The sequence below is a fragment of the Arachis hypogaea genome, chromosome 15 (genome assembly GCF_003086295.3).
Source record: "Arachis hypogaea cultivar Tifrunner chromosome 15, arahy.Tifrunner.gnm2.J5K5, whole genome shotgun sequence".
In the NCBI taxonomy this organism is placed as follows: domain Eukaryota; kingdom Viridiplantae; phylum Streptophyta; class Magnoliopsida; order Fabales; family Fabaceae; genus Arachis; species Arachis hypogaea.
The window spans coordinates 78441630-78513718 of NC_092050.1; the positions used below are offsets into that span (position 1 = coordinate 78441630).

A 72089-nucleotide genomic window follows, 5' to 3' on the forward strand; every position below is an offset into this window, starting at 1 on the left:
CTTTAGCTCCAGAAAATTCACTTTGAGTGCAGGGAGGTCAGAATCCAACAGCATCAGCAGTCCTTTTTCAACCTCTGAATCTGATTTCTGCTCAAGTCCCTCAATTTCAGCCAGAAAATACCTGAAATCACAGAAAAACACGCAAACTCATAGTAAAGTCCAGAAATATGAATTTAACATAAAAACTAATGAAAACATCCCTAAAAGTAACTAGATCCTACTAAAAACATACTAAAAACAATGTCAAAAAGCGTATAAATTATCCGCTCATCAGCATGCATATGATTGAGGCCATTGTTTGTCTAGCTCACTTATCCCAAATAAGCCTACCCTTTAAATTACCTTTGTTAGCCACTTTGGGCCGTTTTAATCCCACTTGTTCTACATTTTATCACATTACTAGCCTTAAGCAGCAAAACAATTAAATATCCTAATTGAATCTTTGGTTAGCTTAAGATAGAAATTGTGTGTTAATTGAGTATGGAAAGATTGTGGGAACAAAGGTTAATAAAGGAATGTGTCATGATAAGATAATGGGACTTTGGATACCTGCTCATGTGAAACTATAAAAGAAAATTGAAAATCTATGTGCATTGATAAGTTATGTTTATTTTTATGTTAAAAAAAATTTAAAAAAAAATTAAAAAAAAAGAAGAGAAAGATTTTTTTTTAGTAAATAATGGGACAAAATTACCCCAATGATAAGTTCAAATTCAACAATCAATGCACATGTGATAAAATTAAAATAAAGGTTGATACATTAGTGTGGAATGCGAAAAGGAAATTCTAGGTAGCTAGGTATGAAATTTGAGGCTATATAGAAAATACATATATGATTAGGTGAAAGCTTGGGTTAATTAAAGATGCAATTTATAAGCTCACTTAGCCATATATACCTTTACCCTTACCTTAGCCCCATTACAACCTTGAAAAGACCTCATGATGTTTGCATTGGTACATTAAATGTTGTTGAATTATTAGGTGAAGAACAAAAATTAGAAAGCATGATTAGAGAAGGATAGAGTGATTACCCTATACACTAGAGAGATTAGAGTGCACACACATCATCAGTGAGGGTTCAATACTTGATTCTATGTTCCCTGCTTTCACGAGCTGTCTCCTTACAAATTTACTTACTTTTACTGTATGATTTGAACTAGTGGAATCTGCTCCATGTTTGGTCTTAGAGAACTTATTTATTTTTAATCAGATAGACAAAATCATATAGTTGCATTCATGTATATAGGTTGCATTGCATTGCATGAGTCTTACATGCCCCTATTCATTCATATTTATCTCCTTCAACTAAGCATGAGGACATGCTAATGTTTAAGTGTGGGGAGGTTGATAAACCATTATTTTATTATTTATATTGTGTTTAATTGAGTGGTTTTATCAAGTCTTTCACCCACTTATTCATATGATTTGCATGTATTCACAATTCCTTCCTAAAATTGTTCTATGATTAAAAACTTGCTTCCTAAAGATCTTTTAATTGAATATTTTTATTCTCTTTTATACCATTCGATGTCGTGATCTGTGTGTTAAGTGTTTCAGGCTTCATAGGGCAGGAATGGCTTAGAGAATGGAGAGGAAGCTTGCAAAGATGGAAGGAACACAATAAATTGAGGAGATGACCAGCGAGAAGTGACACGGGCGCATGGCTCATGCGACCGCGCGAAATGGAGGAAATTGCAGTGACGCGCTCGCGTTCCTGACGCAAACGCGTGGATTGGAAACTACACGAGTGACGCAAATGCATGGACGACGCGCACGCGTGGCACGGAAAACGCTGAGTGACGCGAACACATGAACGACATAGTCGCGTGACGTACGCGATCTGCAGAATTTACAGAAGTCGCTGGCGTGAATTCTGGGCCGCGTTCTAACCTAGTTTTCGGCCCCGAAATGCATATTAGAGCCAGAGAACATGCAGAGACAACACAACTCTCATTCCAGATAATTTTTAGTTTTTAGTTGGGAGATCTAGAGAGAGAATTCTACCTCTTTCTCTAGGTTTTTTCTTTATACTCATAATTTAGGATTTAAAGATTTTGGCTTTGGTGATTGAGAAGAGTCTACCTCCGGAATTGGTCATTCTAGTTTGTTTACCAACTTTTTACTTATTCTTTCATATGCTTAATTTGTCCAGAGTACAATTGGATTATTTTTAGAGTTATTTAATACAAAGACTATTTTTATTTATTTTTATTAATCTTTTTTATTATTGTTTATCATGTCTCTTTTTATTTCCCCTCTTTATTTTGTGAAGTCTACATTTATGATAATGGAGTAGTTCATCAACTTGATTGGGAGTTGATTAAAAGGAGAACCTTGAGTTGGAATACTCAAGAGTTCAATTGTAATTGGTTCGTTTTTGGTTGGCTTGTTAGTCACTAACTCTAATCCTTCCCAAGGGAGAGGATTAGGACTTGTGAATAGAAGTTGACTTTTAACTTGACTTTCCTTCATTCGTTGAGGGTTAACTAAGTAGAAATAACTACTAATTATTAATTGATCTTGAGAAAATTCCAACAAGGATAGAACTTCCGATTAATCTTCTCCCGGTCAAGCTTTTTATTTAAATTACATAAATTCTCTGATTTAATTTCCTGTTTATCAAACTCAAAACCATTTTGGAAAACCTCTGATTAATAAAATAGCACATATTTCCGCAACTCGTTGGGAGACGACCTGGGACTTATACTCCCAGTATTCTAATTCTAATTTTGTGACAACTCTTTTATAAATTGACAAGTGGATTTTTGCTGGTTAAGAGCTGTACTTGCAACACCATTTTTCTTAATAATTCTTAATCTGCCAATTTTTGTCACGTCAATTTTTGGCGCCGTTGCCGGGGAGTTGCAATAGAGTGCTAAGTTATTGAAGTCCAAGCAAAGGGGGAGCAATTAGTTAGTCAACATGAGCCTTTAGTTAGTTTTCTAGAGAGAGAAGCTCCCTCTTCTCTCTAGAATTAGGTTAGGATTAGGTTAAAATGTCATAGATCTATGTTTAATTCCTTGCTTTCATCTTGTTCTTTCATAATTTCTCATGTCTATGTCTTGATCTCTTCAGTTGTAATGTTAATTTATCATTTTGTCTTCTTTTGTGATGATGAACTCATGTTAAATTTGGTTTACAATTAATGAAATTTGATGTTGATGTTTCTTTCATGTTGATCTTGCTTGCTATTGCTAAGTCCTTGCTTATGATAGTCATGGCTCTCCTTAATTTTGGAATTTTATGATGTTTAGTTTTATTGCACATTAGGTGTTTGACATAATGCTTCCTATAGCTTTTGAGTAGTTCTCTTGACCCTTGGCCTAGGCTAAGGGGATTGAGTGATCTTGAGTCCTTGGGCCTTGTTGAATTGGTAAATTTAGAACCCCTGGGGATCAATTTGATAACCATTGGCTCAAGCCTACTACTAAGTTAATTAGTAGCTAGGTTGGGACTTATGGATTGATGTTGATCAAGCCATTTGACGTACTCAAAGCCTAGGAGTAGACATTACGTGCCTAAAGCTTTAGTGAGTAGACCTAATGAGCTCGGTTCCGCATGATTATCAATATTTGAATTGTTGAAAAGGATAGTGACCTCAACTACCTAAGTCTTAGCCAATAGTCCCTTATCTTGCTTCTTTAATTGCTTAATTGATTTACTTTTCTTGCCATTTATTTTATTGCCCCTTTTATCAACCAACCCCCTTTTACCCCTTGCATTCTCATAACTAATAATTGACCACTTCATTGTTATCCTCGTGAGACGACCCGGAGTTTAAATACTTCGGTTAATTTTTATTGGGGTTTGTACATGTGACAACTCAAATTTTTGATGTGGGAATTGTTTGTTGGTTTGGAGCTATGCTTACAACGAAGTAATTCTTTCTATAAGAAGAAAATCTAGACCATCGAGCAAAGGTCATCTATCAAAATGGCACCGTTGTCGGGGATATCAATGGTGCTATTTTATTGGCTATTGTATATATTGTGAATAGTTTGATTTGTGGTTTGTTTGTTGGCTTTTGCTAGTTGTAGGACTTTGTTTTTTTTGTTTCTTATTAGTTTTATTTTTGTTTTCTCTTATCACCATGAATTCTCATCATTTTGGCTATGAGTATGTTTCAAACTATGTTGTAAGAAATGGAAGCTTCAATGAGGATGTGCATCAAGGATTTAGAAATCAAAGATGGGAGGAACCCCAAGCTCAAGGATAACCTTCTTGGCAATAACCCCCTCCGAACTCTTATGGGTATAATCCCGATCCTAATGCATACCAATCCAATGTGTGTGATGACCCATATTGTGATTGTCAACCACAACCACCACATGCATATGAACTCCCTCCGCAACATAATTTTGAACCACCTTACTCACAAGCCTACTACCACCATTTACCCCCATATGACCCCAACTCATACCCACCATACCGACCACCATATGAACTACATCTAGAACCACCACCTTTCCAATACCAATACACCCAAGAACCACAAAGTCCACACACACCATTGCAAGAATTTCACCAATATGAACAACCTTCTAATTACAATAACCTTCCCTCAAACAATGAACCCTCTCTTTCACCACTGCCTCCCGATGAAGCCCCCATATTGGAATTGAGAGATCTTGAATCTCATATCTTAAGGCGACAAGAGAAGGATGAAAAGAAGTTTGCTGAGTTAAGATTAAAAATGGCTATCATGGTAGAAGCCATTAATAACATGGTCTCATCCCGCCTACGCCTATGCGATCAAGTCACTCCCATTGTTGAATGTGGAGAAGCAACCAAAGAGCTTAGTAAGGGAGTGAACTTGAAGCTCCATGGTAAAGAGGAGGAGGTAGAAATTAATGAACAAAAGGAAGTAGTGGTTGGATGTTTAGGATATGTTGAGCACGTAAAGGAACCTCAAGTTGACGAGCCATCTTCCACGAAGTTTGGAAGAGATGTTAAAAAGGAGAGTGATGTTGAGGAAGTGGATGGAGAGTCGAAGAAAATTGATCAAGAAGTGGATTCCATCATTAGTGATTTTTCGTCCACATTGATCAATCCCCTTGATGATCCTGTTGAGCCTTCTTCCAGTGAATTAGAAAGCAATGTTGAGGATGACATGCAACCTCCAAGGCATATTGTGAATGAAGAATTGGAAGAAGTGTTCCAAGCAACAATCCCTCCTATTTACGATGATTCAGAATCAACATATGATCCTTTTGAGCTTGATGAGTTCTTCCCCACTATGATTGGAATTGATGACGAGGTAGACTTCACTAAACCTCCTATCTATGATGAGAGTGATGGGGAAGAGATAGAAGAAATTGGTGAAGAAGAGTGTGAACTTGAAGAAGCTTGGCAAGAGGTAAACCTCGAAGAACCTTGCCAAGTGGTGGAAGCCTTTGGAAGAGGGTGGACAGGAGTAGAGCGTGCTTTATCAAGATCCTTGGGAACTCTTCCATCTAGGTTGTCATCCAATCTTTCATTTGAGTGGGTAAAACATCTAACTCTTAGCTTTATTATCCCACTTGAGTATGGTTTGCTTGAGACGGATGGCCAACTTAGGGCACTTTGTGGAATTAAGAGAAAAAGGAGGATGTTTAGTGGTTGGTGATAAACCACTATTTTATGGTTTATATTGTGTTTAATTGTGTGGTTTTATCATGATCTTTACCCACTTATTCATTAAATAAGCATGCATTTATAATTCCTTCCTAAAGTTATTGCATGACTGAAAACCTGCTTCCTAGAGACTTTTAATTATATATTTTATTTCTCCTTTATTCCATTCGATGCCGTGATCTGTGTGTTAAGTGTTTCAGGCTTTATAGGGCATGAATGAGTTGGAGATTGGAGAGGAAGCTTGCAAAAATGGAAGGAACACAAGAAATTGAGGAGATGACCATCGAGAAGTGACGCGGCCGCATGGATGACGCGACTGCGCGGCATGGAATAGCACGAGTGACGCGGCCGCATGGACGATGCGACCGCGTGGAAAAGCAGAAAGCCGAATGACGCGGCCGCATGGATGACGCGACCGCGTGACATGCGCGATCTGCATAATCTGCAAAATCGCTGGGGGTGATTTCGGGCCTTATTTTGAGCCAGTTTTCGGCCCAGAAAAGCAGACTAGAGCCAGAGAACATGCAGAAACCAACAACAACATTCATTCCGCATAGTTTTAGTTTTTAGATCTAGTTTTTTCTCTCCTCTAGGTTTTCTCTCTACACATTTATAGTTTTTAGGATTTGTTATGTTCATTGTTTTGCATTAGGATATTGAGAAGAGTTATTGCCTCATCAAGACTTCGACATTCTAGTTCGTTCTCTTTACTTGTTTCTTACTCTTCCATGTTCCTTAATTTACTTAATTTTACTATCGGATTATTTTAGCATTTATTAATACAAGAATTACTTTTATTTTTAATTAATCTTTTGATCATTATTTATCATGTCTTTCTTTAATTCCCTTTCTTATGTTATGAATTCTTCATTTACAATGAGCGAGTAGTTCCCTAACTTGATGGGGAGATGATTGAAAGAAACCCTTGAGTTGGGATGCTCAAGAGAAAGATTGTAATTGGGTTTATTGTTGGATTGCTCTCTAGTCACTAACACCAATCCTCCCAAGAGCGGATTGGAACTTGTGGATAGAACAGCATTCCAACTTGTTTGACTTTCCCTTACTTAGTAAGGGACAACTAAACAGAATAACCCCCAATTATCAATTAATCTTGAGAGTACTGCAACAAGAATAGGGCTTCCAGCTAATCAACTCCCAGTCAAGGCTTTTATTTAACTTTATATAAATTCTCTAATTTAATTTTCTGCCATTCAACTCAAACCTTTTTGAAAATAACTGATTAATAAAATAGCACACTTTTCTGCAACTCGTTCGGAGACGACCTGGGATTCATACTCCCAGTATTTTGATTTTAATTTCTGTGACACCCTTCTAAATTGATAAGCGAATTTCTGGTTGGTTGAGAACTATACTTGCAACGCATATTTTATAATCATTCTTAACTCGCCAATTTCCGCTCGCATCAATTTTTGGCACCGTTGACGGGGAGTTGCAATAGAGTGCTAAAGTTATTAATTAGAATTTATTTATTTGCATTTTATTTTATTTTGCTACTATGAGCTGCTTGTTTCTTTCGTTAGATGACACGTTCGCTTCCTGATCCAAGCTTCCTTGTATTCGATCCTGAGATTGAAAGAACTATTTCACGAATAAGGCAAGCTCGGCGTCGGTTAGTCCTCTCTGAGGGCGGATCTGAAACGTCATTTGAGAAAGAAACCAGCCCCCGTTCTACTGATTTGGTTGTTTCACGCGCAGGTAACATGGTAGCAGCCAGGAGAGTTACTATCCAGGAGGCTGGAGCCCCTGATTTTACAATGCAACCATTTCAAGCGCATCAGCCAGCGGTAGCTACAGATTTTGAAATAAAGACTGCATTGCTCAATTTGATGCCCAAGTTTCATGGCTTACCTGCTCAAGAGCCTATCAAGCACCTGAGAGATTTTCAGGCAGCCTGTTCTACTGTCAAGCGTGAGGGTGCAGATGAAACTTCAATTTTGCTGAAAGCTTTCCCGTTTTCTCTTGAGCGAAAGGCGAGAGTGGTACTACACTCAACCAGCAGTAATTGTATCCAACTGGGATACACTGAGAAGAGAATTCTTGGAAAAGTTCTTTCCAGCTAAAGTTACTGATAAACTGAGGAAAGATATTTCCATGATTGTTCAGGATGAATCCGAGACGCTTTATGAATATTGGGAGCGCTTCAATAATCTTTTGGAAGCTTGCCCCCACCATATGATTGACAAGATAGTGTTACTCGGTTATGTCACACAAGGAATGAGGCCCCAAGATAAGACCACATTGGAAAGTGCTAGCAATGGGTCTATGAAAAAGTACAAGACCACTGATGAGGCATGGCAATTGATCAGCGACTTAGCTGAATCTACTAGGAATCACAGGCAGAAACAAGGCCGTGCAAAAGCCGTGGCAGAAGTATCCTCTAGTAGAGAGACTGCCGCTTTAACTCAGAGTATCTGTGAAATGACCAACTTGCTGAAGCAAATGCAATTGAATCAACAACAAGTTCAGCAAGCTCAACCTTCTCCAGCACAGCAAAACCAACAGTTAGTCCCACAGAGAGTTTGCAGAATCTGTGCTAATTACTGTCATTATATTGATGAATGTCCACAGCTCCAGCAGGAAGACAACACCGTGGCAGCCACACATAATTTCTATGACCTCCCCAACCAAGGGTACAATCAAGGTGGCAACTACAGCCATGGATGGCAAGACAATTCTAACCAGAATTGAAGGGACAGCAACAACAGAGGAGGCAGAGATAATCAGGAAAATCAGAGGTGGAATAACAACAACAACAGGCAGCAGAATCAGAATCAGCCTTACAGAGCACCTCACTTAAGGCAATCCCAAGGACCACAGAATACCCAACAGCAGACCTCTCAAGTTACCTATTGGTGTGCGAAATCGTGATCATTCCTTCCTTGGTAACGGCGCTAAAAACTCAATACGCACGTTCATGTTTTTAATTCTGTTTCACAACTTCGTACAACTAACCAGCAAGTGCACTGGATCGTCCAAGTAATAAACTTTACGTGAGTAAGGGTCGATCCCACGGAGATTGTCGGCTTGAAGCAAGCTATGGTCACCTTGTAAATCTCAGTCAGGCGGATTCAAATGTATTAAGAGATTATAGTGTACTAAAAGATAATTAAAATAGGATAGAGATACTTATGTAATTCATTGGTGAGAATTTCAGAGAAGAGTATAGAGATGCTTTCATTCCTCTGAACCTCTGCTTTCTTGCTATCTTCATCCAATCAGTCCTACTCCTTTCCATGGCAAGCTGTATGATAGGCATCACCGTTGTCAATGGCCAGAAAATACCTGAAATCACAGAAAAACACACAAACTTGTAGTAAAGTCCAGAAATATGAATTTAGCATAAAAACTAATAAAAACATCCCTAAAAGTAACTAGATCCTACTAAAAATATACTAAAAATAATGCCAAAAAGCGTATAAATTATCCGCTCATCACAACACCAAACTTAAATTGTTGCTTGTCCCCAAGCAACTGAAAATCAAATAGGATAAAAAGAAGAGAATATACTATAAATTCCAAACTATCAATGAAACTTAGCTCCAATCAGATGAGCGGGACTTGTAGCTTTTTGCCTCTTGAATAGTTTTGGCATCTCACTTTATCCATTGAAGTTCAGAATGATTGGCATCTATAGGAACTTAGAGTTCAGATAGTGTTATTGATTCTCCTAGTTCAGTATATTGATTCTTGAACACATCTACTTTATGAGTCTTGGCTGTGGCCCTATGAACTTTGTTTTCCAGTATTACCACCGGATACATAAATGCCACAGACACATAACTGGGTGAAACTTTTCAGATTGTGACTCAGCTTTGCTAAAGTCCCCAATTAGAGGTGTCCAGGGTTCTTAAGCACACTCTGTTTTTGCTTTGGACCTTGACTTTAACCGCTCAGTCTCAAGTTTTCACTTGACACCTTCACGCCACAATCACATGGTTAGGGACAGCTTGGTTTAGCCGCTTAGGCCAGGATTTTATTCCTTTAGGCCCTCCTATCCACTGATGCTCAAAGCCTTGGATCCTTTTTATTACCCTTGCCTTTTGGTTTTAAGAGATTTTGGCTTTTTGCTCTTGCTTTTTGGTTTTAAGAGCTTTTGGCTTTTTCTGCTTGCTTTTTCTTTTTCTTTTCTTTTTTTTTTCGCCATTTTTCTTTTCTTTTTTTTTTTCTGCAAGCTTTTGTATTCACTGCTTTTTCTTGCTTCAAGAATCATTTTTATGATTTTTCAGATTATCAAATAACATGTCTCCTTTTTCCTTATTCTTCAAGAGCCAACATATTTAACATTCATAAACATCAACTTCAAAAGACATATGCACTGTTCAAGCATTCATTCAGAAAACAAAAAGTATTGTCACCACATCAAAATAATTAAACTAGTTTCAAGGATGAATTTGAAACCATGTACTTCTTGTTTTTTTGTAATTAAAACATTTTTCATTCAAGAGAGGTGATGGATTCATATTCACTACTTTAAGGCATAGACACTTAAACACTAATGATCATGTAATGAAGACATAAACATAAAGCATAGTAAATGAAAAACAGAAAAATAAATAGACAAGGAGATTAAGGAATGAGTCCACCTTAGTGAGGGTGGCGTCTTCCTCTTCTTGAAGAACCAATGGTGCTTTTGAGCTCCTCTATGTCTCTTCCTTGTCTTTGTTGCTCCTCCCTCATTGCTCTTTGATCTTCTCTAATTTCATGGAGGATGATGGAGTGCTCTTGATGTTCCACCCTTAGTTGTCCCATGTTGGAACTTAATTCTCCTAGGGAAGTATTGATTTGTTCCCAATAATTCTGTGGAGGAAGGTGCATCCCCTGAGGCATCTCAGGGATTTCATGATGAGGGAATTCCTCATGCTCTTGTTGAGGTCCATGAGTGTGCTCTCTTGATGTGCAGCCAAATGCTCTATTACTGAGCTGTGGACCCTTGAGATGAATCTCTCCATCTCCTATGACTCAGAGGTGGAAGCCATTACCTTCCCTTTCCTCTTTCTTGAGGTTTCTCTGGCCTTAGGTGCCATTAATGGTTATGAAAAAAAAAGCTATGCTTTTACCACACCAAACTTAAAATATTTGCTTGTCCCCGAGCAAAAGAAGAGAAGAGAGAGGAGAAGAAGAAAATAGATGAGATGGAGAGGTGTGAGTGGTTCGGCCAAGGGGGGTTGTAGGTGGTTATGATGTGTGAAAAGGAAGGAGTGATGGTTTGAATTTGAGTGGGTGGGTGTAGGTGGGTGTATGATGGTTTTGGAGGGGAATTGGAGGTGATTGGTGAAGGGTTCTTGGGAAAGGGTGATATAGGATTATGAGGAGGGCAGGTGAGTGGAGGTATGTGGGGATCCTGTAGGGTCCACAGATCCTGAGGTGTCAAGGATTTACATCCCTGCACCAATTAGGCGTGTAAAACGCCCTATATATGCAATCTTGGCATTTAACGCCAGACTGTAGCATGTTTTTGGCGTTAAACGCCACTTCCATGCTTGTTTTGGGCGTTCAACGCCAGTCTATAGCATGTTTCTGGTGTTGAATGCCAGTATGGTGCATGTTTCTGGCGTTAAACGCCAGTCTGATGCTTGTTTCTGGCATTTAATGCCAGCTTTCCTCTGGGTGCAATCCTGGCGTTTAAACGCCAGACTGCTGCTTGTTTCTGGCGTTTAATGCCAGTTTCATGCTTTGTTCTGGCGTTAAACGCCAGCCAGATGCTCCTTACTGGCGTTTAAGCACCAGTAAGCCCTTCCTCTAGGGTGTGCTATTTTCAATGCTGTTTTTCATTCTGTTTTCGATTTTTCAGTAGTTTTTGTGACTCCACATGATCATCATCCTAATAAAACATGAAATAACAAAGAGAAAATAAAATAAAAATGATTAAATAACATTGGGTTGCCTCCTAACAAGCGCTTCTTTAATGTCAATAGCTTGACAGTGAGCTCTCATGGAGCCTCACAGATAATCAGAGCAAGGTTGGGACCTCCCAACACCAAACTTAGAGTTTGAATGTGGGGGTTCAACACCAAACTTAGAGTTTGGTTGTAGCCTCCCAACACCAAACTTAGAGTTTGACTGTGGGGGCCTTGGTTGACTCTACAGTGAGAGAAGCTTTTCATGCTTCCTCTTCATGGTTACAGAAGGAGATCTTTGAGTTTTAAACACAAGGTAGTCCTCATTCAGTTGAAGGACCAACTCTCCTCTGTCCACATCAATCACAGCTCTTGCTGTGGCTAGGAAGGGTGATAAACCACTATTTCATGGTTTATCTTGTGCTCAATTGAGTGGTTTTCATCTACTCTTTACCCACTTATTTATACTATTTGCATGGTTTTACATTTGCCTTCCTAATTATGTGCTTTGATTGAAAACATGCTTCTTTGATCTTATATTTGATTATTATTAATCCTCTCTTATTACCATTAGATGCCTTGATATGTGTGTTAAGTGTTTTCAGATATTATAAGGTAGGAATGGCTTGGAGGATGGGAAGAAAGCATGCAAAAGTGGAAGGAATGCAAGAAGTTGGAGAAATTGCTAAGCTGTCCAGTCTGACCTCTCTGCACTCAAACAGCTATAACTTTAGCTACAGAGGTCAAAACGACGCGGTTCCAGTTGCGTTGGAAAGCTAACGTCCGAGGCTTTGATTTGATATATAATATGCTATTGTTCCCCTGACACTAGGCGACGCGACCGCGTGATCCATGCGGCCGCGTCGCAGTGACGAAAAACCAGCGTGGCAAAACTCGAAACCAGTGAATTCTGGACTGTTTTTGACCCAGTTTGCGGCCCAGAAAACACAGATTAGAGGCTATAAAGTGGGGGACTACATCCATTCATAAGGAGGCTTTCACATTCACAATTTTAGGAGTAGATGTAGTTTTTAGAGAGAGAGGTTCTCTCCTCTCTCTTAGGATTAGGATTTAGGACTTCTCTTAGTTTTAGGAGTGACTCTCAATCCAGGTTCAATGTTCTTTTATTTATTTTTCCATGCATGTCTATTGGTGCGCAGAAATTGTGATTACACTTTGATTATGTAAAATTCATCGCTCTTTCTTTCCCTGGTAATGGCGCCAAAAACATGATGCCAATACCATGGTTCACAACTTCGCACAACTAACCAGCAAGTGCACTGGGTCGTCCAAGTAATACCTTACGTGAGTAAGGGTCGAATCCCACGGAGATTGTTGGTATGAAGCAAGCTATGGTCACCTTGTAAATCTCAGTCAGGCAGATATAAAATAGTAATGGGGTTTTCGAAATCAATTAATGAAAGAGGGATAGAGATACTTATGTAGATCCTTGGTGAGAATTTAAGATAAGCGAATGGAGATGCTTTTGTTCCTCTGAACCTCTGCTTTCCTGCTATCTTCATCCAATCAGTCTTACTCTTTTCCATGGCTGGCTTTATGCAAGGGCATCACCGTTGTCAGTGGCTACATCCCCTCCTCTCAGTGAAAAATATGCTCACATGCTCTGTCACGGCACGGCTAATCATCTGTCAGTTCTCGATCATGCTGGAATAGGATTCACCCTCCTTTTGCGTCTGTCACTAACGCCCAGCACTCGCGAGTTTGAAGCTCGTCACAGTCATTCAATCATTGAATCCTACTCGGAATACCACAGACAAGGTTTAGACTTTCCGGATTCTCTTGAATGCCGCCATCATTCTAGCTTACGCCACGAAGATTCTGATTAAGAGATCTAAGAGATAAGCATTCAGTCTAATGTAGAACGGAAGTGGTTGTCAGGCACGCGTTCATAGGGAATGATGATGATTGTCACGTTCATCACATTCAGGTTGAAGTGCGAATGATTATCTTAGAAGCAAAATAAGATGAATTGAATGGAAAACAGTAGTACTTTGCATTAATCTTTGAGGAACAGCAGAGCTCCACACCTTAATCTATGGAGTGTAGAAACTCTACCATTGAAAATACATAAGTGAAAGGTCTAGGCATGGCTGAGATGGCCAGCCCCTCTGATCTAAGAACCAGGCGTCCCAAGATGTCTAATACAATAGTAAAAGGTCCTATTTATAATAAACTAGTCACTAGGGTTTACAGAAATAAGTAATTGATGCATAAATCCACTTCCGGGGCCCACTTGGTGTGTACTTGGGCTGAGCTTTAACTTTCCACGTGCAGAGTCCATTTGTGGAGTTGAACGCCAGGTTTGGATCCATTTCTGGCGTTCAACTCTGGTTTTTGATCCATTTCTGGCGCTGAACTCCAGAATTGGGCAGAGAGCTGGCGTTGAACACCAGTTTGCGTCATCTAAACTTGGGCAAAGTATGGACTATTATATATTGCTGGAAAGCCCTGGATGTCTACTTTCCAACACAATTGGAAGCGCGCCATTTTAAGTTCTGTAGCTCCAGAAAATCCACTTTGAGTGCAGGAAGGTCAGAATCCAACAGCATCAGCAGTCCTTCTTCAACCTCTGAATCTGATTTTTGCTCAGGTCCCTCAATTTCAGCCAGAAAATACCTGAAATCATAGAAAATCACACAATCATAGTAAAGTCCAGAAATGTGAATTTAACATAAAATCTATTAAAAATATCCCTAAAAGTAACTAGATTCTACTAAAAACATACTAAAAATAATGCCAAAAAGCGTATAAATTATCCGCTCATCACAACACCAAACTTAAATTGTTGCTTGTCCCCAAGCAACTGAAAATCAAAATAGGATAAAAAGAATAGAATATACTATAAATTCCAAACTATCAATGAAACATAGCTCCAATCAGATGAGCGGGACTTGTAGCTTTTTGCCTCTTGAATAGTTTTGGCATCTCGCTTTATCCATTGAAGTTCAGAATGATTGGCATCTATAGGAACTCAGAGTTCAGATAGTGTTATTGATTCTCCTAGTTCAGTATGATGATTCTTGAACACAACTATTTTATGAGTCTTGGCCGTGGCCCTAAGCACTTTGTTTTCCAGTATTACCACCGGATACATAAATGCCACAGACACATAATTGGGTGAACCTTTTCAGAATGTGACTCAGCTTTGCTAAAGTCCCCAATTAGAGGTGTCCAGGGTTCTTAAGCACACTCTTTTTTTGCTTTGGACCTTGACTTTAACCGCTCAGTCTCAAGTTTTCACTTGACACCTACACGCCACAAGCACATGGTTAGGGACAGCTTGGTTTAGCCGCTTAGACCAGGATTTTATTCCTTTAGGCCCTCCTATCCACTGATGCTCAAAGCCTTGGGATCCTTGCCCTTGCCTTTTGGTTTTAAGGGTTATTGGCTTTTTGCTCTTGCCTCATGGTTTTAAGAGCTTTTGGCTTTTTCTGCTTGCTTTTTTTTTTTTTGCCTAATTTTTTCTTTTTTTTTCTGCAAGCTTTGTTCTTTGCTGCTTTTTCTTGCTTCAAGAATCATTTTTATGATTTTTCAGATTATCAAATAACATGTCTCCTTGTCATCATTCTTTCAAGAGCCAACATATTTAACATTCTTAAACAACAACTTCAAAAGACATATGCACTGTTCAAGCATACATTCAGAAAACAAGAAGCATTGTCACCACATCAATATAATTAAGCTAAGTTCAAGGATAAATTCGAAACTCATGTACTTCTTGTTCTTTTGAATTAAAACATTTTTTTTTATTTAAGAGAGGTAATGGATTCATAGGACATTCATAACTTTAAGACATAGTTACTAACTACTAATGATCATGTAATGAAGACACAAACATAGATAAGCACATAACATAGAAAACGAAAAACAGAGAAAGTAAGAACAAGGAATGAGTCCACCTTAGTGATGTCCTTGAGCTCTTCTATGTCTCTTCCTTGTCTTTGCTGCTCCTCCTTCATTGCTTTTAGATCTTCTCTGATTTCATGAAGGATGATGGAGTGCTCTTGATGTTCCACCCTTAGTTGCTTCCAATAATTGTGTGGAAGAAAATGTATCCCTTGAGGTATCTCAGGGATCTCTTGATTTGCAGTTAAATGTTCTACCACTGAGTTATAGACCCTTGATGGAAGCTTTTGTCTTCCCTTTCCTCTTTCTAGAGGCTTCTCTGGCCTTAGGTGCCATCAATGGTTATGGAAAAAACAAAAAAGCTATGCTTTTTACCACACCAAACTTAGAATGTTGCTCGCCCTCGAGAAAAAGAAGAAGGAATAGAAGAAGAAGAAGATATGGAGGAGATGGAGGGATGTGTGTATGGATGTGAGTGGTGGATGGAAAACAGAAGGGATGGTCATGAATGGAGAGATAGAGGGTGAGGTGGGTGGGGATCCTGTGAGATTCACAGATCCTGAGATGATCCTGTGGGTCCACAGATCCTGAGATGATCCTGTGGGGTCCACAGATCTTGAGGTGTCAAGGCATTTACATCCCTGCACCAATTTAGGCATGCAAAATGCCCTTGCACACAACTCTGGGCGTTCAGCGCCAGGTTGGTGCCCATTTTGGGCGTTCAACGCCTATTTGTTGCCATTTCTGGCGTTGAACGCCAGAACCATGCTTGTTCTGGGCGTTCAGCGCCAGGATGTTGCCCATTTTGGGCGTTCAGCGCCAGAACCATGCTCTGTTCTGGCGTTTGAACGCCAGGCAGATGCTCCTCCAAGGTGTGATTTTTCTTCTGCTATTTTTGATTCCGTTTTCAATTTTTATATTTATTTTGTGACTCCACATGATCATGAACCTATAAAGACATATAACTAAGAAGAATATAGTTAGATAAATAAAGATTGGGTTGCCTCCCAACAAGCGCTTCTTTAATGTCAATAGCTTGACAGTGGGCTCTCATGGAGCCTCACAGATGTTCAGAGCATTGTTGAAACTCTCCAACACCAAACTTAGAGTTTGGTTATGGCCTCCCAACACCAAACTTAGAGTTTGACTGTGGGGGCTTGGGTTGACTCTGCTTTGAGAGAAGCTTTTCATGCTTCCTCTCCATGGTTGCAGAGGGAGATCCTTGAGTTTTAAACACAAGGGAGTCCTTATTCCATTGAAGGACTATTTCTCCTCTGTCAACATCAATCACAGCTCTTGCTGTGGCCAGGAAAGGTCTTCCTAGGATGATAGATTCATCCTCTTCTTTTCCAGTATCCAGGACTATGAAATCAGTAGGGATGTAAAGGCCCTCAACCTTTACTAACATGTCCTCTACCTATCCATAAGCCTGTTTTCTTGAGCTGTCTGCCATCTCTAAGGAGATTTTAGCAGCTTGCACCTCATAGATTCCCAGTTTCTCTATTACAGAGAGGGGCATGAGGTTTATTCCTGAACCAAGGTCAGACAGAGCCTTAAAGATCATGGTGCCTATGGTACAGGGTATTATGAACTTTCCAGGATCCTGTTTCTTCTGAGGCAATGTCAGTTGATCCAGATCACTTAGTTCATTGATGAACAAGGGAGGTTCAACTTCCCAAGTATCAATGCCAAATAGTTTGGCATTCAGCTTCGTGATTGCACCAAAAAACTTGGCAGTTTGCTCTTCAGTAACATCCTCATTCTCTTCAGAAAAGGAATACTCATCAGAACTCATGAAGGGCATAAGGAGGTTCAATGGAATCTCTATGGTCTCCAGATGAGCCTCAGAGTCCTTTGGTTTCGCAGAGGGAAGCTCCTTATTGATCACTGGACGTCCCCGGAGGTCTTCCTCCTTGGGATTCACGTTCTCCACTCCCCTAGTAGGTTCGGCCATGGTGCTTATGTCAATGGCCTTGCACTCTCCTTTTGGGTTCTCTTCTGTATTGCTTGGGAGAGTACTGGGAGGGATTTCAGTGATCCTTTTACTCAGCTGGCCCACTTGTGCTTCCAAATTTCTAATGGAAGACCTTGTTTCATTCATGAAACTTACAGTGGCCTTAGATAGATCAGAGACTAAGTTTGCTAAATTAGAAGTATTTTGTTCAGAGTTCTCTGTCTGTTGCTGAGTGGATGATGGAAAGGGTTTATTATTGTCAAACCTGTTTCTTCCACCATTATTAAAGCCTTGTTGAGGCTTTTGATCCTTCCATGAGAAATTTTGTTGATTTCTCCATGATGAGTTATAGGTGTTTCCATAAGGTTCACCTAAGTAATTCACCTCTGCTATTGCAGGGTTCTTAGGATCATAAGCTTCTTCTTCATAAGAAGCCTCTTGAGTACTGTTGGATGCAGCTTGCATTCCATTCAGACTCTGAGAAATCATATTTACTTACTGAGTCAATGTTTTATTCTGAGCCAATATGGCATTCAGAGTATCAACTTCAAGAACTCCCTTCTTCATAGGCGTCCCATTACTCACAGGATTCCTCTCAGAAGTGTACATGAACTGGTTATTAGCAACCATGTCAATGAGTTCTTGAGCTTCTGCAGGCGTTTTCTTTAGGTGAATGGATCCACCTGCAGAAGTATCCAATGACATCTTTGATAGCTCAGATAAACCATCATAGAATATATCCAGGATGGTCCATTCTGAAAGCATGTCAGAAGGACACTTTTTGGTCAACTGTTTGTATCTTTCCCAAGCTTCATAGAGGGATTCACCTTCTTTCTGTCTGAAGGTTTGAACATCCACTCTAAGCTTGCTCAGCTTTTGAGGAGGAAAGAACTTGGCTAAGAAAGCCGTGACCAGCTTATCCCAAGAGTTCAGGCTATCTTTAGGTTGAGAGTCCAACCATATTCTAGCTCTGTCTCTTATAGCAAAAGGGAAAAGCATGAGCCTGTAGACTTTAGGATCTACTCCATTAGTCTTAACAGTATCACATATCTGCAAGAATTCAGTTAAGAACTGAAAAGGATCTTCAGATGAAAGTCCATGAAACTTACAGTTCTGCTGCATTAGAGAAACTAATTGAGGTTTCAGCTCAAAGTTGTTTGCTCCAATGGCAGGAATGGAGATGCTTCTTCCATGTAAATTGGAATTAGGTGCAGTAAAGTCACCAAGCATCTTCCTTACATTATTATTATTTTCGGCTGCCATCTCCTCTTCCTGTTCGAAAATTTCAGAAAGGTTATTTCTGGATTGTTGTAATTTAGCTTCTCTTAATTTTTTCTTCAGAGTCCTTTCAGGTTCTGGATCTGCTTCAACAAGAATATTCTTGTCCTTGCTCCTACTCATATGACAAAGAAGAGGGTACAGAAAAAATAATAATAATAATAGAGATCCTTTATACCACAGTATAGGGATCCCTGTGTGAGTGGAAGAAAAGAGGGGGAGACAAAGAATGTAATATAATGGAAGAAACACAACTGTGAGGATGGCAGAGATGTGAGATGAGATGTTAGTAGATGAATTAATAAATAGAATAAGATGAGAGAGAAGGAATTTTCGAAAATAGTTTTTTTGAAAAAGAGTTAGTGATTTTTGAAAATAGTTTTTGAAAAATGTTAGTATTTTTCGAAATTTTTTTTTTAAAATAAAAAATAAAAATAAGAATAATTAGTTAATTAAAAAGAAATTTTTGAAAAAGAGGGAAGATATTTTCGAAAATTAGAGAGAGAGAGTTAGTTAGGTAGTTTTGAAAAAGATAAGATAAGAAGATATTTTTGAAAAGATATGATAAAAATTAGTTTTTGAAAAAGATTTGAATTTTTAAAATCACAATTAATGACTTGATTCACAAGAAATCACAAGATATGATTCTAGAACTTAAAGTTTGAATCTTTCTTAACAAGTAAGTAACAAACTTAAAATTTTTGAATCAAAACATTAATTGTTTATGTTATTTTCGAAAAATTGATATAAAAATAAGAAAAAGATTTTTGAAAAATATTTTTGGAATTTTCGAAAATAACTAAGAAATTTGAAAAAGATTTGATTTTTGAAAAAAGATTTTGAAAAAGATAAGATTTTCAAATTGAAAATTTGATTTGACTCATAAGAAACAACTTGATTTTAAAAACTTTTGAAAAAGTCAATCCAAATTTTCGAATTTGATGAGAAAAAAAGGAAAAGATATTTTTTTTATTTTTGAATTTTTATGATGAGAGAGAAAAACAAGAAAAATGATGTAATGCATGGCAATTTTAGATCAAAACTATGAATGTGTGCAAGAATGCTATGAATGTCAAGATGAACACCAAGAACACCGTGAATATCATGATGAACATCAAGAACATATTTTTGAAAAATTTTATATGCAGAGAAAATATGCAAGACACCAAACTTAGAAATCTTTCATGTTTAGACTCTAATAAATAAAAAATGTACATGTAAAACAAGAAAAGACACAAAACAAGGAAAACATCAAGATCAAACAAGAAGACTGACAAAGAACAACTTGAAGATCATGAAGAACACTATGAATGTATGAAATTTTCGAAAAATGCAAGATGCACATGCAATTGACACCAAACTTATAACATGACACATGACTCAAGCAAGAGACACAAAAATATTTTTGATTTTTATGATTTTCTAATTTTTTTTTTGTATTTTTATTTTTATTTTTTTTTTTTCGAAAATTATTTTGAAAAATAAAAATAAGGATTCCAAAATCTTTAATATGAATTCCAGGAATCTTGTCATGTTAGTCTTAAAGCTCCAATCAAAGGGTCAGGCATGGCTTAATAGCCAGCCAAGCTTTAATAAAAATATGAGTGTAATTCAGACATGACAAGCCTGACATACCCTATCCAGAAGGATTGGGCATGACTCCACTGAGGTGATTAGCCAATCCCAAAGCAGTTTGGGTATGGCTTTACAGCCAGATAGGCTTCAACATACTTCATGAAACACTAGAATTCATTCTTAAAAATTTTGAAGCCATAGAATAATTTATTTTTGAAAACATTATTTTTAGTAAAATTTTTTTTTTTCGAAAACAAAAGAAAAATTTTTTTTTGAAAGATTTTTGAAAAATTTTTGAAAAGAAAACAAAAAGAGAATTACCTAATCTGAGCAACAGGATGAACCGTCAGTTGTCCATACTCGAACAATCCCCGGCAACGGCGCCAAAAACTTGGTGCGCAGAAATTGTGATTACACTTTGATTATGTAAAATTCATCGCTCTTTCTTTCCCTGGTAATGGCGCCAAAAACATGATGCCAATACCATGGTTCACAACTTCGCACAACTAACCAGCAAGTGCACTGGGTCGTCCAAGTAATACCTTACGTGAGTAAGGGTCGAATCCCACGGAGATTGTTGGTATGAAGCAAGCTATGGTCACCTTGTAAATCTCAGTCAGGTGGATATAAAATAGTAATGGGGTTTTCGAAATCAATTAATGAAAGAGGGATAGAGATACTTATGTAGATCCTTGGTGAGAATTTAAGATAAGCGAATGGAGATGCTTTTGTTCCTCTGAACATCTGCTTTCCTGCTATCTTCATCCAATCAGTCTTACTCCTTTCCATGGCTGGCTTTATGCAAGGGCATCACCGTTGTCAGTGGCTACATCCCCTCCTCTCAGTGAAAAATATGCTCACATGCTCTGTCACGGCACGGCTAATCATCTGTCGGTTCTCGATCATGCTGGAATAGGATTCACCCTCCTTTTGCGTCTGTCACTAACGCCCATCACTCGCGAGTTTGAAGCTCGTCACAGTCATTCAATCATTGAATCCTACTCGGAATACGACAGACAAGGTTTAGACTTTCCGGATTCTCTTGAATGCCGCCATCATTCTAGCTTACACCACGAAGATTCTGATTAAGAGATCTAAGAGATAAGCATTCAGTCTAATGTAGAACGGAAGTGGTTGTCAGGCACGCATTCATAGGGAATGATGATGATTGTCACGTTCATCACATTCAGGTTGAAGTGCGAATGAATATCTTAGAAGCAAAATAAGATGAATTGAATGGAAAACAGTAGTACTTTGCATTAATCTTTGAGGAACAGCAGAGCTCCACACCTTAATCTATGGGGTGTAGAAACTCTACCGTTGAAAATACATAAGTGAAAGGTCCAGGCATGGCCGAGATGGCCAGCCCCTCTGATCTAAGAACCAGGCGTCCCAAGATGTCTAATACAATAGTAAAAGGTCCTATTTATAATAAACTAGTCACTAGGGTTTACAAAAATAAGTAATTGATGCATAAATCCACTTCCGGGGCCCACTTGGTGTGTACTTGGGCTGAGCTTTAACTTTCCACGTGCAGAGGCCATTTGTGGAGTTGAACGCCAGGTTTGGATCCATTTCTGGCGTTCAACTCTGGTTTTTGATCCATTTCTGGCGCTGAACTCCAGAATTGGGCAGAGAGCTGGCGTTGAACGCCAGTTTGCGTTGTCTAAACTTGGGCAAAGTATGGACTATTATATATTTCCCGAAAGCCCTGGATGTCTACTTTCCAACACAATTGGAAGCGCGCCATTTTGAGTTCTGTAGCTCCAGAAAATCTACTTTGAGTGCAGGGAGGTCAGAATCCAACAGCATCAGCAGTCCTTCTTCAACCTCTGAATCTGATTTTTGCTCAGGTCCCTCAATTTCAGCCAGAAAATACCTGAAATCACAGAAAATCACACAAACTCATAGTAAAGTCCAGAAATGTGAATTTAACATAAAATCTATTAAAAACATCCCTAAAAGTAACTAGATTCTACTAAAAACATACTAAAAATAATGCCAAAAAGTGTATAAATTATCCGCTCATCATCTATGTCAGATTTAAGTTCTTTTGTTAATGCAATTTGAGGTATTTCAGTTTAATATTGCTTTCTTTTATTTACATGATTATTGCTTCCCATCTGAAGGCATTCTTATTCCAGTAGATTTATTTTTCCCCTTTTGGTCTTGGTTAAGAAATCAGTAACTCAGGAATTATCCAACTTAATAGCATAACTGTTAATTGTTATCTTGCCAATTGAGTTGAACTTCAATAATCCCAAGCTTTTCTTATGAAATAAATAGGATTCGAATATCAATCCAATTTGTCCCTTGACTTTCCTTTGCTTTAGTAAAGGTTAACTAAGTGGAATTAAGATTCAACTTTCATTGTTATTGATAAGGATAACTAAGTATGGACTTCCAATTTCTTATACCTTGCCAAGAGATTTTATTATTATTATTTTATTTTACTTGTCATATAACATATTCCCACCTTACTTCCCAAACCCCCAATTTACAATCTTCATAACCAATAATAAGAACATACTTCCCTGCAATTCCTTGAGAAGACGACCCGAGGTTTGAATACTCGGTTAACAATTTTTAAAAGGGGTTTGTTACTTGTGACAACCGAAACGTTTGTACGAAGGGATTTCTGTCGGTTTAGAGACTATATCTACAACGCGACTATTTTTATGAAATTCTTTACTGGCAAAAATCCTAACGTCAAAGGGTCTTCCAAGGATGATGGATTCATCCTCATCCTTCCCAGTGTCTAGGATTATGAAGTCAGCAGGGATGTAAAGGCCTTCAACCTTTACTAACACATCCTCTATTAGTCCATAAGCCTGTTTTCTTGAGTTGTCTGCCATCTCTAATGAGATTCTAGCAGCTTGCACCTCAAAGATTCCCAGTTTTTCCATTACAGAGAGTGGCATGAGGTTTATCCCTGACCCAAGGTCACATAGAGCCTTCTCAAAGGTCATGGTGCCTATTGTACAAGGTATTAAGAACTTTCTAGGATCCTGTTTCTTCTGAGGCAATCTCAGTTGATCCAGATCACTCAGTTCATTGGTGAGCAAGGAAGGTTCATCTTCCCAAGTCTCATTACCAAATAATTTGGCATTCAGCTTCATGATTGCACCAAGGTACTTGGCAACTTGTTCTTCAATAACATCCTCATTCTCTTCAGAAGAAGAATATTCATCAGAGCTCACGAATGGCATAAGGAGGTTTAATGAAATCTCTATGGTCTCCAGATGAGCCTCAGAGTCCTTTGGTTCCTCAGAGGGAAGCCCCTTATTGATCTATGGACGTCCCAAGAGGTCTTCCTCACTGGGGTTCACGTCCTCTCCCTCCCTTGCAGGTTCGGCCATGATGATCAATTTAATGGCCTTGCATTCTCCTTTTGGGTTTTCTTCTGTATTGCTTGGGAGAGTACTAAGAGGGGTTTCAGTGATCCTTTTACTCAGCTGGCCCACTTGTGCTTCCAAATTTCTAATGGAGGACCTTGTTTCATTCATGAAACTTAGAGTGGCCTTAGATAGATCAGAGACTATGTTTGCCAAGCTAGATGGGGTCTGCTCAGAACTCTCTGTCTTTTACTGAGTGGATGATGGAAAAGGCTTGCTATTGCTAAACCTGTTTCTTCCACCATTATTAAAGCCTTGTTGAGGCTTTTGTTGATCCTTCCATGAGAGATTTGGGTGATTTCTCCATGAGGGATTATATGTGTTTCTATAGGGTTCACCCATGTAATTCACCTCTGCTATTGCAGGGTTCTCAGGATCATAAGCTTCTTCCTCAGAAGATGCCTCTTGAGTACTGTTGGATGCAGCTTGCATTCCATTCAGACTCTGAGAAATCATATTGACTTACTGAGTCAATATTTTATTCTGAGCCAGTATGGCATTCAGAGTATCAACTTCAAGAACTCTCTTCTTCTGAGGCGTCCCATTACTCACAGGATTCCTCTCAGAAGTGTACATGAACTGGTTATTAGCAACCATGTCAATGAGTTCTTGAGCTTCTGCAGGCATTTTCTTTAGGTGAATGGATCCACCTGCAGAAGTATCCAACAACATCTTAGCTAATTCAGACAGACCATCATAGAATATATCCAGGATGGTCCATTCTAAAAGCATGTCAGAAGGACACTTTTTGGTCAGTTGCTTGTATCTCTCCCAAGCTTCATAGAGGGATTCACCTTCTTTCTGTCTGAAGGTTTGAACATCCACTCTAAGCTTACTAAGCTTTTGAGGAGGAAAGAACTTGGCTAAGAAAGCCGTGATCAGCTTATCCTAAGAGTTCAGGCTATCTTTAGGTTGAGAGTCCAACCATACTCTAGCTCTGTCTCTTACAGCAAACGGGAAAAGCATAAGCCTGTAGACCTCGGGGTCAACCCCATTGGTCTTAACAGTATCACAGATCTGCAAGAACTTAGTTAAGAACTGAAAAGGATCTTCAGATGGAAGTCCATGAAACTTGCAGTTCTGTTGCATCAGAGAAACTAATTGAGGTTTAAGCTCAAAATTATTTGCTCCAATGGCAGGGATTGAGATGCTCCTTCCATGTAAATTGGAATTAGGTGCAGTGAAGTCACCAAGCATCCTCCTTGCATTGTTGTTGTTAGGTTCGACTGCCATCTCCTTTGCTTGTTCGAAAATTTCAGTAAGGTTGTCTCTGGATTGTTGTATTTTAGCTTCTCTTAGTTTTCTCTTCAGAGTCCTTTCAGGTTCTGGATCAGCTTCAACAAGAATTCCCTTTTCCTTGTCCCTGTTCATATGAAAGAGAAGAGAACAAGAAAAGAAGAGGAATCCTCTATGTTACAGTAAAGAGGTTCCTTATTGTTAGTAGAAGAAGAAAGGGAATAAGAGTGAAGAAGAATGGATAATCCAAACACAAGGGTGAGGATAGGAGCAGAGATATGAGATGAAGAGAAGTGTTAGTAAGTAATTAAATAAATAGAAGAAGATGAGAGAGAGAAATTTTCGAATATAATTTTTGAAAAGGAGTTGATGATTTTCGAAAATTAAAGGGGAAATAAAATTAAAATTAAAATTTAAAACAATTAATTAATTAAAAAGAATTTTTGAAAAAGAGGGAGGTATTTTCGAAAATTAGAGAGGGAAGAGTAGTTAGGTGGTTTTGAAAAAGATAAGAAACAAACAAAAAGTCAATTAGTTAGTTGAAAAAGATTTGAAAATCAATTTTCAAAATATAAGAATATAAGAAGTTAGAAAAGATATTTTAAAATCAAATCTTTTTGAAAAAGATATGATTTAAAAAGATATGATAGAAAGATATGATTAAAATTAGTTTTGAAAAAGATTTGAATTTTAAAATCAAAATTAATGACTTGACTCACAAGTAATCATAAGATATGATTCTAGAACTTAAAGTTTGAATCTTTCTTAACAAGAAAGTAACAAACTTGAAATTTTTGAATCAAAACATTAATTGTTGATAATATTTTCAAAAATTATGAGGTAAAATTAAGAAAAATATTTTTAAAAAATATTTTTAAAATTTTTGAAAATAAATAAGAAAAATGAAAAAGATTTGATTTTTTGAAAAAGATTTTGAAAAGATAAGATTTTTAAATTGAAAATTTGATTTGACTCATAAGAAACAACTAAATTTTAAAAAGTTTTGAAAAAGTCAACTCAAATTTTTGAAAATTTATGAGTGAAAAAAAGGGAAAGATATTTTTTTGATTTTTGAATTTTTAATGATGAAAGAGAAAAACATCAAAAAGACTCAATGCATGAAAATTTTGGATCAAAACATGTGATGCATGCAAGAACACTATGAATGTCAAGATGAACACCAAGAACACTTTGGATGTCAAGATGAACACCAAGAACTTATTTTTGAAAAATTTTCAAGAAAAGAAAACATGCAAGACACCAAACTAAAAAAATTTTTATTCTTTAGATATTAATAATTCAAGAATGCATATGAAAAACAAGAAAAGATACAAAACAAGAAAATATGAAGATCAAACAAGAAGACTGGCCAAAAGAACGACTTGAAGATCATGAAGAATGAAATGCATGAAATTTTTGAAAATAATTTTTAGAAAATTAAAAGGATGCAATTGACACCAAACTTAAAACTTGACTCTAGACTCAAACAAGAAACACAAAAAATATTTTTGATTTTATGATTTTGTAAATTCTTTTGGTTTTTTTTTTTGAAAATTACTTTGGGAAAAACGAAAAAGAAAAAAAATTTTTGTATTTTTCGAAAATAAGAAATAAAAAGCTTAAAATTAAAATAAAATTATCTAATCTGAGCAACAAGATGAACCGTCAGTTGTCCAAACTCGAACAATCCCCGGCAATGGCGCCAAAAACTTGGTGTGCGAAATCGTGATCATTCCTTCCTTGGTAACGGCGCTAAAAACTCAATACACACGTTCATGTTCTTAATTCTGTTTCACAACTTCGTACAACTAACCAGCAAATGCATTGGGTCGTCCAAGTAATAAACCTTACGTGAGTAAGGGTCGATCCCACAGAGATTGTCGGCTTGAAGCAAGCTATGGTCACCTTGTAAATCTCAGTCAGGCGGATTCGAATGTATTAAGAGATTATAGTGTACTAAAAGATAATTAAAATAGGATAGAGATACTTATGTAATTCATTGGTGAGAATTTCAGATAAGAGTATAGAGATGCTTTCGTTCCTCTGAACCTATGTTTTCCTGCTGTCTTCATCCAATCAGTCATACTCCTTTCCATGGCAAGCTGTATGTTAGGCATCACCGTTGTCAATGGCCACCTGTCCTCTCAGTGAAAATGGTCCAATGCGCTGTCACTGCATGGCTAATCATCTGTCGGTTCTCGATCATACTGGAATAGGATTTACTATCCTTTTACGTCTGTCACTACGCCCAGCACTCGCGAGTTTGAAGCTCGTCACAGTCATTCAATCCCTGAATCCTACTCGAAATACCACAGACAAGGTTTAGACTTTCTGGATTCTCAAGAATGGCCGTCCATGGGTTCTAACTTATACCACGAAGACACTAATAACTCGGACTCGGTCCTCTGTATTAGATATCCAAGAGATACTCATTCTAGCTTGTTTGCATGTAGAACGGAAGTGTTTGTCAGGCACGCATTCATAAGTGAGAATGATGATGAGCGTCACATAATCATCACATTCATCATGTTCTTGGGTGCGAATGGATATCTTAGAAGCGGAATAAGTTGAATTGAATAGAAAAACAGTAGTACTTTGCATTAATCTTTGAGGAACAGCAGAGCTCCACACTTTAATCTATGGTGTGTAGAAACTCTACCGTTGAAAATACATAATTGAAAAGTTCAGGCATGGCCGAATGGCCAGCCCCCATAAAGGTCTCAGATAGCATAAAATTAATCAAAGAAAATCTCTAAATACAATAGTAAAAAGTCCTATTTAAACTAAACTAGTTACTAGGGTTTACAGAAATGAGTAAATGATTCAGAAATCCACTTCCGGGGCCCACTTGGTGTGTGCTTGGGCTGAGCATTGAGCTTTACACGTGTAGAGGCTTCTCTTGGAGTTGAACGCCAGTTTGTAACCTGTTTCTGGCGTTTAACTCCACTTTGCAACCTGTTTCTGGCGTTTGACTCCAAAATGCAGCATGGAACTGGCGTTCAACGCCAGTTTACATCATCTATCCTTAATCAAAGTATGGACTATTATATATTTCTGGAAAGCCCTGGATGTCTACTTTCCAACGCAATTAAGAGCGCACCATTTGGAATTCTGTAGCTCCAGAAAATCCACTTTGAGTGTAGGGTGGTCAAAATCCAACCGCATCTGCAGTCCTTCTTCAACCTCTGAATCTGATTTTTGCTCAAGTCCCTCAATTTCAGCCAGAAAATACCTGAAATCACAGAAAAACACACAAACTCATAGTAAAGTCCAGAAATGTGAATTTAGCATAAAAACTAATAAAAACATCCCTAAAAGTAACTAGATTCTACTAAAAATATACTAAAAACAATGCCAAAAAGCATATAAATTATCCGCTCATCACCTATCCTTCTGCATTTGCCAATGATGACTTACTACAATCTATTGATCGGAGACAGCAGACCATGGAAAATAATATTAATACCACTCTAAATGGTCTAAACGCTACTTTGCAAGCTCTTGTCTCCCAGATAGGATCAATGAATAACTCCAATAACCAACCTTTGAGCTCCCGTAGAATTTCCTCTCAACCATTACCCAATCCCAAGGGTGGTATTAATGCCATCACCCTGAGGTCCAGAACCACACTGCAGGAGAGGAATCAAGAGGAGCCAAACCCACCAGAACACGCCTCAGCTGAAGAGGTAGTGGAAATAGAAGATGTTGAAGAAGAAGAGGACATACAGGACGTGGCTGAAGAAGAAGAGGTGCAACCACAAGAGGAAGCACTAAAAGGCGTAGACACTGTAGAAAACGCCACTCCCATCCCATTTCCACAACTTGCAAGGAAGCCCAGGAAGCAGCTGAAACCTGATCCAAAAATGGTAGAGATATTCAAAAAGGTTGAGGTAAATGTTCCTCTATTTGATGTTATTCAACAGGTACCTAAGTATGCTAAGTTTCTAAAAGATTTATGTATACATAAAGACAAAATTAATGAATTCGAAACTGTTCCTTTAGGAAGTTCCATATCTGCTTTAATGGGGGATTTACCTGAAAAGTGTAGTGACCCAGGTCCTTGTATAGTTAATTGTACTATTGGTGGTGTGATAATTTCTGAATGCATGTGTGATTTAGGAGCATGTGTGAGTATAATGCCTTTGTCTATATATGATATTTTGAGGCTCCCTCCCTTAAAAAGGTCGGCAGCTCGTTTTGTGTTAGCAGATAAAAGCATTATTACAATGGTTGGAGTTGCTGAAGATGTACTAGTAGGCATTAAGGGACTTACATTCCCCACTGATTTTTATATCCTGGAAATGTCCCAAAATGACTCAGACAAGCCATCATCAATCCTACTCGGAAGGCCATTCTTGAAGACCTCAAAGTTTAAATTAGATGCTTTCTCAGGAACATACTCTTTTGAAATAGATAGCCAAGTAGTGATCTTCAATCTGAATGGAGTCATGAAGCATCCTCCAGAGGATCACTCTATCCTCAAGTGTGACATTATAGATAAAACCGTCGCTGAGGTTCACCAGGAGGAATTTGAAGAGAAGCACAGAGGACAAGGTCCAAGTGTGGGGACATTCTCAGAGGACAATGACAGTGCCTTACCACTTTTACCAGCTCTAGACAACCCAGAGCCTGAACATGATCAGAAGTTAGAATTAAAACCCCTTCCTCCACACCTCAAATATGCTTACCTTGAAGACGGGCAGAAGTTTCCGGTTATCATTACAAGGGTACTCACTTCTCAACAGGAAGAGCAGCTACTTGGTGTGCTAAGGAGGCACAAGAAGGCAATTGGTTGGAGTTTGGCAGACATAGTAGGCATCAACCCTCAAGTCTATGAGCATAGAATATTTCTAGAAGAGGGAGCAAGACATGTCCGTCAACCCCAGAGAAGACTGAACCCCACTATACTAGAGGTTGTCAAAAAGGAAGTGACAAGACTACTAGAGGCAGACATCATCTATCCCATCTCAGACAGTGAATGGGTAAGCCCAGTACAAGTGGTGCCAAAGAAGTCTGGAGTCACTGCAGTGAAGAATGAGCATGGAGAGCACCTGACAACCAGAGTTCAGAACGCCTGGAGGGTCTGCATTGATTACAGACGCCTCAACCAAGCAACCCGTAAGGATCACTATCCTCTTCCATTCATTGATCAAATGCTGGATCGCCTGTCAGGTAAATCGCATTATTGTTTTCTAGATGGTTACACAAGTTATTTCCAGATTCATATAGCTCCTGAGGATCAGGAAAAGACCACTTTTACATGTTCTTTTGGGACTTATGCCTACAAGAGAATGCCCTTTGGCTTGTGCAATGCACCAGCTACTTTCCAGAGGTGCATGATGAGTCTTTTCTCTGATCTTATTGAGGACTGTATGGAGGTTTTTATGGATGATTTTAGTGTTTATGGCGATTCCTTTAGCCTTTGCTTAGATGGATTATCTAGAGTGTTAGATAGATGTGTCAGTACAAACCTGGTATTAAATTTTGAAAAATGCCACTTTATGGTTAAACAAGGGATTGTGCTAGGACATGTCGTGTGTAACACTGGCATTTCTGTAGATCCAGCAAAGGTGGATATTATTTCTAGTTTACCTTACCCCTCTTCTGTGAGGGAGGTCCGTTCTTTCCTTGGCCATGCAGGTTTTTACAGGAGGTTCGTTAAGGACTTCAGTAAGGTAGCACTTCCCTTCTTCAGACTACTGCAGAAAGATATTGAGTTCGAGTTCAGTGAAAATTGCAAACAAGCATTTGATAAGCTGAAGACCGCACTGATTCAAGCTCCAATTGTAAGAGGACCAGACTGGAGCCAACCATTTGAAATAATGTGTGATGCTTCCAACCATGCAGTAGGAGCAGCACTGGCTCAGCGTGAAGGTAAGGATCCTTTTGTTATTGCTTACGCGTCTAAAACCTTAGATGCCGCTCAGTCGAATTACACCACTACTGAGAAAGAGCTTCTTGCTATTATTTTTGCTCTGGATAAATTCCGAGCCTATTTACTTGGTACTAAAGTAGTAGTGTATTCAGACCACGCAGCTCTAAAGTATTTATTATCTAAAAAGGAGTCCAAACCAAGGTTTATACGTTGGATACTGCTATTACAAGAATTTGATTTAGAAATTAAGGATAGGAGTGGTAACCAGAATTTAGTGGCAGACCACTTGAGTCGCCTTGAGCACATTACAGATGATTCCACTCCTATAGCTGATAATTTCCCATTTGATAACCTGCAAGCAGTATCTGAGATAGTCCCTTGGTATGCACCTGTAGCTAATTATCTAGTTAGCCGCACCTTTCCTCCAAACTTTTCTAAGCATCAAAGAGACAAGCTGAAAAGCGAGTCTAAATATTATATATGGGATGACCCATATTTATGGAGATGTGGCGCTAACCAGGTAATTAGACGGTGTGCGCCTCAATCAGAATTCCAGTCCATCTTAGAGGCCTGTTACTCATCTGAGAGTGGAGGACATTTTGGCCCTCAAAGAACTGCTAGAAAAATCTTAGACTGTGGATTCTGGTGGCCTACTCTTTTTAGGGACGCTGCTGAATTTTGTAAATCTTGTTTTCCATGCCAGAAATTTGGTAATATATCTAGGAAGGATGAGATGCCTCAATAAATTATGCTTTTTTGTGAAATTTTTTATGTTTGGGGCATTGACTTCATGGGTCCATTTTCAAATTCTAATGGTTATTTCTATATATTGTTAGCTGTGGATTACGTTTCCAAATGGGTGGAAGTAATTTCTACCCGCAATGATGATGCTAACATTGTTGTTTCCTTTGTGAGAAACCATATTATCTGTCGCTTTGGATCACCACGAGCAATCATGAGCGATCAAGGCACCCATTTTTGAAACAGGAGACTAACAGGACTAATGAAGAAGCATGGGATAATTCATAAAGTTGCAACAGCCTACCATACTCAGACTAATGGGCAAGCCGAGGTGTCAAATAGAGAGATAAAGTATATCTTGCAGAAGATAGTTGGTGCACAAATTGTGAATCACACTTTTCACAACTCGTACCACTGACCAGCAAGTGCACTGGGTCGTCCAAGTAATACCTCACGTGAGTAAGGGTCGAATCCCACGGAGATTGTTGGTTTGAAGTAATCTATGGTTATCTTGTAAATCTTAGTCAGGAAGTTAGTTATGTTTATCAGTTGAATTGCGAATAACCAAGAGAGCATAAATTAAAGGTTACTTGTTATGCAGCAATGGAGAATATGTTGGAGTTTTGGAGATGCTTAGTCTTCTGAATCTCTGCTTTCCTCTGTCTTCTTGTTCACGCACGCGCGTCCTCCTATGGCAAGCTGTGTGTTGGTGGATCACCGTTGTCAATGGCTACCTTCCATCCTTCCAGTGAAAACTACGCTCACGCGCTCTGTCACAGCACGGCTAATCACCGGTTGGTTCTCGATCCGGTTGGAATAGAATCCCTTGATTCCTTTGCATTTGTCACTAACGCCCAGCCTTCAGGAGTTTGAAGCTCGTCACAGTCATTCAATCCTTGAATCCTACTCGGAATACCACGGACAAGGTTTAGACTTTCCGGATTCTCATGAATGCCGCCATCAATTCTAGCTTATACCACGAAGATTCTGATTAAGAGATCTAAGAGATACTCATTCAATCTAATATAGAACGGAGGTGGTTGTCAGGCACACGTTCATGGTTTGAGGAAGGTGATGAATGTCACAGATCATCACCTTCATCACAGTTAAGCGCGAATGAACATCTTAGATAGGAACAAGCGTGTTTGAATGGAAAACAGAAATACTTGCATTAATTCATCGAGACACAGCAAAGCTCCTCACCCCCAACAATGGAGTTTAGAGACTCATGCCGTCAAAGAGTACCAAGTTCAGATCTAAATGTCATCAGATACAAAATAAGTCTCTAAAAGTTGTTTAAATACTAAACTGGTAGCCTAGGTTTACAAAAAAATGAGTAAACTATGATGGATGATGCAGAGATCCACTTCTGGGGCCCACTTGGTGTGTGCTGGGGCTGAGATTTAAGCAATTCACGTGCAGAGGCCATTTGTGGAGTTAAACGCTAGTTTTTGTGCCAGTTTGGGCGTTCAACTCTAGCTTTTGATCCTTTTCTGGCGCTGGACGCCAGAATTGGGCAGAGAACTGGCGTTGAACGCCAGTTTACATCGTCTATTATTGTGCAAAGTATGGACTATTATATATTTCTGGAAAGCCCTGGATGTCTACTTTCCAACGCAATTGGAAGCATACCATTTCGAGTTCTGTAGCTCCAGAAAATCCACTTTGAGTGCAGGGACGTCAGAATCCAACAGCATCAGCAGTCCTTTTTCAGCCTGAATCAGATTTTTGCTCAGCTCCTTCAATTTCAGCCAGAAAATACCTGAAATTACAGAAAAACACACAACTCATAGTAAAGTCCAGAAATATGAATTTTTCCTAAAAACTAATGAAAATAGACTAAAAACTAACTAGAACATACTCAAAACTATATGAAATTAACCCCAAAAAGCGTATAAAATATCTGCTCATCACAACACCAAACTTAAACTGTTGCTTGTCCTCAAGCAACTAGACAAATAAAATAGAAGACTAATGGGTTGAGAAGCAATAATATCTCAGAGTTTTTGAGTGAAGCTCAGATTCCAATTAGATGAGCGGGACTAGTAGCTTTTTGCTTCCAAACAGTTTTGGCATCTCACTTTATCCATTGAAGCTCAGAGTGATTGGCATCTATAAGAACTTAGAATTCAGATAGTGTTATTAATTCTCCTATTTTAGTATGATGATTCTTGAACACAGCTGTTTCATGAGTCTTGGTCGTGGCCCTAAGCACTTTGTTTTCCAGTATTACCACCGGTTACATAAATGCCACAGACACATAATTGGGTGAACCCTTTGGATTGTGACTCAGCTTTGCTAAAGTCCCCAATTAGAGGTGTCCAGGGTTCTTAAGCACATTCTTCTTTTTGCTTTGGACCTTGACTTTAACCGCTCAGTCTCAAGTTCTCACTTGACACCTACACGCCACAAGCACATGGTTAGGGACAGCTTGGTTTAGCCGCTTAGACCAGGATTTTATTCCTTTAGGCCCTCCTATCCACTGATGCTCAAAGCCTTGGGATCCTTTTTATTTGCCCTTGCCTTTTGTTTTTAAGGGTTATTGGCTTTTTGCTCTTGCCTCTTGGTTTTAAGAGCTTTTGGCTTTTTCTGCTTGCTTTTTCTTTTTCTTTCTATTATTTTTTTTCGCCTATTTTATTATATATATATATATATATTTTTTTTTTTCTGCAAGCTTTGTTCTTTGCTGCTTTTTCTTGCTTCAAGAATCATTTTTATGATTTTTCAGATTATCAATAACATGTCTCATGTTCATCATTCTTTCAAGAGCCAACATATTTAACAGTCTTAAACAACAAATTCAAAAGACATATGCACTGTTCAAGCATTCATTCAGAAGATAGAAAGCATTGCCACCACATTTAACTAATTAGAATTTCTCTTATTAAAACTCGAAATTTTATTGCCTCTTATTCAAAAGATCTACTACTTTATTCATGTTTGCTGATGATGAGAAAAATAAACTATAGCTTAATTGGAGATAAAATCAAAATAGATACTAATTACTACTATATGACTCCTAAGGTAAACTTCTATAAGGACACTGTCATAGAGTTAAGGCAGAAATTGGAAATTAACAACCTTTATTCTGGGGGAACGGGGGTTCCTCTGATCCTTGGGGTGCTTGGTCCTGCAAGAGAAGACTTTTGGCGCTTCAATTCCCTTAAGTCACGCCCTTGCTCCTCTTGTTCTTTAAACATATAGGTCAGCATTTGACTGTGTTCCTTCTGTTCTTTTATTATTTGCTCCATAGCTTCCCGTATCTTGGTAACAGACGTCTCAAGATACTCCCAGTATTCAGATTGAGGGATCTCTGGGAGGAATTCTTGTGCTCTCTTCTTGATGGGATCATCCTATGCTTGTTGTTTTTCCATTGATGCTTTGGTGATTGGCTTCTCAATTGAGATATACTCAGTTATTCCCATCCTTACTCCAGCGTCCTTGCAGAGCAGAGAAATCACGCTTGGATAAGCCAACCTGGCCTCTTTAGAATTTTTGTTAGCAATTTTGTAGAGTTCAGCTGAAATCAGCTGATGAACCTCCACTTCCTTTCCCATCATGATGCAATGGATCATCACTGCTCTTTTAACTGTTACTGGCGTTCAGCGCCCAGTGGATGCCCATTTTGGGCGTTGAATGCCCAAAATGCACTTTTACTGGCGTTTTCTTGCCAGTGAGCTCTTTTTCTCTTTTTCGTGTGCCGAGGTCTTCTGTAAATGATTCCTCACCTTAGTGTCAGTGAACTTTATATAAACAAATAAAAATAAAAATAGGGCAAAATGCTTAGAGGATTGTTGCCCCATGGCTGGGTTGCCTCCCAGCAAGCGCTTCTTTATTGTCTTTAGCTGGACCTTGCTGAGCTTTTTAATCTAGCTTCAGCCTTGAGCATTCTTGCTCAATGTTGCCTTCAAGATAATGCTTGATTCTCTGTCCATTGGTTTGTGGATGATATGGAGTGGCCACCTTGTGGCGAATTCCATACCGAACCATGGCAGAGTAAAGCTGTTTATTGCAGAAGTGAGTGCCCCCATCACTGATTAGTACTCTAGAGACACCAAACCTGCTAAAGATGTGTTTCTGGAGGAACTTCAGCACCGTTTTAGTATCATTAGTGGGTGTGGCAATAGCCTCAACCCATTTTGATACATAGTCAACTGCCACCAGAATATAAGTGTTTGAGTATGATGGTGGGAAAGGTCCCATGAAGTCAATTCCCCATACGTCAAACAACTCAATTTCTAAGATTCCTTGTTGAGGCATGGCGTAACCATGGGGCAGATTACCAGCTCTTTGGCAACTGTCACAGTTACGTACAAACTCTCGGGAATCTTTATAGAGTGTGGGCCAATAGAAGCCACATTGGAGGACCTTGGTGGCTGTTCGCTCACCTCCAAAATGGCCTCCATATTGAGATCCATGGCAATGCCATAGGATCCTCTGTGCCTCTTCTCTAGGCACACACCTACGGATTATTCCGTCTGTACATCTCTTAAAGAGATAAGGTTCATCCCACAAGTAGTACTTTGCATCAGTAATTAATTTCTTCTTTTGTATCCTGTTGTACTCCTTAGGTATGAACCTTGTAGCTTTATAGTTTGCAATATCGGCAAACCATGGTGCTTCCTGAATGGCAAATAAATGCTCATCAGGAAATATCTCAGAGATCTCAAGAAAGGGGAGGGACGTCCCTTCCACTGGCTCTATCCGGGACAGATGATCAGCCACTTGGTTCTCTGTCTCTTTTCTGTCTCTTATTTCTATATCAAACTCTTGCAGAAGCAATACCCATCTGATGAGCCTGGGTTTTGAATCCTGCTTTGTGAGTAGATATTTAAGAGCAGCATGGTCAGTATACACAATCACTTTTGATCCTACTAAGTATGATCTGAACTTGTCAATGGCGTAAACCACTGCAAGTAATTCTTTTTCTGTGGTTGTGTAATTTTTCTTGGCATCATTTAGAATGCGACTGGCATAATAAATGACATGCAGAAGCTTGTCATGCCTCTGTCCCAATACTGCACCAATGGCATGATCACTGGCATCACACATTAGCTCAAATGGTAACGTCCAGTCTGGTGCAGAAATGACTGGTGCTGTGACCAGCTTAGCTTTCAACGTTTCAAACGCCTGCAGGCACTCTGTGTTAAACACAAATGACGTGTCAGCAGCTAGCAGATTGCTTAGAGGTTTTGCGATTTTTGAAAAATCCTTTATAAACCTCCTATAGAATCCTGCATGCCCTAGAAAGCTTCTGATTGCCTTAACATTGGTAGGTGGTGGTAATTTTTCAATTACCTCTATTTTTGCTTGATCCACCTCTATTCCCTTGTTTGAGATTTTATGCCCAAGGACAATTCCTTCAGTCACCATGAAGTGACACTTTTCCCAGTTTAAAACTAGGTTGGTTTCTTGGCATCTTTTCAGAACAAGTTTCAGGTGATCAAGACAGGAGCTGAATGAATCTCCATATACTGAGAAGTTATCCATGAAGACTTCCAGAAATTTTTCCACCATATCAGAGAAAATAGAGAGCATGCATCTCAGGAAGGTTGCAGGCGCATTACATAGCCCAAATGGCATCCTTCTGTAAGCAAACACTCCAGATGGACATGTAAATGTTGTTTTCTCTTGATCCTGGGGATCTACTGCAATCTGATTATAGCCTGAGTAGCCATCCAAAAAGCAGTAATAATCATGACCTGCTAGTCTTTCTAGCATCTGGTCTATGAATGGTAAAGGAAAATGACCCTTTCTGGTGGCTGTATTGAGCATTCTGTAGTCAATACACATGCGCCACCCTGTAACTGTTCTTGTAGGAACCAGTTCATTTTTTTCATTATGAATCACTGTCATGCCTCCCTTTTTTGGGATGACTTGAACAGGGCTCACCCAGGGGCTATCAGAAATAGGATAAATAATCCCAGCCTCCAGTAATTTGGTGACCTCTTTCTGCACCACTTCTTTCATGGCTGGATTTAGCCGCCTCTGTGGTTGCACCACTGGTTTGGCATTATCCTCCAATAAGATTTTGTGCATGCATCTAGCTGGGCTTATGCCCTTAAGGTCACCTATGGACCACCCAAGAGCTGTCTTGTGTGTCCTTAGCACTTGAATAAGTGCCTCCTCTTCCTGTGAATTTAAAGCAGAGCTTATGATCACTGGAAAAGTGTCACCTTTTCCCAGAAACGCATATTTCAAGGATGGTGGTAATGGCTTGAGCTCTGGTTTAGGAGGTTTCTCCTCTTCTAGAAGAAATTTCAGAGGCTCTTTTATGTCCTCTGAATCTTCTAAATCAGGCTGAACATCTTTAAAGATGTTTTCCAACTCTGATTCAAGACTCTCAGCCATGTTGATCTCTTCTACCAAAGAGTCAATAAGATCAACTTTCATGCAGTCTTTTGATGTGTCTGGATGCTGCATGGCTTTGACAGCGTTCAGCTTGAACTCATCATCATTGACTCTCAGGGTTATTTCTCCCTGTTGGACGTCAATGAGGGATCGTCCAGTTGCTAGGAAGGGTCTTCCTAGAATGAGAGTAGCACTCTTGTGCTCCTCCATTTCCAGCACAACAAAGTCATTGGGAAAGGCGAATGGCCCAACTCTGACAATCATGTCTTCAATCACGCCTGATGGGTATTTAGTGGAACCATCAGCAAGTTGGAGACATATCCGGGTTGGTTTAACTTCTTCAGTTAAGCCAAGCTTCCTGATAGTGGATGCAGGTATTAGGTTGATGCTTGCCCCAAGATCGCATAAAGCTGTCTTGGTGCAATTATCTTCTAATATGCATGGTATTAGAAAACTCCCAGGATCTTTAAGCTTTTCAGGAAAGCTCTTCAGAATGACTGCACTGCATTCTTCAGTGAGGAGAACTCTTTTTGTTTCTCTCCAATCCTTTTTATGACTCAAGATCTCTTTCATGAACTTGGCATAAGAAGGTATTTGCTCAAGTGCTTCTACAAATGGAATCTTTATTTCAAGAGTCCTGAGATAATCTACAAAGCGAGCAAATTGCTTATCCTGCTCCTCTTTCTGGAGTTTTTGAGGATAAAGTATCTTGGCTTTATATTCTTCAACCTTAGTTGCTGTAGGTTTATTGCCTACAGAAGTGATTGAAGAAGCCTTTTTAGAGGGGTTGTCATCAGCACTTGTGTGTGTCTGATCCCTCACTGGCAATTGAGTGCCAGAGTTCGAAGCTGGAGTGACGTGAGAAGCCAACTCCTTGTCTGTTTCTGGCGTTTGAACGCCAGAATTGTGCCCATTTTGGGCGTTCAACGCCAGATCCTGCCCATTTTGGGCGTTCAACACCAGATCCTTGCTCATTTCTGGCGTTGAACGCCAGTCCTGTTGTGTTTCTGGCGTTGAACGCCAATTTTGGCCATGGTCTGGGCGTTCAGCGCCAGCCTTCCACCAATTTTCTGGTGTTTTAGCGCCAGAATTATTTTTCCTTGGGCTCTTACTGTCCTCAGGTGAATTTTGGGTAGTTTGCTCATTTCTTAGCTTTTTGCTGCCTTGAGGTGGGGTATTTAATGTTTTCCCACTTCTTAGTTGAACTGCTTGGCATTCTTCTGCTATTTGCCTTGACAGCTGCTGCTTTGTTTGCTTAAACTGTTCGTCCATATGTATATTAGCCATCCTTGACTCTTGTAACCTGTCTTTAAATTCGGCTAGCTGCTTTGTTAGAAAGTCCAATTGCTGATTGAATTCAGCAGCTTGTTTTACAGGACTGAGTTCAGCAGTTACTGTTTTAACCTCTTCATTCATGGAAGGGTTGCTGCTTAGGTACAGATGCTGATTCCTGGCAACTGTATCAATGAGCTCTTGAGCCTCTTCAATTGTCTTTCTCATGTGGATAGATCCACCAGCTGAGTAATCTAGAGACATCTGAGCTCCTTCTGCAAGCCCATAGTAGAAGATGTCTAACTGAACCCACTCTGAAAACATTTCAGAGGGGCATTTTCGTAGCATCTCTCTGTATCTCTCCCAAGCATCATAAAGAGATTCATTATCTCCTTGTTTAAAGCCTTGGATGTCCAGCCTTAGCTGTGTCATCCTTTTTGGAGGGAAATATTGATTCAGGAATTTTTCTGTCAGCTATTTTCATGTCTTTATGCTGGCCTTAGGTTGGTTATTCAACCACCTCTTAGCTTGATCTTTTACAGCAAATGGAAACAGTAATAGTCTGTAGACATCCTGATCTATTTCTTTATCATGTACTGTGTCAGCAATCTGTAGAAACTGTGCCAGAAACTCTGTAGGTTCTTCCTGTGGAAGACCGGAATACTGGCAACTTTGCTGCACCATGATAATGAGCTGAGGATTCAACTCAAAGCTACTGACTCCAATGGAGGGTATGCAGATACTACTCCCATATGAAGCAGTAGAGGGGTTAGAATATGACCCCAGAGTCCTCCTGGACTGTTCATTTTCGCTTAGGTCCATGATGGAGAAAGGGAGATGATGTAAAATAGGAAAAATATTTTTATTTATTTATTTATATATTTATTTCAAAAATGAAATAAATTAAAATAAAATAAATAAAAGTTGAGTGAAGATTTTCGAAAAAAATGAGGAGAAAGAAAGTGGTTAAGTGATTTTGAAAAGGATATAATGATTTTGAAAAAAAAAAGTTTTAAATTTTGAAATAAAAATCTGAATTTTTAGAAATATATTTCAAAAAATTGTTTTTAAAATAGAGAGAAAAGATATTTTTGATTTTTAAGAGGAAAGAGAAAAACAATAAGATAGCACAAGATTTAAAATTTTTAGATCTAATGCTCCTTATTTTTGAAAAATTTGGAGAGAAAACACCAAGGAACACCAAACTTAAAAATTTTAAGATCAAGACACAAGGAAAACTCAAGAATACTTTGAAGACTCACAAGAACACAAGAACATGAAGAAGGAACACCAAACTTAAAATTTTTAGAAAACCAAACCAAAATTTTCGAAAATCAAGGGAAATCAACGGGAAAACACCAAACTTAAAGTTGGGCACAAAATTTAATAGAGAAAATATTATTTTTGAAAAATATTTTAAAAAGAGTGTACCAAACTGCCACGGACTTAGACTAACGCTCTAGCCAATTGGGCAGTAAATGTAACACTTGTTTTAAAGAAGGATATTTTTAACCAAGAACAATAATAAGAGACTCTAAACCAAAAAGAAAAATTTTCCTAATCTAAGCAACAAAATAATCCGTCAGTTGTTCAAACACGAACAATCCCCGGCAACGGCGCCAAAAACTTGGTGCACAAATTGTGAATCATACTTTTCACAACTCGTACCACTGACCAGCAAGTGCACTGGGTCGTCCAAGTAATACCTCACGTGAGTAAGGGTCGAATCCCACGGAGATTGTTGGTTTGAAGCAATCTATGGTTATCTTGTAAATCTTAGTCAGGAAGTTAGTTATGTTTATCAGTTGAATTGCGAATAACCAAGAGAGCATAAATTAAAGGTTACTTGTTATGCAGCAATGGAGAATATGTTGGAGTTTTGGAGATGCTTAGTCTTCTGAATCTCTGCTTTCCTCTGTCTTCTTGTTCACGCACGCGCGTCCTCCTATGGCAAGCTGTGTGTTGGTGGATCACCGTTGTCAATGGCTACCTTCCATCCTTCCAGTGAAAACTACGCTCACGCGCTCTGTCACAGCACGGCTAATCACCGGTTGGTTCTCGATCCGGTTGGAATAGAATCCCTTGATTCCTTTGCGTTTGTCACTAACGCCAAGCCTTCAGGAGTTTGAAGCTCGTCACAGTCATTCAATCCTTGAATCCTACTCGGAATACCACGGACAAGGTTTAGACTTTCTGGATTCTCATGAATGCCGCCATCAATTCTAGCTTATACCACGAAGATTCTGATTAAGAGATCTAAGAGATACTCATTCAATCTAATATAGAACGGAGGTGGTTGTTAGGCACACGTTCATGGTTTGAGGAAGGTGATGAATGTCACGGATCATCACCTTCATCACAGTTAAGCGCGAATGAACGTCTTAGATAGGAACAAGCGTGTTTGAATGGAAAACAGAAATACTTGCATTAATTCATCGAGACACAGCAGAGCTCCTCACCCCCAACAATGGAGTTTAGAGACTCATGCCGTCAAAGAGTACCAAGTTCAGATCTAAATGTCATCAGATACAAAATAAGTCTCTAAAAGTTGTTTAAATACTAAACTGGTAGCCTAGGTTTACAAAAAAATGAGTAAACTATGATGGATGATGCAGAGATCCACTTCTGGGGCCCACTTGGTGTGTGCTGGGGCTGAGATTTAAGCAATTCACGTGCAGAGGCCATTTGTGGAGTTAAATGCCAGTTTTTGTGCCAGTTTGGGTGTTCAACTCCAGCTTTTGATCCTTTTCTGGCGCTGGACGCCAGAATTGGGCAGAGAACTGGCATTGAACGCCAGTTTACGTCGTCTATCCTTGTGTAAAGTATGGACTATTATATATTTCTGGAAAGCCCGGGATGTCTACTTTCCAACGAAATTGGAAGCATGCCATTTCGAGTTCTGTAGCTCCCTAAAATCCACGTTGAGTGCAGGGAGGTCAGAATCCAACAGCATCAGCAGTCCTTTTTCAGCCTGAATCAGATTTTTGTTCAGCTCCTTCAATTTCAGCCAGAAAAATACCTGAAATTACAGAAAAACGCACAACTCATAGTAAAGTCCAGAAATATGAATTTTTCCTAAAAACTAATGAAAATAGACTAAAAACTAACTAGAACATACTCAAAACTATATGAAATTAACCCCAAAAAGCGTATAAAATATCCGCTCATCAATAGTCAAACCTCATAGAAGAGACTGGAGCACCAGGCTACAAGATGCACTCTGGTCATACAGAACAGCATACAAAACACCCATTGGGATGTGTCCTTTCCGCTTAGTTTATGGAAAAGCTTGTCATCTCCCTGTTGAAATAGAGCATAAAGCCTTTTGGGTAGTAAAGGAATGCAACATGGGAATTGGAAAAGCCGGAGTTGAAAGAAAGTTGCAATTGCAGGAACTGAAAAGCCTTCGCCTAGAAGCTTATGAGAACTCAAGACTATACAAGAAGAAGATGAAGGCTGTACATGATCAGCACATCAAGAGGAAAGAGTTCCAACCTGGGGACTTAGTCCTCCTTTACAAGTCTCGACTGAGGCTCATGCCAGGCAAGTTGAGATCAAGATGGAAAGGTCCATACAGAGTAGAGAAGGCCGAACAGTACGGAGTTTATCACCTAAGCCATCCTTCAAGCTCTGGACCTATCAAAGTTAATGGACATCGTTTAAAGTTGTACCATGGCGAGAAGCTGAAGAAAAACAAGGAGCTCGAAATCTTCCTCTTGGAAGATCCCCACATAGCTGAAGACTGAGCTAGTGGAGCGTCCAACTTACGGACGTTAAAGTAAAGTGCTAGGTGGGAGACAACCCACCATGGTATGATCATTCTTTTTCTTATTTTTAATTTTCTTGTTCAATAACTCTTCTCTTCATTAGTACATTTCGTGCATCTGCATTTATATACCTTTAAATAAAAAAATAAAAATAAAAAATAAAAAATTATGCGACGCGACCACCTCATTGACGCGTCCGCATCGCAGGGAGCTGGGAGACAATAATAATATGAACAGAGAGTTACGCAGGAGCAGGGCTGGAGGTGTGCCAATGGCACAAATCATCCCGTGCGACCGCGTTGCCGACGCGACCGCGTCATAGGGGAATAATGGCCTCCCACGCGACCGCATGCCCCACGCGGCCGCGTGACCTGGATTTCGACGTAACAAGGATGCACAGCCGAAAGTTGTGCTAGAGTGGTGTTGGACTGGCGCTGGACGCGCAGTCCCTCTCACGCGATCGCGTGCCCCACGCGACCGCGTCGTATCCCAATAATTGACCACTCACGCGATCGCATGCCCGACGCGATCACGTCATTGAGTTTAAGCGCAAGTCGCGCGACTGCGTCGCTTGCGCCGCACAACCTCCCTAATTTTTCCAATTATCATATCTTTTTCCCCCCAAAATCCTATTTTCTCTTTTCCCTCCTTATTTCTTCTCCCTCCCTTCCTTCCTTCTTCCTTCTTTCTCACCTTTTACACTCTCTCACCCCCATTAACAAGGTTTTTCTTTCTCCTTCCCTCCTTACTTTTCTATTATTCTTCTTATTTTTATATGTTATCTTCTTTTCTTTTCTTTTTATCTTTATTGTTCATATTTTCTTTTCCTTTCTTTCTCCCTTTTACTTGGTGTTATCAATTTTTGTGAGTCATTATTTATTTTTATATGCTTGTGGATTGTTGTAAATTTGTTTGACAATTATATATTTCTTTTTAAGGGATTACTTACATGTTCAAATTCTTATTTTCAAGAACTTCTTCTACATGCATGCTCTGTGTTTGTGAAAAAGCCCATACGGCATTATGAACTTCTCTACATTTTTTCTACTCTAATATTCAATACTTGCTTTTCACAAATTCCCTTTACTATTTTATTCATTGAATTTAATTGTCAATACAAACGTGATAGTTAGTTACGAGTGATAATATATTTAAATTGGACATTGAATGCTTGATATATGCTACTAATGCCTTTGCCTGCATGCCAATAAACCCCTTGTATTTACTTGTCCTTACATGCACTTGCTATATTTCCATTAATGGACTTTTCACATGTAATCCAGACCATGTGTTAACGCCATTCTTCTTTATTATGCATTGATCATCACTTACACCACCCTCTTCCTTGCTCTACCCCTTTAAATTTAATTTACTTTCTCTTTCCTTTTTCAGAATGGCCACCAAGAAAGGAAAAAAGAAAGATACTCCCAAACAACCAGCAAAAAGAGGTACAAAAAGAGCATTAGTGGCAGAACCCTCTTCAACTGCGGTAAAGCCCTCAGCAAAGGAAATTAAGAGGACTATAAAGGTTGATGATAAAGAAAAAGCCTTCCCAGCAAAGGACACTGCACGATTCCCCAATCGCTATTGTGAGCAGATGTTCCCCATCCTGGCTGAAAGGAGTTACAACAACGAATACTTTCTTCTCTTCCCAAACCATATTGCTACATTTGTTGAGCCGCAGATTACACGAAGACAATGGGATTTCCTAGAGAGACAGCCAAGGCAGGTTAATCTTTCTTGGGTAGTCGAGTTCTAATCCAACTTTCACCTGCCGACCCTGCAGTCTGTCTATGTCCGTCAGAAGTAAGTCCCCATTACAGAAGAGGCCATTCAAAAAGTTCTCAGTCTTCCCCCTATTCCAGAAGGATTGGATGCCTTTCAAGAAGCCGCACTCAAGTGCCAGATGTACCAATTTGACTGGGACGCCGTTCTCAGAGTTATCGCACTACCTGGCAGCAGATGGATCTACGGATACCATCGTACCCGTCCTAAAGGAATTTCGGCTTCAGCATTTACCTTGGAGGCTTGCGTATGGGCACAGATTATGTCCCATTACGTCTTTCCGAGCACTCACGAATCCTCCTTCACTGCAGACATGGCCATTCTACTATGGTGCATCCTTACAGACTAACCTCTAAATCTACCAAGACATATCCGAAATGCCGTGGGACACGTACAAATCGCGGGCAACTTACCTTTTCCCGCCCTGGTCTCAGATCTTGTCTCAGCAGCCGGAGTCTCCTACAGAGCTGGGACACCAAAGCCATGCTTCCACGGGATGATCAGTTTGTCCCCAACGGGAAATACCTTAGACTTCCAGCAGCCACTATCAGCCAGCCTACTGAACCAGTTGAAGACATTCCTTCTTCAACACCACAAGCACCTACAACAGCCCAACTGCTCCAGCAGATACTTGAAAAGTTGGATCGGCATGAACAGAAAGCTAAGATGAGAGAGCGCCGTAACAAGCGCCGATTCACATACCTCAAGGAGCTGATCATGGGAAAATTCAAGGACTCAGATACCCCGGACTCCACTTCTTTTACCAGCACAGGGAGCCATGATGGTCCCGACTGTGTAGATACTACTACCAGCCCACCTTTGTTCTTGACAGATAGCACCGAGGACGGTGCAAAGCCTTAAGTGTGGGGAGGTCGGACAGTACCTGACTTCCGGAGGTAATTTCTCTTCCCTAGCACCAATAAATTAGGATATTTAGTTAGATTTTTCTTTTATAGAATAGGATAAATTGCATAGTAATAGGTTAGTTGCATGCATGTTCTGCTTGATTGAAAAGACAACAAGTTTCTTCTAAGACCCTATCTTTGGAACAAAATTTTCACTAATTTTAATTAAAACTTTTATGTTAAATTTGCTTGAAGTTGTATTTGGAACATGATTTTTGAGCTAAAGAACACACAACCTGTGAGATTTGAGCCTTTATGAATGGTTACATTATTTAACCATAATTATTTTATTCTTGTGTGTTTACTTCTCTATGATTGTAATCTACATTTTGTTTCATCCTGTATGTCCAATATTTATTATATTTACATGTTTGCATATGATTGAGGCCATTATTTGTTTAGCTCACTTATCCAAATTAAGCCTACCCTTTCAATTACCTTTGTTAGCCACTTTGAGCCTTTAAATCCCGTTTGTTCTATATTTTACCACATTACTAGCCTTAAGCGGAAAAACAAGTATATACCCCAAATTGAATCTTTGGTTAGCTTAAGATAGAATTGTGTATGTTATTTAAGTATGGAAAATTGTGGGAACAAAGGATAATAAGGGAATGAGTCATGATAATATTATGGGAATTTGGATACCTACTCATGTGAAACTATAAGAATTAAAAATCTATGTGCATTGATAAGCTGTGTTATTTTTATGTTTCTATGTTTATAAAAAAAATACTCAATAAATAAATAAGGGGACAAAATTACCCCAATGCTAAGTCAAGCATTCAAAGATCAATGCATGTATGATAAAATCAAAATAAAAGGTTGATACATGAGTATGGATGTGAAAGGGATTTCTGGGTAGCTAGGTATGAATTTTAAAAGTTATATAGAATATATATAGGATATGTTAAAGCTTGGGTTAATTAAAGATTCAATTTATAACCTTACTTAGCCATATATGTATCCTTACCCTCACCTTGGCCCCATTACAACCTTGAAAAGACCTCATGATATTTGCATTGGTATATTAAATATTGTTGATTGGTTAGGAGAAGAACAAAAATTAGAGAGCATGATTAGAGAAGGATAGAGTGATTACCCTATACACTAGAGAGACTAGAGTGTACATACATCATCAGTGAAGGGTTCCATGCTTGAATTTTTATGTTCCCTGCTTTCATGAGCTATCTTCTTGCATTTTTATCTGTTCTTACTGTATAAGAATTGAGTTAGTGGAATTTGATTTGTAATTGTTTTGAAGAGCTTACTTACTTTTGATCAAGTGGACAAAAATCATATAGTTGCATTCATATATATAGGTTGCATTGCATTTCATAGGTTTTACATGTTCTTACTCATTCATTTTATCTCCTTCAACTAAGCATGAGGACATGCTAATGTCTAAGTGTGGGGAGGTTGATAAACCACTATTTTATGGTTTATATTGTGTTTAATTGTGTGGTTTTATCATGATCTTTACCCACTTATTCGTTAAATAAGCATGCATTTATAATTCCTTCCTAAAGTTATTGCATGACTGAAAACCTGCTTCCTAGAGACTTTTAATTATATATTTTATTTCTCCGTTATTCTATTCGATGCCGTGATCTGTGTGTTAAGTATTTCAGGCTTTATAGGGCATGAATGAGTTGGAGATTGGAGAGGAAGCTTGCAAAAATGGAAGGAACACAAGAAATTGAGGAGATGACCAGCGAGAAGTGACGCGGCCGCATGGATGACGCGACCGCGCGGCATGGAATAGCACGAGTGACGCGGCCGCATGGACGACGCGACCGCATGGAAAAGCAGAAAGCCGAATGACGCGGCTGCATGGATGACGCGACCGCGTGACATGCGCGATCTGCATAATTTGCAGAATCGCTGGGGGTGATTTCGGGCCTTATTTTGACCCAATTTTCGGCCCAGAAAAGCAGACTAGAGCCAGAGAACATGCAGAAACCAACAACAACATTCATTTCGCATAGTTTTAGTTTTTAGATCTAGTTTTTTCTCTCCTCTAGGTTTTCTCTCTACACATTCATAGTTTTTAGGATTTGTTATGTTCATTGTTTTGCATTGGGATATTGAGAAGAGTTATTGCCTCATCAAGACTTCGACATTCTAGTTCGTTCTCTTTACTTGTCTCTTACTCTTCCATGTTCCTTAATTTACTTAATTTTACTATCGGATTATTTTAGCATTTAGTAATACAAGAATTACTTTTATTTTTAATTAATCTTTTGATCATTATTTATCATGTCTTTCTTTAATTCCCTTTCTTTTGTTATGAATTCTTCATTTACAATGAGCGAGTAGTTCCCTAACTTGATGGGGAGCTGATTGAAAGAAACCCTTGAGTTGGGATGCTCAAGAGAAAGATTGTAATTGGGTTTATTGTTGGATTGCTCTCTAGTCACTAACACCAATTCTCCCAAAAGCAGATTGGAACTTGTGGATAGAACAGCATTCCAACTTGTTTGACTTCCCCTTACTTAGTAAGGGACAACTAAACAGAATAATCCCCAATTATCAATTAATCTTGAGAGTACTGCAATAAGAATAGGGCTTCCAGCTAATCAACTCTCAGTCAAGGCTTTTATTTAACTTTATATAAATTCTCTAATTTAATTTTCTGCCATTCAACTCAAACCTTTTTGAAAACAACTGATTAATAAAATAGCACACTTTTCTGCAACTCGTTGGGAGACGACCTGGGATTCATACTCCCAGTATTTTGATTTTAATTTCTGTGACACCATTCTAAATTGATAAGCGATTTCTGGTTGGTTGAGAACTATACTTGCAACGCATATTTTATAATCATTCTTAACTCGCCAATTTCCACTCGCATCAGTTGGCGTTCTAAATCTAGACTCATTATGGTTGGAAGCTCAAATTTGAAGAGCATGGATTGGTGTAGTACTTAATTAAATGGGTCTAGGAGGATAGTTTGGTGCCTTCATGGGAATTGAACTTTCTTGTCACCCAGACAGAATCAAGGCCATCAACTAGAAGATGGGTGCGAAGATAAGATATAGGATCCTGGATCACAACATAGAAACCAATGTTGGGAGCTCATATCTTGGGGAGAACCTCACCAAGGCTTGGTGAAAATGGTTGGAACTTCTGACAACCGATTGAAGGAGCAATCTTGGAGGTTCAAGGATGGATACAAGCATAAGCCACCTTGACAAGGAACCTTCCAAATGTCCAACTTAAGGACTTAAACTAAAAGTGCTAGGTGGGAGACATCCCACCATGGTAAACTCATTCCATTCTCTTGTAGATATAATGAATGAATGAATTGGGTTCCATTGTATATAGTTCTTTCCTTCGTAGTACATTTTGTCTTGCTTGCTAATTTGTTTATACATTCTATGCTTTGATTAGGGATGATTCTTTGAATTTGAGTTTTTGCTTGGATTGCAAGTTTTCTCAAATTGTTTGAAAAATCCTCAAAAATTCAAAAATATGTTTGATCTTGCATCTTATCTAGTTCTAGAGTCCTAGAGAAGGTTGGAAAGATTTAGAGCTCTTCTTGGTGTTCTTAAAAAAAAAAAAAACCAGCCACGCGCAAGCGCACAGTGTGCGCGCACGGGCCGTGCATCTAAGTTTTCTGGGCCAAGGACCAGAGAGTTGTGCCACTCTTGGGCCAACTCTGTGCCTAAACCCACGCAGACACACTCTGTACACGTCCGCGCCCCTTTGCATTTCCCTAACCACGCGTAGGCGTACTTGGTGCCTCCGCGCCCTATCCTCGGTCAACCCATCCACGCGCAAGCGCACAATGCGCGCGCATGTCGATGCATTTTTGCATCAACCAGGCCAAAAGACCCAAGAGTTATGCCAACTCTGGGCCCCTTTTGTGCCTCTGGCCCAGCTCACCCGCGCGGACGCACACTGTACGCGTCCGCGCCTATTCTCAATTCACTTATCTACGTGCAAGCGCAGATGGCGCTTCCATGCCCCTTCCTTATTCTCCCAACCCACGCGGACGCGTACGGTGCACGCACGCGTGGATTCAAAAATATCATTTAACCAGGGACGCGGAAGCCCTAGCACAGTCGCGCCCCAACCCTCCCCTCTTCTCCAACGTTCCATTTCTTCTTTTCTTCCCCCAAAACCTGCTTGGTAACCACCGCGCCGGCGAGTGACCCGCTACTGTCGCCGTAGCCACAACCCCCTCTCTTCTTCCCTCGCTCCTTCTTCCTCGCCCTCTCTTTCTCACTCTATTCTCTCATCTTTGTCTCACCCATTCTCGCCCCTGCTCCACCGCCAACGACGGCCGTGACTCCATTTTTGCCGGTAAGCCCCCACCGTGACCACCAACCCTCAACCGGTCACATTTCTTCATCTCTCCATCAACCGTCTACTCTGTTTAGTTTCTGCTTCCCAGGTCTCTGCCTTCCCCTGTTCTATTCCCTTTACTGTTTTGCATTAATTTTGTTGATTAGTTTAGTTAGTCTAGTTTGATTAAGTGGTTAGAGAATCTGGGCTGAGTAGTGGATTTAGGCTTGTTTGAATTTGTGCTGCTGTTTGGGATTGTTCTATTTCATTTGATTTGCCTTGTGCCAATTTGGATTGTTGATGCTAAATGTTGCTTCCCTCATGACTACTAGTTGTCTAAATTGCTTATTGCTGTTTGTTGCTGCCTATTGGCTTACATGCCTATTTCATATGAATTCACATCTGGCTTGTGCCTTTGATTGTAATACATTCATATGGAAATTGGTCTGATTGTTTGAATTTGGAAAATAGCTAATTTACTGCTGAAATGCTACTGGATTTTTCCTAACCATCTTTTGTAACAACCCTGATTTTCGAGCACATGAGATCTTTTCTAAAAGTACGGATTTCTTTGGAAGATCAGTAAAGAGAACACCTCTGTTATATCATCAAGCATCTCAATCCTCATTATCATTATGTCATCCTTAAGCTAGAACTTTTTCTGAGGCAAGCTCGATAATGTAGTCACGAAGAACCTAGTTTTTGAACCGTATCGGTTAGGAGTTTTGATTCTAATTTTCGTAAATAGTCTCAGTTTGACGAACCAGACTCGATTCATGATAGAAGAGAGATAATAGTATAATATTAGTATTATATTAGTATTAGAAGATGATTGAATGATATTATAAGGTTACCTGGTCTATTTTAGTTAAAAACAGGAAATCGGTTTAACCAGGTTTACGGTTTACTGGTGCAGCTTAGCACCAGCACTCTCTGATGACTTTAGCAATGCTAAGGCCTCATCATACATGTTCTATTCTCATAATAAATATGTTACTAGTGTCATTTATACTAGTATCTTAGAAAATATTTTTTCGAGATGTTTTTACGAGTGTTCCGATACATCTAGTTTTAGTAGTTATACACCTGAGATATTTTAATATTATTTTAACCCACCTCCAAGCCAATCAATCACAACTCACCTTACAATCCCAAGACCTCCAAGGCTGTCTCATTTCATCATTTTGACCGAAAATACCTAGAGAGAAAAAGAGAGAAACTTTCATGAACACTTAATCTTTAAAGCTTGATTTCTTCTGAACTAAAACTCAAATCAAAACTCTGATTTCACCAAAATGATCATCTCTTCTTCCTCTACATAACCATGTAACTTATCAAGGATGGAAATAAGATGAGATGGCTGTCTCCCTCCCTCTTCAATTTGGTTTTCAAGGAAACATGCTTAAACAAGTGTTTTCTTGATGTTCTTCCTTAGATCTCTTGCTTAGCTTGACTTGTGGGCCAAAGATCTTTGATTTCCTACACATTTAAGGTGAGGATAACCTTCCTAAGATGCTTCTGAAGTTTGTTTAGTTGATGATTTAGAGTTTTAAAGTTGTTCTTGTTGTGTTTTAGGAGAAAAAAGTGCTTTAAGAACACTTCAAAGAGTAACCGGATTTGGAACAGCAAATCAAGGTAGGGTTTGACGAATTTAATCTTGATTGATTGTGTTTGAATTGTGTGATTATGATATGGTTTGGCTGTGCTTGAAATTGATTGTTTGTATGGGTAATTCTTGTTGAAATTTTGGTGAAAATTTGATAAAATTTGATGAAATTCAAGCTATGAATGTGTGTTCTTGTGGCTGCTGGAAAACGAAACCCTAGAGCTTAAATTGAGGTTCAATTTGTGTTAAAATCATGTAGAAAAGATGGGGTTTTAGTGGCTGGGAATTTATTATGAATTTTGGTAAAAATCGGTTGCTGACAAGACTGAAAAACGGGTAAAAACAGAGAAAGAATCTGAAGAATATACGAAGAACACTTTGAGTGTGGTGAAGAATATTGAAGAACACCTTTTAGATCTTAGAAAGGGCAAGGAAGCAAATATTTTGGTATTTTGTAATTTCTGATAGTTAGGGTGGTTAAAGTAGAAATATTAAAAGTTACGGGTGATAAAAAGTGAATTTATAAAGTAAAAGGTTAAAGGAAGGTAATTTTCAAAAATATATTAATAAAATAATAAATAGTAATAAAATATTAAATAATAATATTTAATTAAAAATAATATTTTAATAAAAATAATAAAATAATGCGAAAAAGGCAGTTTTCTGTAAAAGCTTTAGAAAGACAACTTTAAGTGCAGAATCTCATAATTACCTTCATAAAATACCTAGGGAGTGGTAATAACATGTTAGTGAGGCAAAGATAAAGAAATGATAAAAAGTTAAAGAAGAGATAAAAGTCAAAGAAAAAGTCGGTAAAGATTTAATAACAGAAAATCAGACAGAGATTAGTGAACGACCTAGGGCAACATAGTTAGTCCTTGAGTTGCGACTAGGATTAGGTATAATATGAAAAGTTAAACTGTTTCAGTATAGACTTAATGAACCTATACTTGGGATAGGATAACTATTCATACCGAAATTTACATAAGCTTTAAATACATACGTTAAGCAGAGAAATCAGAGTAGAATAAAGAGATAAAAGAGACGAGTAATACAAAAAAGAGATATTTGTTTTGTGTACATTTGTTGCTTGAGGCAACCCAAGAGATGTTTGTTTATTCATTTGTTGCATTAAGGCAACTCCAGAGTTATTTGTTTGTTCATCTGCTGCATTGAGGCAGTTAGATAAATAGTGGTACGACCACAGAACGTTTTCCAGTGCTACACAACTATTGAAAGCTATACCTGTAACTGATAACCTGGGATCAGTTGCAAAGGATATTAATTCATACACAACTAGAATGCCGCACTTGTAACGCAAGGATTGCTTACAGAGTATATGACTTCATACACGGCTGGAATGCCGTCATCTGTAAGGCAGAGTCTGATTACAGAAGATATGACGCATACGTCAGTTAGTTAGAACTGTAACTATGCTGACTGGAAAATCATACCCGTTTTAGCTGCTTCGGATTACGTCGGGAGCGGGTAGAAACCGACAAATGAGCTCATTACCTGCATTAAGGCTAGACATGCATCATACTTGGTTGTGCATTTCTTCCATTATGTTTATTGTATGAATGTATGTTTTCTTTGTGTGTATTCTATTCTTTGTGTTTGTGTTATTTTCTTGTATTCTTCTGTTTATGTTCTGCTATCTGTTTTCTCTATCTTCTCTACTTATCTGTGTTTTCTATTTACTGCTTCTTTGTATTCTGCTAATATTCTGCTAAACAACATAGAATTAATGAATGTAACTAATAACCCCGACCCTACTAAGAACTCTCCAGTTCTTACCCCTTCTCTCTCCTTTCCCCCTTCAGATGGAAGTGAGAGTACCTTACCGTAGTTCGTTGATGATGGTTCTGCAAAAAGGATTCCGCTCTAGATAGTCTTCTGAGTCTAGGGTAAATATCATTCTCTATTTATATGTATATACTGTGAGACTCGCCGATGTCTACACCTGTTTGTACGTGAACTTTAACCTAAATCCTGTGTACGAGACTCCTGTTGTGTGGCTACTTCATGAGGTACCAGAGAGACGTCCTATGGAAATGTCTGATTGTACATAGGAGTAGCAGATGATGTTCTACCTTTTGATGACGTTCCACCTGACTTGAGTTTTGAAGACCTAGAACGTACTTTTCCTCGCTTTAGTAGTTTAGAGGGACTAGGTGAGTATAGAGTCTAGGCTAGCCTAGGTGCCAGCTTAGGGACCTCTTGAATAGGTCAGGACCTGGGATGTTGTATGTATGTATATGTATATAGTTATTATCTAGCTATATCTAGGGTGTCCTAACTAAAGGTCTATACTCTAATAAAGGCTGGATCACTGAATGCTGCTAGCTACTTGTGATGTATTTATGTGTGGTTGCTTATAATTGTTTTATCTGTTATCAGTTGTGAGTTGATTATGAATGATTCCGTCTATTAATCCAAACGTTTTAAAAAATATATATATACCTCGCAAATTAACTACATTTTTAGCAACGAATCAGGCTCATATGATAAATAATAGATAATAATTAGGAAGACAAATTGGTAGTGCTCAATTTCCAGTATGATCTAGACATATTGAAAATTGGGTCGTTACAATTTGGTATCAGAGCAGTTCGTTCCCAGTAGAGCCTGGGGAGTGGACTGACTATGCCTCATTGCATACTCTATTGTGTGTCTCATGCGTATAAGATATCCCAGTGATATATGTTGCATGATTGTTTCTGTGTTTTCATTTTGGGAATGTTCACACTTGACTTGAAGTGTTAAGACTGATCACCTTAACAATGATTGTTTGGTGTGAACAAGACTACAATGGGTTCACGGAGACGAGGCGTACGGGAAGAAATTCCTAATGTTAACTGCGAGAGGGAACAGGAAACGTTTATGGCTACCATGAACAACGCGGCTGAAGTAGTGCGTGAAGCTGCGGTAACAGCGGCTAGTGCTGTTGAACGTCTTGGAGTGAGAAATGGGAATGATGAGAATAACTTAGGGTATCCTGAAAGACCTATGACCCTTGCGACCTTTCTAAAGGTTAATCCGCCTAAGTTCAAGGGTACACTCATTGCGACTGACGTTGATAGCTGGTTTCAAGGTATTGAACGATCACTGAGAGCGCAGCATGTTCCGAAAGGACAACACGTAGAATTTGCTACTTATATGCTCGAGGGAGAAGCTGAGTACTGGTGGCAGGGGATATGACTGTGGCTAAGTATGCTCATAATTTTGATGACTTGTGTCGTTTCTCTAAGATCTGTCAAGGAAATCTTGCTGACTTTGAAGAATGGACGTGCTTGAAGTTTGAAGGAGGCCTTCGTGATGATCTGATGAGTTCAATAGTTCCGCTGGAGATATGTAATTTTTCCGAATTAGTCAACAAGAGCAAGTTAGTGGAAGAATGTATTAAGAAAGTGATTGTGGCCAAGGTGAGTCACCAAGGATTTCCACCAAGGCATCTTAGCAATCATCAGGCAGCTGGAAGAAGGGTGCATTTTAAAGCACGTGGCATACGACAGCATAAGAACCTACAAGTTGGTAACATTACTGCTCGCCGTACGGGTAAGAATGGAGGTAAAGTAAGGCAAGGCAATGGTAAACGAGCCCATCAGAACTGCTATGCTTGTGGAGAAGAGCATGGTAACAGGTCTTGCCAGTTTGGATCACCTAACTGCTATGCTTGTGGAGAACTTGGACATATTGCCAAGGATTGTCCGAAGGGATTTACTCAAAATCCAGTCAGAACCTAACAACAAGGACGAGTGTTTGCTATCACTATTGACAATGTTGTGCAATTGAACACCCTCATTCAAGGTCAGTGTTATGTCAAGAATCGATTTCTAACTGTGCTGTATGATTCGGGTGCATCGCATTCTTTATTTCTCTAACTTTTGCTCACGAGTTAGGATTATATTTCTTTAAATTGAATTTTCACTTGATTGTTCATACACCTGCATCCCAAAATGCTTTGACCAGTTTAATGTACCAGCAAGTACCACATGCTATTAGGAATCGGACTTTTATACATGAACTATTCTGTTTGCCTCTATGTGGTTTAGAAGTTATTTTAGGATTCGATTGGTTATCTAAGTATCATGTTTTCCTTGATTATTTTAAAAAAACTGCTGTTATTCCATCTGATGGTCTATGTACTAAACCATTTCTGTCTCACACCTTATATCTGAATTCTGTAAGAGTTACCTTAGGCATGAGTGATTGTGAGGGGTACGTTCTGTTAGCGGCTAGCTCGAATGATAGTGAATTAAGCTTAAAACGAATCCGAATGGTGAAGGAATTTCCTGATGTTCTCTTGGATGACATACCTGAGTTTTCTCCTCAGCGAGGGATAGAATTCATCATTGATCTAGTACCTGGAACTGGACCGATTTCCATAGCACCGTACCGGATGTCACCATTGCTTGCAGAGCTGAAGAAGCTGTGAGACAGGATCGTAGTGGCTTATGGAGATACAAGAACAGAATTTGTGTGCCTAACTCTGGAAAATTGCGACAAAAGATTCTTACTAAAGCTCACTAAAGTAGATTTTCTATAAATCCTGGAGTGACAAAGATGTATCAAGATTTGAAACAAATATTCTGGTGGCCAGGCTTAAAGAAAGATGTAGCTGATTATGTCTTAAAATGTTTAACCTGCTAGAAGGTGAAGGTGGAACATCAGAAGCCGTCAGGAACCCTGCAACCCTTAGAAATACCACAATGGAAATGGGAGCAGATTACTATGGATTTTATCACGAGATTGCCAAGAACATCAACAAGACGTAATGCCATTTGGGTGACAGGTTGCCAAAGTCGGCATGCTTCTTTTCGATTCGAGTTGACTATACTTTAGAAAGGCTGGAACGAATATATATATTCAAGAAATCGTACGACTGCACGGGATACTTTCGTAAATTGTCTCAGATCGAGTTTCGAGGTTTACTACTAGATTCTGGAGAGCTTTTCAGAAAGCGTTGAGAACAGAATTGCACACAAGTATAGCATTCCATCCTTAGATAGATGGACAATCAGAGCAGACAATCCAGACATTAGAAGACATATTACGATCATGTATGATAGACAACCAAAGCAGCTGGGATAGGTATTTGCTGTTGGTCGAATTCGTCTACAATAACAGTTACCAATAAAGTATCGGGATGGCACCATATGAAGGTCTCTATGGAAGAAGATGTCGGACACCATTGTGTTGGAATGATGATGGAGAAGCTAGTATCTTGGGTCCAGACTTAGTGTAAGAAACTACTGAGAAGATAAAGGAGATTCTCGGAAGATCCAGACAGCACGAAGCTGTCAAAAGAGCTATGCTGATAATAGACGTAGACCCTTAGAGTTTAGTGACGGAAACCATGTCTTTCTAAAAGTAACTTCGATTACTGGAATAGGTAGAACCCTTAAGACTAAAAGGCTTAACCCGTAATACATAGAACCTTTCCAAACACTTAAAAGAGTCGGTCTAGTAGCTTATCAAATAGCCCTTCCTCCTTATTTATCAAACCTTCATGATGTTTTTCATGTCTCACAACTTAAGAAATATGTTCCCGATGAGAGTCACATTTTACAACCAGAAATAGTACAGTTATGAAATGATTTGACATATCAAGCATCACCAGTTCAGATCGTAGAAAGAAGTGATAAGCAGCTAAGAGGCAAGACTGTTCGCTTAGTCAAAGTAGCATGGGAACCAAGAGGAGAAGAAGAGCACACTTGGGAACTGGAAGATAAGATGAAAGCTGATTACCCGCATCTATTCCCAGGTAACTAAAATTTTGAGGGAAAAATTTTCTTTTAGGAGGGTAGAATGTAACAACCCTGATTTTTTAGTACATGAGATCTTTTCTGAAAGTATGGATTTCTCCGGAAGATCAGTAAAGGGAACACCTCTGTTATATCATCAAGAATTTCAATCCTCATTATCATTATGTCATTCTTAAGCTTGAACCTTTTCTGAGGCAAGCTCGATAATGCAGTCACGAAGAACCTAGTTTTTGAACCGTATCGGTTAGGAGTTTTGATTCTAGTTTTCGTAAATAGTCTCAGTTTGACGAACCGGACTCGATTCATGATATAAGAGAGATAATAGTATGATATTAGTATTATATTAGTATAAGAAGATGATTGAATGATATTATAAGGTTACCTGGTCTGTTTTAGTTAAAAACAGGAAATCGGTTTAACCAGGTTTACGGTTTACTGGTGCAGCTTAGCACCAGCACTCTCTAATGACTTTAGCAATGCTAAGGCCTCATCATACATATTCTATTCTCATAATGAATATGTTACTAGTGTCATTTATGCTAGTAGCTCAGAAAATAATTTTTAGAGATATTTTTACGAGTGTTCTGATACATCTAGTTTTAATAGTTATACACCTGAGATATTTTAATATTATTTTAACCCACCTCCAAGCCAACCAATCACAACTCACCTTACACTCCCAAGACCTCCAAGGCTGTCTCATTTCATCATTTTGACCAAAAATAACAAGAGAGAAAAGAGAGAAACTTTCATGAACACTTAATCTTCAAAGCTTGATTTCTTCTGAACTAAAACTCAAATCAAAACTCCGATTTCACCAAAATGATCCTGATAAACCCATATTTTATGACATATTTTGTGCTTAGTTTGAGCGATTTATTCAATCCTTCACCCACTTATTCATGTTAATTGCATGGTTTTACTTTTCCTACCTTATTATGTGATGTATGTGAAAAACATGTTTCCTATGCTTTTAAATTAATTATTTTAATCACCTTTAATTCAATCCGATGCCGTAATTAGTGTGTTGAGTAGTTTTCAGATCTTCTAACGTAGGAATGACTTAAAGGATGGAAAGGAAACATACAAAAATGGAAGGAGAGCACAAAACGGAGCTTCTGAAGAAATTGGCATCCACGCGATCGCATGGACGACGCGGATGCATGCCAAGTGCAAAGAAGCAGCGACGCGGCCGCATGACTGACGCGACCGCGTGGCAAGAAAAGCTCCGAATGACACGACCGCGTGACCCATGCGACGCGTGACAGAGGCCATGCACCAGAAATTGCAGAAAACGCTCCGAGCGATTTCTGAAGCCCTTTTTGGCCCAAATCCAAGTCCATAAGGCATAGACCAGAGGTTATGAAGTGAGGGAATGCATTCATTCAGGGTGACCACTTTAGTTTAGTTTTCATGATTTAGATTTAGTTTAGAGAGAGATTCTCTCTCTCTTTAGGATTAGGATTTAGGACATCTCTCTTTAGGAGTAACTCTCGATCCCAGATTTTAATATTCCTTTACTTTAAGCTTCCCTTTTACTTTTATTCATTGCTTTAGTTGCTTGTTTACTTTTATAATTGAATTTATGAATACTTCCATGTTACAGATTACTATTTTGAATTAATGTTATTTGAGGTATTTCAGTTTAATATCGCTTTCTTCTATTTATTAGTTACAATTATTCCCAATCTGAAGATATTTTTATTCCAGTAGATTTATTTTCCCCCCTCTTTGGTCTTGGTTAAGAAATCAGTAACTCAGGAGCTATCAAACTCAAACATGCTTGACAATTGTTATCTTTGTTAATTTGAGCTTCAATAATCCCAATCTTTTCTTAGAAAATAAATAGGATTCGAAGATCAATTAATTAATCCCTTGACCTTCCTTTACTTTAGTAAAGGTTAACAAAGTGGAATTAAGATTCAATTATCATCATCTTTGATAAGGATAGCTAGGATAGGACCTCTAATTTCTCATACCTTGCCAAAAGCTTATTTACAGTCATTTATTTAATTTACTTGCTATTTAAATTACTTGTTCTTCATTTACTTTATTTGACATTTAAATCACTTGCTTCTCATCCTCTAAACTCCGATTTACAATCTTTATAGCCAATAATAAGAACATACTTCCCTGCAGTTCCTTGAGAAGACGACCCGAGGTTTGAATACTTCGGTTAACAATTTAAAAAGGGGTTTGTTACTTGTGACACCCAAAACGTTTGTACGAAGGGATTTCTGTTGGTTTAGAAACTATACCTACAACGCGACTATTTTTACAAATTTTTTACTAGCAAAAATCACGTTCGTCAAAATGGCGCCGTTGCCGGGGAACTGCAATCGTGTGCCTTATTATTGGTTATTGTAAATATTTTTCTTTTTACTTGTTTAGTTGTCTTTCTTTTTTCCCCTCTTTATTTCTTTTAGCTACTATGAATTCTCACCCCTTTCGCTTTGAGTTTGGTTCTAATTTTGTTGAAAGGAATGAAAGTTATAACAGGAACATGCATCAAGGTCAGAGCAATCAAAGATGGATGGAGCCAAGAGGATCTGATCAACCCTCTAAGCAACAACACCCTCCAAGATATCATGGACAAAGACCGTTTAACAATGCATACCAAGCAAATAGACATGGTGGACAACCTTGTATTTACCAACAAGCCCCACCCTGTGCTTATAGGCCATCTTCTCAACGCAACTTTATACCACCACACTCACAAGCTCCTTTTCACCATTCACCACCGTATGATCCTCATCTCCCCCAGTTCCAATCCAGTCACTCCCAAACACCACCACTTACCCCTGTGCCGTATCCAAGTCTATCACCCCGAGAATCAGAAGTTTGCCTCAAGGAAACAGTAAATCAACTTCAAACAACCCTTCATCAACTGGAGCAGGCAGTAAAGCAATTAGCTTCTAGACGTTCGAGAGTTCAAGGACCAACGACTGCCCCATGTGGACAATCTAATGAAGAGCGTAGCATGAAGGAGATACTAGAAACGCTAGTGGACAAGACAGAGAATGAGTTCGTATTAGAACAAGTAGAAGAAGCTGTCATTGTATAAGAAGAAGAGTTGGTTGAAAATCTAGGAGATGCTGAACCTCCATGGGAATCCAGAGCTGAAGAGGAATCCGTCAAGGACATTACAGTTAATGCTAAGGAGGATACCGCACAATCCCCAAGGCAAATCGTTTATGAAGAATCAGACGGAATAATCCAAGAAGTAAATTCTCTTGATGATGATAGTCACAAGTCAAGTTTTCTTAGTGATGAACTTGCATCCACAAGTGAATTCTCTGAGATTGAAGTATCTTCCCCAAGTGAATACGAAGATGATACGGAGGTAGATTTCTCTCAACCTCCAATCTATGACTCGAGTGATGAGGAAGACATAGAAGACTTTGACCAGGGTGATGATGCATTTGAAGACCCTTGCAAAGAAGTGGAGGAATTCACAGAAGATTACCAGGGAGCAGAACTTACAGAACCACTGGAAACACCTATCCCAAGGCCATTACCACCTAATACAAGCTTCAAGTGGGTACAATCCTTAACCTTTAACTTTACTTTTTCACTTGAATATGGTTTGCTTGAAACAGATGGCCAGCTTAGAGCTCTCTGCGGCTTTAAGAGTAAGAGGGAAATGGCTCGTGCTCAGAGCTGGTGCACAAGGTTCAATAAGGTTCCACGCTTCAACTTGAAGTGCACGGATTGGTACCATGTTCAATTGAATGGATCACGGAAAACGTTTGGTTACCATGGTGAGAATATACTTTCTAAACCGTTCGGATGGAAACATGTAGATCAAGACGGAGGCGGATCTAAAAACAAGGCTTGGGATCCTGGAATCTATTATGACATTCATCACCCCGGGAGCCTGACAATCTGTTTGAAGCTGTTCAGAAGCTTTACATGCCTAGTTTGGGACCCCAGAGGCTATTGGCATTCCAAGCATTGGTGGAGATTTCTGGATGAATTTAAACACAAGCCACCATAACAGGAAGCCCTTCCAATGTCCAACTTAAGGACTTTAACTAAAAGTGCTAGGTGGGAGACAACCCACCATGGTATGATCGTTCCTTTTACACTTTTAATTTTATTTAGTTTTGTTTTTGAGTTTTATTTTATTTTATTAAACCTGGGATCATGCATAGCATTCACATTAATCATTGCATTCTGCATTTTTCATGCGTAAAAAAAAAGGGTGCACGACACGACCGCATCTCCCATGCGATCGCGTCAAATGGCGAACTACACTTCCCACGCGACCACGTCATCCACGCGGCCGCGTGACCTGGAGATCGGCGTAAACATCCAACGTCCAGAAAGTTAGGCTGGAATCGTGCAACCACTGTGCGTTTCACACAAATGGCCCACGCGATCGCGTCACCCACGCGATCGCGTCAGTCGCACAATACCAATCCCACGCGACCGGGCCAGCGACGCGACCGCGTCGCATGGATTGCACGAACACCCCAAAGGAGACAGAGAGTTGCGCTGAAACGACGCTGGATTCATGCGTTTAGCACAAATTCCAGCGATGCGATCGCATGCCCCATGCGATCGCGTCATTTACTCTTTTTGCCCTCCACGCGATCACGTCAACCACCTTTTTCACTCCAGCCACGCGACCGCGTGCCCCATGCGGCCGCGTGGATTCAAATCATAACCCCCCAGGTCACGCGAAACCCTATTCTCGCGCCCCCCCTGAACCCCACCCCCTTCCTTCTCTCCTCCTCCAAACCACAACCACCACCCAGCCACCACCGCGCCACCACCCAGACGCCACTGCCACCCACCCCCTCCCTCTTTCCCCCTTCTTTCTTCCTCTTTCTTCTTTCTCCCTCCTCCTCCGCCACTGCTCCCCTCCGCGCCACCACCCACTGCCGCCAACCGTCCTAACCGCAACCCCCCTTCCACCAGCAACACCACCCCTTTCCCCCCTCCCTTCCCCTACCCCCATTACGCTCTCTTCCCCCCTGCCCTGAACAGCCGCGCCGCCGTGCCCACCCCCGCCAGCCGCCGTGCCCACCACCCCCAGCCACCTTTCTACCTATTCTCCTTATTCGGCCTTCCAGGTTCCACAACACGCAATCCCTTTTATCCATTCGTAGTTATTCTTATTTTTCCGTTAATGTTCATGTTTAGGCTAGTTACATATGCATGTTGTAGTGGATTTTAGGTTGTTAGGTAGCCTAGGATGTGGTTAGTGGATTTAGGTCTGTTTACTTGCACTGTTCATGTTTCTATTTTATCAAATTTGCAAATCTGCTGTTGCTGTGATCTTGTTCATATGCTGTAATTCTTGTATATTGCTGCTCTTTACACTGAATTTTCATGTTTATATTCATTATATGTAACTGCAGCTTGATTTTTTTTAATTCATATGAACTGTTTGATTGCTGTTTATTTTCCGGGAAAATCCAATTTTAGCCAGAATGCTGCCCAAATTTCTGTAAACTGTTTTTGACTTTCATTCATGTTTTGGTTTTGGAATTTTAAACTCTGTTCTCTACTGCTTTAACCAAACCATTCCATGAATGCCAAGGCAGGCTTTCTTATCCCTTTTGATTTCCTGGTTCCTAAACTGCAATCTTGATGTTTGATTCCTATTTTTGCTTTCTCTATCTCTATTTGAATCATCATTAAACTGTTTTACTTGTTTGGATATGAGTTACTTATAGCTTCTACCTGTGATTACTTGTTACTTGGACTATTTTCATTATGCCTCTTACTTTAACCCATTTTTCACTAACTCACTAATTTTAACTCTAACCAACCTAACCTTTTCAAAACTTCTTTTTTTTTTTTTTTGCTTTTCTTTCACTTTCTTTTAACATTCTAACCAAGGCATGATGTTAATCTTTCTATTTAACATGCATTCAATTATATATTGGATTGTGAACACTTCTTTTCCGATTTTTCACTCCTATACAATCTTAAATGCACATCTACTTAACTCATATTCATTATCCTATTGCTCCTTTGCCATTTTGTGTTCTCTTGTGATTATTTGCCTATTTGCTTTCCTATTTTTATATATCCTGGTTTTCTTCTTTACATGATGTCTGCCAGCCATAGAAAAGGCAATGGCAAAGCCACTACTGGCAAAAAGAAAAGAGGAGAAGCCTCCATGTCTATCATAGATCTCATGCACGATGCCTCCTTGCGGGAGAAATCTTTTACCCCACAGGAGAAGGCCGACCAGCTACTTCCCGCCAATGACCCAGTAAAGTTTGCAAACCGATACTGTGAGTTGAAGTATCCGCTATTTGCAAACTCCAGGAACCTATACCTGGAGCGGACTTTGAAGATCCCAGAAGAACTCCAGCAATATACCTATGATCAAATCAAACAAAGAGGCTGGTTCTTTCTGGAGAGACCTCTGACTGAGGTTAATGCATCTTGGGTTAGGGAATTCTACTACAACTACTTCAAAACTTTCCTAGATGCAGTGAACCTCAGAGGGAAGCAGATTCTGGTTACTGAGGAGGCAATAGAAGAGGTTCTGAAACTTCTGCCTAAGACTGATCAGACAGATGGCTATCAGAAAGCTGAGGAGGATATGCGCTTTATGCGTTTTGACTGGGATGCAGTCAAGGCGAGGATCGGCCTTGACCCGTCAGTTCCTTGGATCATGGGTCAGAACACCACCATGCCGAAAGGGATCAAGCGGATTTACCTGAATGATGAGGCTCGGCTATAGCATCAGATATTCAGCAACTACATTATGCCGAGTACTCACGAGACTGAGATACCAGACGCTATGATCACCCTCCTATGGTGTGTGATGGAGGGTAAGGACCTGTACCTGTCACGCTTTATCCGGCACTATATCGCCAAGGTCCACATCCGAGGCACTCTTCCCTTTCCCTATCTGGTTACCCAGCTGGGCCGTCGAGCTGACGTGCCATGGGAGGATGCTGATGAGAGGCCACCTGCTGCAGAATGCAAGAAAATTATCCCGCACAGCAGGAACTTTCTGGCCCTGGGCTACAGACCTCCATTTCTGACTGCCACTGCTGACACAGCCACACCATCCGCCGGCCCCTCTTCCTCCACTGCTGCACCACCCACCCCTGCCACCACCACTGCACCTCCACCTGCCACAGAGCTTGTCTATCATCTGGTGCACCGCTTGTTTCGACGATTTGACCAGATGGAGCGTCGCAACAAGCGACGCTATGAGCACCTGAAGCTGATGATACGATCCGGCGACATCCCCTCCGAGCCTGACACACCATCCGAGGCCTCTGAGGAGGAGGCGGATGCGCCCGAGGCAGAGACCCATCCCCAGGGAGAGGCAGAGCAGGCAGACACCGAGCAGGCTACACCACAGGCAGAGGTCCCACATCAGATCCAGGCTGTAGATCCTGAGATTCCCATTCAGACAGCCCCTCCTCTACAGTAGCCAGACCCCCAGCTAGCCACCACAGAGACACCAGCTACCATCCCTTCCAGTGATGACACCCCTTCACACCCTGCTTGAGTGAGCATCAGGGACGATGCTTCATTTTAAGTGTGGGGAGGTCGCCATCTTTGGCGTATTATTTTGGTGAACCACTACAGACTCTTTTTCTTTTATTTTGGATATTTTTCTGTATTTTCCTTTTTATTTTTATTCTTATTTTCTGATACATTGTTATTTTTATGTATTTTTACTATGTTTTCTGCATTTTGCACTTTAGTTCATATTTTTAGTTATTTAGTTTAGTTACAATTATAACTTAGTAGTTATAGAAAATTGTGGATTAATTAGTATAGTTTATCCTTTTTAGCATAAGATAGCTTAGTTTAAATTGAAAATATAAAAAGGAAGTAAACTAGAAACTTGAACTTAATAGAAACAATCCACACACCTTGTATATATAGAATTACATGTTAGTTAGTTAACAACATTTCATCAAGGAGGAACACTAGAACTTTAAAGCCACCTTAAGTTTTACATTGAGAATAATGGGAATTTTTAACTAAACCTGCATGACATAAATAACTGATAAATGTTTTTTGAGCTAGAGAACATACAGCCTGTGAGTTTTGAGCTTAATTGTATGGTTATATTTAAACCATAATTTTTATTCCTGTGTGTTCCGCCCTTCTTATTTATTCTGGTGTTCTTTACTTTATTTTAATTTATATGTCCAATTATAGAATATAGAATATAGAATATAGATATGCATACCAAAAGAGTGATTGAGGCCGTCATTTGATTTTAGCTCACTTATCCCAAATTAACCTACCTTTCACATCACCCTTGTTAGCCCCCTTGAGCCTTTAAATTCCCTTTTATTCTATTTAGCCACACTACTAGCCTTAAGCAGAAAAACAAAATAAAATCCCAAGTTGAATCCTTGGTTAGCTTAAGATAGCAAATTATGAATAGTTTAAATATGGGAAACCTATTGGGAACATGGATGATAAAAACAAGAGGTAGAAAAATTGAAAAGAATAAAATAACTCAAAATAAGAAATTTTGGGAAGCATGCTCATGAGAAATCAAAGTGATTAAATTACCATGTGCATTAAAAAAAAGAGTTATTTTTCAGTATTTAATAAAGGGATACAAAAGAATTCCCCAAATACAAATAAAAGCAATGCACATGGGATAAAAATAAAAAATTGAAACATGAGCATGTAACATCAAAAGTGGGAAAATATGAGAAAATAGGTAAAGAAGTTTTGTTTTACTAAGTATGTATGTTAGGTGAGATCTTAGTCTAATTAAGGATTCACTTATTAGCTCACTTAGCCTTATACATATATCCTTATACATATTCCCCATTACAACCTTAATTAAAGACCTCATGATTTTTGGTATGACTGTATTCTATAATTGTTGATTGGTTAGATGAAGAACAAAGTTATAGAAAGGAAGAATAAAAAGAGGAATAGAGTGATTAACCCAATAAACACTGAGTGACTAGAGAGTAAACACAAATCCAGTGAGGGTTCAATGGCTCATTAACATTTATCTCTGTTTGAATTATCTAATTGTCTTGCAAGTTCGTAAAATGCTTTTTCTCCCATCTCAATTGTAAAAGTGCTTATTGATTATCTAAGGCTGGGCTATATATACATATATGACTCCTTGAGAATGTGAATTAATTTAACTACCTGTAAGCTTTATATACAAGTGAGTAAATAAAAATTAGAATTGCATGATGCATTTAGGTAATTGCATTTAGATTAGATTGCATTGCATGACATTCCATCACTTTAACCTTACTTATTACCTTGGATTTAGCATGAGGACATGCTATTGTTTAAGTGTGGGGAGGTTGATAAACCCATATTTTATGATATATTTTGTGCTTAGTTTGAGCGATTTATTCAATCCTTCACCCACTTATTCATGTTAATTGCATGGTTTTACTTTCCCTTCCTTATTATGTGATGTATGTGAAAAACATGTTTCCTATGCTTTTAAATTAATTATTTTAATCACCTTTAATTCCATTCGATGCCGTGATTAGTGTGTTGAGTAGTTTTCAGATCTTCTAAGGTAGGAATGACTTAAAGGATGGAAAGGAAACATACAAAAATGGAAGGAGAGCACAAAACGGAGCTTCTGAAGAAATTGGCATCCACGAGATCACATGGGCGACGCGGACGCATGCCAAGCGCAAAGAAACAGTGACGTGTCCGTATGACTGACGCGACCGCGTGCCTTAAGCAGAACGCACATGACGCGGTCGCATAACTGACGCGACCGTGTGGCAAGAAAAGCTCCGAATGACGCGACCGCGTGACCCACGCGGACGTGTGACAGAGGCCACGCACCAGAAATTGCAGAAAACGCTCCCAGCGATTTCTGAAGCCCTTTTTGGCCCAAATCCAAGTCCAGAAGGCATAGACCAGAGGTTATGAAGTGAGGGAATGAATTCATTCAGGGTGACCACTTTAGTTTAGTTTTCATGATTTAGATTTAGTTTAGAGAGAGATTCTCTCTCTCTTTAGGATTAGAATTTAGGACTTCTCTCTTTAGGAGTAACTCTCGATCCCAGATTTTAATATTCCTTTACTTTAAGCTTCCCTTTTCTTTTATTCATTGCTTTAGTTGCTTGTTTACTTTTATAATTGAATTTATGAATACTCCCATGTTACAGATTACTATTTTGAATTAATGTTATTTGAGGTATTTTAGTTTAATATCGCTTTCTTCTATTTATTAGTTACAATTATTCCCAATCTGAAGATATTTTTATTCCAGTAGATTTATTTTCCCCCCTCTTTAGTCTTGGTTAAGAAATCAGTAACTCAGGAGCTATCAAACTCAAACATGCTTGACAATTGTTATCTTTGTTAATTTGAGCTTTAATAATCCCAATCTTTTCTTAGGAAATAAATAGGATTCGAAGATCAATTAATTAATCCCTTGACCTTCCTTTACTTTAGTAAAGGTTAACAAAGCGGAATTAAGATTCAATTATCATCATCTTTGATAAGGATAGCTAGGATAGGACCTCTAATTTCTCATACCTTGCCAAAAGCTTATTTACAGTCATTTATTTAATTTACTTGCTATTTAAATTACTTGTTCTTCATTTAATTTATTTGTCATTTAAATCACTTGCTTCTCATCCTATAAACCCCGATTTACAATTTTTATAGCCAATAATAAGAACATACTTCCCTGCAGTTCCTTGAGAAGACGACCCGAGGTTTGAATACTTTGGTTAACAATTTAAAAAGGGGTTTGTTACTTGTGACACCCAAATCGTTTGTATGAAGGGATTTCTATTGGTTTAGAAACTATACCTACAACGCGACTATTTTTACAAATTCTTTACTAGCAAAAATCACGTTCGTCAGATCCTCTCTTCTTCCTCTACATAACAATGTAACTTATCAAGGATGGAAATAAGGTGAGATGGCTGTCTCCTTCCCTCTTCAATTCGGTTTTCATGGAAACATGCTTAAACAAGTGTTTTCTTGATGTTCTTCCTTAGATCTCTTGCTTAGCTTGACTTGTGGGCGAAAGATCTTTGATTTTCTGCACGTTTAAGGTGAGGATAACCTTCCTAAGATGCTGCTAAAGTTAGTTTAGTTGATGGTTTAGAGTTTTAAAGTTGTTCTTGATGTGTTTTAGGAGGAAAAAGTTCTTTAAGAACACTTCAAAGAGTAACCAGATTTGGAGCAGCAAATCAAGGTAGGGTTTGACAACTTTAATCTTGATTGATTGTGTTTGAGTTGTGTGATTATGATATGGTTTAGCTGTGCTTGAAATTGATTGTTTGTATGAGTAATTCTTGTTGAAATTTCGATGAAAATTTGATGAAATTCAAGCTATGAATGTGTGTTCTTGTGGCTGCTGGAAAACGAAACCCTAGAGCTTAAATTGAGGTTCAATTTGTGTTAAAATCATTTAGAAAAGATGGGGTTTTAGTGGCTGGAAATTTATTATGAATTTTGGTAAAAATCTGTTGCTGAAAAGACTGAAAAACGGATAAAAACAGAGAAAAAATCTGAAGAATATACGAAGAACACGAAGAACACTTTGAGTGTGGTGAAGAACATTGAAGAACACCTTTTAGATCTTAGAAAGGGCAAGGAAGCAAATATTTTGGTATTTTGTAATTTCTGATAGTTAGGGTGGTTAAAGTAGAAATATTAAAAGTTACGGGTGATAAAAAGTGAATTTATAAAGTAAAAGGTTAAAGGAAGGTAATTTTCGAAAATATATTAATAAAATAATAAATAGTAATAAAATATTAAATAATAATATTTAATTAAAAATAATATTTTAATAAAAATAATAAAATAATGCGAAAAAGGCAGTTTTCTATAAAAGCTTTAGAAAGACAACTTTAAGTGCAGAATCTCATAATTACCTTCATAAAACACCTAGGGAGTGGTAATAACATGTTAGTGAGGCAAAGATAAAGAAAAGATAAAAAGTTAAAGAAGAGATAAAAGTCAAATAAAACGTCTGTAAAGATTTAATAACAGAAAATCAGACAGAGATTAGTGAACGACCTAGGGCAACATAGTTAGTCCTTGAGTTGCAACTAGGATTAGGTATAATATGAAAAGTTAAACTGTTTCAGTATAGACTTAATGAACCTATACTTGGGACAGGATAACTATTCATACCGAAATTTACATAAGCTTTAAATACAAACGTTAAGCAGAGAAATCAGAGTAGAGTAAAGAGATAAAAGAGATGAGTAATACAACAAAGAGATATTGTTTTGTGTACATTTGTTGCTTGAGGCAACCCAAGAGATGTTTGTTTATTCATTTGTTGCATTAAGGCAACTCCAGAGTTATTTGTTTGTTCATCTGCTGCATTGAGGCAGTCAGATAAATAGTGGTACGACCACAAAACGTTTTCCAGTGCTACACAGCTATTGAGAGCTATACCTGCAACTGATAACCTGGGATCACTTGCAGAGGATATTAATTCATACACGGCTAGAATGTCGCACCTGTAACGCAAAGATTGCTTACAGAGTATATGACTTCATACACGGCTGGAATGCCGTTACCTGTAAGGCAGAGTCTGCTTACAGAGGATATGACGCATACGTCAGTTAGTGAGAACTGTACCTATGCTGACTGAAAAACCATACCTATTTCAGCTACTTCGGATTACGTCAGGAGCGGGTAGAAACCGACAAATGAGCTCATTACCTGCATTAAGGCTAGACATGCATCATACTTGGTTGTGCATTTCTTCCAATATGTTTGTTGTATGAATGTATGTTTTCTTTGTGTGTATTCTATTCTTTGTGTTTGTGTTATTTTCTTGTATTCTTCTGTTTGTGTTCTGCTATCTGTTTTCTCTATCTTCTCTACTTATCTGTGTTTTCTATTTACTGCTTCTTTGTATTCTGCTAATAGTCTGCTAAACAACATAGAATTAATGAACGTAACTAATAACCCCGACCCTACTAAGAACTCCCCAGTTCTTACCCCTTCTCTCTCCTTTTCCCGTTCAGATGGAAGTGAGAGTACCTTACCGTAGTTCGTTAATGATGGTTCTGCAAAGAGGATTCCGCTCTAGATAGTCTTCTAGTCTAGGGTGAATATCGTTCTCTGTGTATATGTATATACTGTGAGACCCACCGATGTCTACACCCCGTTTGTACGTGAACTTTAACCTAAATCCTGTGTACGAGACTCCTGTTGTGTAGCTACTTCATGAGGTACCAGAGAGACGTCCTATGGCAATGTCTGATCGTGCAGAGGAGTAGCAGATGATGTTCTACCTTTTGATGACGTTCCACCTGACTTGAGTTTTGAAGAACTAGAACATAATTTCCCTCGCTTTAGTATTTTAGAGGGACTAGGTGAGTATAGAGTCTAGGCTAGCCTAGGTGCCAGCTTAGGGACCTCTTGAACAGGTCAGGACCTGGGATGTTGTATGTATGTATATGTATATAGTTATTATCTAGCTATATCTAGAGGTGTCCTAACTAAAGGTCTATACTCTAATAAAGGCTGGATCACTGAATGTTGCTAGCTACTTGTGATGTATTTATGTGTGGTTGCTTATAATTGTTTTATTTGTTATCAGTTGTGAGTTGATTATGAATGATTCCGTCTATTAATCCAAACGTTTTAAAAAAATATATATATACCACGCAAATTAACTATGCTTTTAGCAACGAATCAGGCTCATATGATAAATAATAGATAATAATTAGGAAGACAAATTGGAAGCTATCAATTTCCAATATGATCTAGACATATTGAAAATTGGGTCGTTACATCTTTCATGAGTGACATTGCTTTAATGGACGCAACAAACTTCTATTTGACGATTTCTGTGTCAATAAGGTTTTGTTTGCTAAATGGTTTTGGGAAACTCCTCAAGAACATGTTTACAGGTTTTTGTCATACTTATAGTACTCTTTGCCTGTTTGTAGTGCTAATTTGCTTATATGCATTGAATAGTTGAGTAAATTTTCAGATTGACCATAATTTGAAACTCTTTGGAAATTTTATGCCTCTTTCACATAAACACACGAGTTTGAAAGTTTTTAATCTATGTGACTAATTGATTTATTTTATTCGCACTTCATTTCATTAAGTCACATAGATCCTGAACTTTTCCACTCTTGTTCAAACTTGTGACTTTTATGCATCGTTGGAATTGGTATTGAATGTTGCTTGATTTACCTGTCCCTCAATGTCTTGATTTTACCAACACCATTCAATACGACCATAGTGATATTCACATTGATTGATGACTTGTTTTCATATTGGTTGCTTTCTGGCAATACCATATGTCATCATCAATGACTTGATGCATTTCATGATTGTAAGTATGCTTGCACTCCTATTTTGTACACTTCCTTCAATTGAGCCGATAATAGTCATATCACTGATTTTTGAACTAATTTCTAATTCTAACTTAATTAACTAACTGATTTCTTCCTTTTGTTTTGAACATAACTCCTTTAATCATTCTTTTGAATACGACATTTCTTAGGCTCAATGAACAAGTATTGTGCAATTGTGGTTTGAATTCTTGATTTGAACTTGAATTGAATTCTGAATTTTGTTACTTGCATTTTAAGCATTCTATTTTCTTCACTCACTTCATGAGTATGCCTTACTTTGAGTGCTTTACATCTACTTGGCTAGCTGCTTATATCATGCTACATCTGTTTTTCAGGATGTCAGACAAAGGGAAAGCCATAGCTACCATCTCAAAGAAAAGAAAGCGCTCTAAAACCTCTACCCCTTCACCCTATGCAAATTATGCTAAGAACCCCCTGAATGAAGTGGACAAAGAAAATCAAATACTCCCATCCACTGACCCAATCAAATTCTCCAATCTCTACTGTGAGCTTCGCTTCCCTAAATTCCGGAAGACGAACCTGAACATCGAGAAGAAGCTGGTCCTTCCCAATGATGTGAGACGCGCCATAAATAGCCGTATCCTGGAGTTGGGCTTGGACTTTGTTGACAGAGACTTGGGGAGGATAAACACTTCATGGGTAAGGGA

The 72089-nt window shown here is 38.9% G+C and overlaps 2 non-coding genes across 2 annotated transcripts; both read left to right on the top strand.

Annotated features, from left to right (window-relative positions):
- Positions 1-18051: 18051 nt before the first annotated feature.
- LOC112752944 (small nucleolar RNA R71) lies at positions 18052-18159 on the top strand. Its single transcript, XR_003177352.1, has one exon. It is a non-coding gene; the product is annotated as a small nucleolar RNA R71 (small nucleolar RNA).
- Positions 18160-24266: 6107 nt separating this feature from the next.
- Positions 24267-24374, top strand: LOC112752397 (small nucleolar RNA R71). Its single transcript, XR_003176836.1, has one exon. It is a non-coding gene; the product is annotated as a small nucleolar RNA R71 (small nucleolar RNA).
- Positions 24375-72089: the final 47715 nt, after the last annotated feature.